At 43.4% G+C, this 62,253-nt stretch overlaps 2 non-coding genes and 8 pseudogenes across 2 annotated transcripts; all 10 read right to left on the reverse strand.

Moving 5' to 3' along the window:
* Positions 1 to 4,631: 4,631 nt before the first annotated feature.
* LOC141270060 (5S ribosomal RNA) lies at positions 4,632 to 4,750 on the reverse strand (annotated as a pseudogene).
* A 621-nt stretch (positions 4,751 to 5,371) lies between these two features.
* Positions 5,372 to 5,490, reverse strand: LOC141266626 (5S ribosomal RNA). The gene has a single exon (XR_012320656.1). It is a non-coding gene; the product is annotated as a 5S ribosomal RNA (ribosomal RNA).
* A 932-nt stretch (positions 5,491 to 6,422) lies between these two features.
* Positions 6,423 to 6,542, reverse strand: LOC141268293 (5S ribosomal RNA; annotated as a pseudogene).
* A 1,496-nt stretch (positions 6,543 to 8,038) lies between these two features.
* Positions 8,039 to 8,158, reverse strand: LOC141269368 (5S ribosomal RNA; annotated as a pseudogene).
* A 621-nt stretch (positions 8,159 to 8,779) lies between these two features.
* LOC141269421 (5S ribosomal RNA) lies at positions 8,780 to 8,898 on the reverse strand (annotated as a pseudogene).
* Positions 8,899 to 9,841: 943 nt separating this feature from the next.
* Positions 9,842 to 9,961, reverse strand: LOC141270299 (5S ribosomal RNA; annotated as a pseudogene).
* A 7,616-nt stretch (positions 9,962 to 17,577) lies between these two features.
* LOC141269131 (5S ribosomal RNA) lies at positions 17,578 to 17,696 on the reverse strand (annotated as a pseudogene).
* Positions 17,697 to 18,317: 621 nt separating this feature from the next.
* On the reverse strand, positions 18,318 to 18,436 carry LOC141266744 (5S ribosomal RNA). Its single transcript, XR_012320770.1, has one exon. It is a non-coding gene; the product is annotated as a 5S ribosomal RNA (ribosomal RNA).
* Positions 18,437 to 19,378: 942 nt separating this feature from the next.
* LOC141267890 (5S ribosomal RNA) lies at positions 19,379 to 19,498 on the reverse strand (annotated as a pseudogene).
* Positions 19,499 to 54,841: 35,343 nt separating this feature from the next.
* Positions 54,842 to 54,960, reverse strand: LOC141267416 (5S ribosomal RNA; annotated as a pseudogene).
* Positions 54,961 to 62,253: the final 7,293 nt, after the last annotated feature.

A 62,253-nucleotide genomic window follows, 5' to 3' on the forward strand; every position in this document is an offset into this window, starting at 1 on the left:
AAGTAGAGATTGCGTATAATTGTATTTATATATACGTTTATAAAATATATATATATATCAATTAATAAATTAGAACTTCATATATATAAATTTAAGTAGCAATATTTTGAATTACATTAGAACCAACCAATATATGTATAAGATATTTAAATAATTCTTTTTCTGTATGAATTTGATATTTAATTTTATTTTCTTATATTTCCTTAGAGTTTTCATTCCAAAGCAGGATTTGATCAAAGAACTCTAAAATTGATTTATTTCTTTATTCACACAGGAAGTGAAAAAATTGCATGATTTTATGTGTATAACATTTTAAAATAATAACAATATATCTAGTTGAACTATAATATATATGTAATACTTATTAATTCTTTTGTGTTGCTAATATTTTCTGTGCATGAAGTGTTCATGCAAATTAAAGTAGCTTTACAGCATGACGTGTGACAGCTGCGGCCTTTGAACTTTGAGCTAATAGTATACGATCCCATTCATTCTATTTTCAACTGATGTAACTTAAGACCGGGCAGCCAGTGAAAAAAGAATCTAAGACAAGAGTTTTTTCAAGTGTCTGAAATTCCAGTGACTTACTCTCATATTATATAATATGTACTTGGGGAATATTCAAAGAAAAATAAAGATATTCAATTGATATGGCAATGCGCATTAATAAATTGGGATACAACAATTTGGGGTAAAATATATATATATATATATCTAAAACTTCATATGTGGAATGTTTGAGTTGAACAGATCTGTGAATGTCAGAGTGAAGGTGACAGATGAGTAAATCAGCAGCTGCTAAGTGTGATTGATGTGACAGAGGCCTCGTATGTTTGTATGTTTGAAAAAAAAAATGTTTCTTTATGTGAAGGTACAAAAATATATTTAATTCTGAGGAAATTATAATACATAATTAGGTATTATCTACATATGTATATTTCTATATTTCTTTAATAATTATTATTTCTTGATTTAACTAATAGTGGATAAGGGCAACCACACATCAAAATGGTTTACAAAGCAAATTTATATTTAGAATAATTTTCCACATGATAATATTCTTGAATAACTATAATATTATTTTTAATGGTTACCTAAATAGGTACACACCTCTCTTTAGTCAAATCTATGCTACTCATCGATATGAAATGTATGCACAATATTTCTAGAAGAATAATTATTTTTAATTTGGTTCTGATATATACATAAATTTTATAAAATAATATTTTTGGTATTAAGGGGGAAAATGTGTTTTTGATCCTGATTACATAATGACTTTTGATCAATACTTATTTTCCACACATTTTAATAAAGAAGAAATAATAATAAGGTACTATGGTATAATTAAGAAGGGTATTACATGCAAAGTTGCATAATTTAATATTTTTTGGTGGTACAAGGTTATGACAAATATGAAATCATCCAGATAATGGAGATATAAGGGTATTTTTTATGGAGAATATAATTACTCTGCATTTGTCATTAAAATTTAAAGGCCTTATTTTTATTTTTATTCTTATTTTTACTCTTAATTTTATTTTTCATTTTTAAAATTTTATTCTTACTTTATACTTCTTATTTTTCTATTTTTTCATTTTTTAATTCTCATTTGATTTTATTTGAGTTCAATATCTCAATTGAGAAAACACATTAATATTTAATAAAGTAATGTCTAATACAAGAGCATTGCTTCATTAAATATATATTGCTAAGGAAAAAAATGTTTACATTTTCTGAGTAAACACAACAATTCATTCATTCATTTATTCACTCATTCATTCATTCATACATTCATATATTTATTCATTTTGGTTCAGGAGTATACATTCTTTGATATTATTGGTTTAATAAAGATATAAAAACTTGTTTTTTCAAAATACACTGACACCTATGGGTTGGAAAAGGTAATTACACCTATGACATAAAAATGTTCTATCATATGGAGAACTTGATTGATAATGAATTATTATCTATTATTGTTTATTATTCCAAACATAATTTATTTTAATATTTTGATAATAATTAGATGGATATTACTGATTGCTATGGTACGCTGTGATATTATAGGTTAGGAAAAACTGCCAGATTTGGTATCAGATTAGGGAATGAAGACTTCAATCAAGACATCGCAATTATGAATTCTATCTTAATAAAGACTTTTAATTTTTATAAATCAAAGAGATTCTCAAAAGTTACAAGAAGAAGCAACTGATATCCGGACGTCTCAGAAGGTAACAGGTGTGAATGCTGAGTGTTATAATAGACTGTGTCCATTACATACAATACAATTCACACCACTGATCACCAGGATGGCAGAGGACGATGATCCTATATGTACTGTGTTGTGTTCAAGTTTCATCACGTTCCAGTGGTTTCTTATCACCTGCAACGCTTCAATGAAAGCTGGTGAACAGGTAATACCTGGTATATGTGTCCTGTATATAAAGGACTGAGCACTGGTTATGGTGCTTTATAAAGCAGGAAAGTGTCAAGTTAACCCTTGCTTTACTGACCAAAGACGTCACATCTGTTCCAAAAGTGACACGAGACCAGTGCGGACACACGGAAGATTCCAAAGATGATCCAACGTAAGTCAAGGTGACACTGCACAGATATTAAAGCTACATTTCATCCATGGACTTTGTTTTCTTATCAACTGACACACATGATCTTTCTAATAAAGAGTACAGTTTATGGACTGAACAATAATGAACACAATTATGGACTGTACAATATCTACATGCTGTAATTTATTTCAAAGGAGTTTTCATCTAAAGACTGTGTTATAAAAGAACCAAGAAGAAGACGAGACGACGACCCGATGACATCAGATGATGACGATTGAACCCGCGATTGCTTCAATTTAGATATAGGGAAGTATAATTATACATATTAAATGAATATTAGTCACGGCTTACCATAACATGAATTCACATCATTATATAGCAATAATCCGATATTGATACTATTATTACTATTATTATTATTATGGAAATTTAATGATATTGCCAAGGAAGAAGGAAAGAAAAAATGATTGATGAATGTATCTTCTTTTGAGAAATTTCAGTTAAAGTCCTTTTATTCTCAAAAAAGGGGGAAATGTTAAATGGTTAATTATGGAAATTCATTTGGAATGTTAATCGATAATCATTTTTCTGAGTTCTATGCCTCAGCCATCGTGTCTAGTTGACATGCGCTATTTGTGTGTGTATTTTTGATTCACTACCATATGTAGAACAGGTGTCCATACTACTGGCTATAAAAGCCCATGGTACAGAAAGGGGGGGCTCTCTTGCTCTGCCTACCCCACAAGACACAGAATCTTCATGCTGAGAAGCAGATGACATGTAGGCCTGGACACATGCTGAACAAAGACATGATTTACCAGCCAGGATCCAAGGAAAGATTAAGCTAATTATTGACAAATGGACAATTACTTTCTAACTAATTATTGTGTGTACCTGTTGCAATCTGATTCTTTTTAATGGACAATCCAAGAATAAATAAATACATTTTTTTATAAGAATATCGTGATATTGATACTTTGAGAAGTTCTCAGTAGATAAAAATAATACAGGAAGAGTATTATTTTACAGTCTCCCATCCAAGTACTAACCAGACCTGACCCTGCTTAGCATCCGAAATCAGATGAGATCGGGCGTGTTCAGGGTGGTGTGGCCGTAGGCAGAGACAAGCCTCTCACTTGCTGATTTTCTACTTTGACGTCTGGCTGCCGGCTGCCCTTTCCAGTGCTCAGCAAGACCAGGTCCTTTTGTGCTTTCCCTTCTCTTCAATTTTTTTGCTGGCTTCCTTAAAAGGTCTTGTAGACACAACGCCCCACTCAGAGCCGCTGAGCTCACTGATCGGCTGCAGCGCTGTCGATGGAACGTCAGCTTCACGGCCAATGCCACAGGCCGGGAGCAGAGGCGAGACTCACCGGTTGACCCGGGTAGGGTGAGTAGAGCGCGGTTAGTTGCTTTCTAATTGCCTGCAGCCGGGGATTAACTTTTAATGAAAGGGAACAATCCCTTTGACTGTCTGCAGCGCGCCACACCTAGGAAGTGCACTCTCACACACAAGCCAGCATGCACACGTGCTCGCACGTGACAACACCCCCTATCTGCCCCTACAACCTCTCCGTCACCATGCGTCAGACTCTCCTGCCTGTTTTATGATTTCAGGGCCCTAGCAGGAATCACCCACCCCCCCTCCCCAATTCCTTCCGCACGTTCCTTGCCTTCCTTGCACTGAGGTTAGCTCTTTGTCAGCCGTCTGGCCTGGTTACACAAGCTTCTTTGCAGAGAAACATGTTACTTCTGCTGGCACTCGCTAGGCGGCCGGCATCCAAAACCTTCCCTGGGTACCTGCTGAAAGCCTGGCCCCTTCACGGCCTCGGGTGCTTTTAATGCCATCATTTCCACATGGCGAGCTGCGGAATCAATAAACACTCCTAGCTGTGGCAAGGAGCTCGGTGTCAGGCCTGCGTGAAGAGCGGCAGGGTAGCGTACTTAGCTGCCAACTGGCTCAGAGGCCTTGGGGCTTCCATCATCTAAGTTACTTAAGGTCGGTGTCCGGCAAGGCGCCGTTCCATGCTAGCCGAGCTGGGCAGTAGGGCAAAACGTCATCAAAATGGTCTACAGCACCTGGTGTTCCCAGGAGGTCTCCCATCTAAGTACTGTCCGAGCCCAGCCCTGCTTTGCTTCCAAGATCAGACAAGATCGGCGTATCCAAGGTGGCATGGCCAGTACACGCTGCTCGATCCATTGCCTGGCCAGACTTTCTCAGGATCGCTTGGTGGCGAGCAATCTGGCCGTGATGGGGCGGGCTCCGAAGGGTCCATGCAAAGGCTGTGCCGTCCCTACAGGTGTGATTTGTTTAGCAGTGTTTCACCCGCCGCATCAGGTGTCTTCAAAAATGTCTCGGCGCAGGGTCTCCTGCAGGCTAAACCCTTCATCGCGGTAATGTGACAGAAAGAGCAAGCTGGACCCGTAACTTGGGGGCGGAGCGAGCCGTCCAGGGGTGAATGAAGGAAGAGGGTGAGATGGTTGCCAGTGACTTTGAGCTGCTCTTCAGGGGGGAGGGTCGTGTAGCCTGCAAAGGTCTTCTGCTTGGGGTTACCGGTGGTTGCCTCCAGCCACCCGGAAGTCGCTGGTCCTGGTGAAAAGGAGCCTATTATTAAAAGTAAAGAAGCAACAATGCTGGAGGCCCACGGTGATCAGAAGGATGCTGGTATTTTGCAGAGATGAAATAGCGCAAGAAAGAAAGCAAATGAAAAAAAGAAAAGAGAATGAATGTGTGCACTTGTGAAAGGGAATGGAAAAAAGGCATAGAAGAGAGTGCCCCCTGCTGGTGGAAGGAAGGAAAAGGAAAAAGCCTACAGCACCTGGTATTCCCAGGTGGTCTCCCATCCAAGTACTAACCAGGCCCGACCCTGCTTAGCATCCGAAATCAGATGAGATCGGGCGTGTTCAGATTGGTGTGGCCGTAGGCAGAGACAAGCCTCTCACTTGCTGATTTTCTACTTTGACGTCTGGCTGCCGGCTGCCCTTTCCAGTGCTCAGCAAGACCAGGTCCTTTTGTGCTTTCCCTTCTCTTCAATTTTTTGCTGGCTTTCTTAAAAGGTCTTGTAGACACAACGCCCCACTCAGAGCCGCTGAGCTCACTGATTGGCTGCAGCGCTGTCGACGGAACGTCAGCTTCACGGCCAATGCCACAGGCTGGGAGCAGAGGCGAGACTCACTGGTAGACCCGGGTAGGGTGAGTAGAGCGTGGTTAGTTGCTTTCTAATAGCCTGCAGCCGGGGATTAACTTTTAATGAAAGGGAACAATCCCTTTGACTGTCTGCAGCGCGCCACACCTAGGAAGCGCACTCTCACACACAAGCCAGCATGCACACGTGCTCGCACGTGACAACACCCCCTATCTGCCCCTACAACCTCTCCGTCACCATGCGTCAGACTCTCCTGCCTGTTTTATGATTTCAGGGCCCTAGCAGGAATCACCCCCCCCTCCCCAATTCCTTCCTTGCCTTCCTTGCACTGAGGTTAGCTCTTTGTCAGCCGTCTGGCTTGGTTACACAAGCTTCTTTGCAGAGAAACATGTTACTTCTGCTGGTCCTCGCTAGACGGCCGGCATCGAAAACCTTCCTTGGGCACCTGCTGAAAGCCTGGCCCCTTCACGGCCCCGGGTGCTTTTAATGCCATCATTTCCACACGGCGAGCTGCGGAGTCAATAAGCACTCCTAGCCGTGGCAAGGAGCTCGGTGTCAGGCCTGTGTGAAGGGCGGCGGGGTAGCGTTCTTAGCTGCCAACTATCTCAGAGGCCTTGGGGCTTCCATCATCTAAGTTACTTAAGGTCGGTGTCCGGCAAGGCGCCGTTCCATGCTAGCCGAGCTGGGCAGTAGGGCAAAACGTCATCAAAATGGTCTACAGCACCCGGTGTTCCCAGGAGGTATCCCATCCAAGTACTGTCCGAGCCCAGCCCTGCTTTGCTTGCGAGATCAGACGAGATCAGGCGTATCCAAGGTGGTATGGCCAGTAGACGCTGCTTGATCCATCGCCCGGCCAGCCTTTCTCAGGATCGCTTGGTGGCGAGCAATCTGGCCGTGACGGGGCGGGTCCGAAGGGTCCATGCAAAGGCTGTGCCGTCCCTACAGGTGTGGTTTGTTTAGCAGTGATTCACCCGCCGCATCAGGTGTCTTCAAAAATGTCTCGGCGCAGGGTCTCCTGCAGGCTAAACCCTTCATCGCGGTAATGTGACAGAAAGAGCAAGCTGGACCCGTAACTTGGGGGCGGAGCGAGACGTCCAGGGGTGAATGAAGGAAGAGGGTGAGATGGTTGCCAGTGACTTTGAGCTGCTCTTCATGGGGGAGGGTCGTGTTGCCTGCAAAGGTCTTCTGCTTGGGGTTACCAGTGGTTGCCTCCAGCCACGCGGGAGACGCTGGTCCTGGTGAAAAGGAGCCTAGTATTAAAAGTAAAGAAGCAACAATGCTGGAGGCCCACGGTGATCAGAAGGATGCTGGTATTTTGCAGAGATGAAATAGCGCAAGAGAGAAAGCAAATGAAAAAAAGAAAAGAGAATGAATGTGTGCACTTGTGAAAGGGAATGGAAAAAAGGCATAGAAGAGAGTGCCCCCTGCTGGTGGAAGGAAAGAAAAAGCAAAAGCCTACAGCACCTGGTATTCCCAGGCGGTCTTCCATCCAAGTACTAACCAATTTTTTTGCTGGCTTCCTTAAAAGTTCTTGTAGACAGAAGGCCCCACTCAGAGCCGCTGAGCTCATTGATCGGCTGCAGCTCTGTCGTCGGAACGTCAGCTTCACGGCCAATGCCACAGGCCGGGAGCAGAGGCGAGACTCACCGGTAGACCCGGGTAGGGTGAGTAGAGCGTGGTTAGTTGCTTTCTAATAGCCTGCAGCCGGGGATTAACTTTTAATGAAAGGAAACAATCCCTTTGACTGTCTGCAGCACGCCACACCTAGGAAGCGCACTCTCACACACAAGCCAGCATGCACACGTGCTCGCACGTGACAACACCCCCTATCTGCCCCTACAACCTCTCCGTCACCATGCGTCAGACTCTACTGCCTGTTTTATGATTTTAGGGCCCTAGCAGGAATCACCCCCCCCTTCCCAATTCCTTCCGCACCTTCCTTGCACTGAGGTTAGCTTTTTGGCAGCCGTCTGGCTTGATTACACAAGCTTCTTTGCAGAGAAACATGTTACTTCTGCTGGCCCTCGCTAGGCGGCCGGCATCCAAAACCTTCCCTGGGCACCTGCTGAAAGCCTGGCCCCTTCACGGCCCCGGGTGCTTTTAACGCCATCATTTCCACACGGCGAGCTGCGGAGTCAATAAGCACTCCTAGCCGTGGCAAAGAGCTCGGTGTCAGGCCTGCGTGAAGGCGGCGGGGTAGCGTACTCAGCTGCCAACTGGCTCAGAGACCTTGGGGCTTCCATCATCTAAGTTACTTAAGATCGGTGTCCGGCAAGGCGCCGTTCCATGCTAGCCGAGCTGGGCAGTAGGGCAAAACGTCATCAAAATGGTCTACAGCACCCGGTGCTCCCAGGAGGTCTCCCATCCAAGTACTGTCCGAGCCCAGCCCTGCATTGCTTCTGAGATCAGACAAGATCAGGCGTATCCAAGATGGCATGGCCAGTAGACGATGATTGATCCATCGCCCGGCCAGCCTTTCTCAGGATCGCTTGATGGCGAGCAATCTTGCCGTGACGGGGCGGGCTCCGAAGGGTCCATGCTAAGGCTGTGCCGTCCCTACAGGTGTGGTTTGTTTAGCAGTGATTCACCCGCCGCATCAGTTGTCTTCAAAAATGTCTCGGCGCAGGGTCTCCTGCAGGCTAAACCCTTCATCGCGGTAATGTGACAGAAAGAGCAAGCTGGACCCGTAACTTGGGGGTGGAGCGAAACGTCCAGGGGTGAATGAAGGAAGAGGGTGAGATGGTTGCCAGTGACTTTGAGTTGCTCTTCAGGGGGGAGGGTCGTGTTGCCTGCAAAGGTCTTCTGCTTGGGGTTACCGGTTGTTGTCTCCAGCCACCCGGGAGACGCTGGTCCTGGTGAAAAGGAGCCTAGTATTAAAAGTAAAGAAGCAACAATGCTGGACGCCCACAGTGATCAGAAGGATGCTGGTATTTTGCAGAGATGAAATAGCGCAAGAGAGAAAGCAAATGAAAAAAAGAAAAGAGAATGAATGTGTGCACTTGTAAAAGGGAATGGAAAAAAGGCATAGAAGAGAGTGCCCCCTGCTGGTGGAAGGAAGGAAAAAGCAAAAGCCTACAGCACCTGGTATTCCCAGGTGGTCTCCCATCCAAGTACTAACCAGGCCCAACCCTGCTTAGCTTTTTAGATGAGATGAGATTGGGCGTGTTCAGGGTGTTGTGGCCGTAGGGAGAGACTAACCTCTCACTTGCTGCTTTTCTACTTTGACGTCTGGCTGCCGGCTGCCCTTTCCAGTGCTCAGCAAGACCAGGTCCTTTTGTGCTTTCCCTTTTCTTCAATTTTTTTGCTGGCTTCCTTAAAAGGTCTTGTAGACTCAAGGCCCCACTCAGAGCCGCTGAGCTAATTGATCGGCAGCAGCGCTGTCGACGGAACGTCAGCTTCACGGCCAATGCCACAGGCCGGGAGCAGAGGCGAGACTCACCGGTAGACCCGGGTAGGGTGAGTAGAGCGCGGTTAGTTGCTTTCTAATAGCCTGCAGCCGGGGATTAACTTTTAATGAAAGGGAACAATCCCTTTGACTGTCTGCAGCGAGCCACACCTAGGAAGCGCACTCTCACACACAAGCCAGCATGCACACGTGCTCGCACGTGACAACACCCCCTATCTGCCCCTACAACCTCTCCGTCACCATGCGTCAGACTCTCCTGCCTGTTTTATGATTTCAGGGCCCTAGCAGGAATAGCCCCACCCCTCCCCAATTCCTTCCGCACCTTCCTTGCCTTCCTTGCACTGAGGTTAGCTCTTTGTCAGCCGTCTGGCTTGGTTACACAAGCTTCTTTGCAGAAAAATATGTAACTTCTGCTGGCCCTCGCTAGGCAGCCGGCATCCAAAACATTTCCTGGGCACCTGCTGAAAGCCTGGCCCCTTCACGGCCCCGGGTGCTTTTAACGCCATCATTTCCACACGGCGAGCTGCGGAATCAATAAACACTCCTAGCCATGGTAAGGATCTCGGTGTCAGGCCTGCGTCAAGGGCGGCGGGGTAGTGTACTTAGCTGCCAACTGGCTCAGAGGCCTTGGGGCTTCCATCATCTAAGTTACATAAGGTCGGTGTCCGGCAAGGCGCCGTTCCATGCTAGCCGAGCTGGGCAGTAGGTAAAAACGTCATCAAAATGGTCTACAGCACCCGCTGTTCCCAGGAGGTCTCTCATTCAAGCACTGTCCGAGCCCAGCCCTGCTTTGCTTCCGAGATCAGATGATATCAGGCGTATCCAAGGTGGTATGGCCAGTAGATGCTGTTTGATCCATCGCCCGGCCAGTCTTTCTCAGGATCGCTTGGTGGCGAGCAATCTGGCCGTGACGGGGCGGGCTCCGAAGGGTCCATGCAAAGGCTGTGCCGTCCCTACAGGTGTGGTTTGTTTAGCAGTGATTCACCCGCCGCATCAGGTGTCTTCAAAAATGTCTCGCCGCTGGGTCTCCTGCAGGCTAAACCCTTCATCGCGGTAATGTGACAGAAAGAGCAAGCTGGACCCGTAACTTGGGGACGGAGCGAGACGTCCAGGGGTGAATGAAGGAAGAGGGTGAGATGGTTGCCAGTGACTTTGAGCTGCTCTTCAGGGGGGAGGGTCGTGTTGCCTGCAAAGGTCTTCTACTTGGGGTTACCGGTGGTTGCCTCCAGCCACCCGGGAGACGCTGGTCCTGGTGAAAAGGAGCCTAGTATTAAAATTAAATAAGCAACAATGCTGGAGGCCCACAGTGATCAGAAGGATGCTGGTATTTTGCAGAGATGAAATAGCTCAAGAGAGAAAGCAAATGAAAAAAAGAAAAGAGAATGAATGTGTGCACTTGTGAAAGGGAATGGAAAAAAGGCATAGAAGAGAGTGCCCCCTGCTGGTGGAAGGAAGGAAAAAGCAAAAGCCTACAGCACCTGGCATTCCCAGGCGGTCTCTGTTAAATGGTTAATTATGGATATTCATTTGGAATGTTAATCGATAATCATTTTTCTGAGTTCTATGCCTCAGCCATCGTGTCTAGTTGACATACGCTATTTGTGTGTGTATTTTTGGTTCACTACCATATGTAGAACAGGTGTCCATACGACTGGCTATAAAAGCCCATGGTACAGAAAGGGGGGGCTCTCTTGCTCTGCCCACCCCACAAGACACAGAATCTTCATGCTGAGAAGCAGATGACATGTAGGCCTGGACACATGCTGGACAAAGACATGATTTACCAGCCAGGATCCAAGGAAAGATGGGTGAATCTCAACAATTAAGCTAATTATGGACAAATGGACAATTACTTTATAACTAATTATTGTATGTACCTGCTGCAATCTGATTCTTTTTAATGGACAATCCAAGAATAAATAGATACATTTTTTTATAAGAATATCGTGATATTGATACTTTGAGAAATCCTCAGTAGAAAAAAATAATACAGGAAGAGTATTATTTTACAATGGTGAGCCAGCCAGTCCTGTTTTTTTGTTTTTTAAATTAAGTAAGTGAATTTCTTCCGTGAACAAGGGAGAAGTCCTGACGAGCTGAACAGCTGTTGTTCACGTGTCAGTAAATTCACTAGTTTGTCACGAGAAGCAGAAAGGACCTACAGACTGAGGAAAGACAGGAAGCAGAGGTACTAACAAGGAACAGAATCACACAGGAAAAGAATCAGACGAACTGAAGACAGGACGTGCTGATAAAGAGAAGCCAAGGAATCTTAAGGTAAGCAAAATATGGATATAATTTCTTCTTTTGCTAAACAAAGTAATATTAATTTCACAGTTAATGTAGGAGATGACACAGAAGTTTTGTGGCTCAGTTTATACAAAGAATGTGAATTGCAGAATTTACAGTTAACTTCTAAATTGGTAAATAGAGACAAACAGAAATTGAGAAATATTCTACATTTGGTAGATTTTTTTCATAGTCTTGTGTTAGAGATTTCTAAGCAGGAAAATAGTGTAGAAGTGTCAGACGGTGATACTGATTCTGACTGTAATGTGGAAAATGAACAAGAAGTAAGACACGTGTCTGTAACTGAAGGTGACCTTGGGTCTGACCAAGAGACGGACATACAGAAACCTGACATGGGAGGAGACATGACTGACATACGAGAAACCGATATGCTAGGTGATGTGGGAGGAGACGTGAGTGACGTAGGAGGAACGGACGTACAAGAGCCACTAAAAATATCAGAGAATTCTGGAATTACCCAGGCTCAACTCCAAATTAAAATGAGGAAAAATTTGCTGAAATTATACAAAATCATTGCAGAATATGATGTCAAAATCCATGCCTGTAGAAATTCAGAGACATTTGAGAGCTTCTCTGATAAGTTTGATTGATCCAATGAGGAGAGGAATCAATTATTTAAAATATGGATTCCTGTGACATTGTCCAGACGTTTACATTTAATGCCCTGTGAAAATGACTCTCCTAATGGATGGGAAAATGATTCGGACAGATTAAGATATTTGATCTATTGTGTCACAAAGGATTTTCCCAACATAGAAGATCTGCAGAAACTAAGGATTGGTAGGAAGGAATGTACATATACATTCATGTCCATATTTGAACGGTTGTACAAAGCTCTCATCAAAAATGGAAAAGTACAACATATGATAACAACTTTTGTACAAAAATTCAAATTCCTAAATTCAGTTTCCCAAGTTATGGCATCCCAAAAAATTCATTATTTGAATGTGCGCAGATGGTGGATTTTGTTAGAAAACATGAGAATCGTGTAAAGAAAATAAATCAAGCTAAATTTATAAAACCAGGAAAGGTAAAATCTTACCAAAAGCCAATATCAAACTCTCCTAGACTGAGTCATCCCTATAGTGAACTCTATCAAATACGCAGAAGATTTCATATATGTTATAAGCCAAATCAGCCAGTGCAAAGATCCATCTCTCCACAGAATGAGTTAATTCTCAGTCAGAACTGTGATTCTCTAAAAAGGAAAATGGCTGAAACTGATGGACAGAGACAGGTGAGACGACCAACTCACAGTGACGTCATGGAATGTGGACAGAAGAACAGGCAGTTCTCTGAGGTTTTGAAGGATAGAAAAATGTCTTTCCTAAATAGGGCGTTCCTGTAGATATTTGAGAGAGACAGAAGATTTGGTTTAGGGAGCGGCTAAGGAAAAACTGTAATTACAATGTTTTATCAAAATGTAATACAATGTCTCAATATTTATTTATAATCTTATACAGTAAAATTGTAGTTACATAGTTTCTAATAGTTTATATATATATATATATATATATATATACACTTGTCTAAGTAGAGATTGCGTATAATTGTATTTATATATACGTTTATAAAATATATATATATATATATTAATTAATAAATTAGAACTTCATATATATAAATTTAAGTAGCAATATTTTGAATTACATTAGAACCAACCAATATATGTATAAGATATTTAAATAATTCTGTTTCTGTATGAATTTGATATTTAATTTTATTTTCTTATATTTCCTTAGAGTTTTCATTCCAAAGCAGGATTTGATCAAAGAACTCTAAAATGGATTTATTTCTTTATTCACACAGGAAGTGAAAAAATTGCATGATTTTATGTGTATAACATTTTAAAATAATAACAATATATCTAGTTGAACTATTATATATATGTAATACTTATTAATTCTTTTGTGTTGCTAATATTTTCTGTGCATGAAGTGTTCGTGCAAATTAAAGTAGCTTTACAGCATGACGTGTGACAGCTGCGGCCTTTGAACTTTGAGCTAATAGTATAGGATCCCATTCATTCTATTTTCAACTGATGTAACTTAAGACCGGACAGCCAGTGAAAAAAGAATCTAAGACAAGAGTTTTTTCAAGTGTCTGAAATTCCAGTGACTTACTCTCATATTATATAATATGTACTTGGGGAATATTCAACGAAATATAAAGATATTCAATTGATATGGCAATGCGCATTAATAAATTGGGATACAACAATTTTGGGTTAAATATATATATGTCTAAAACTTCATATGTGGAATGTTTGAGTTGAACAGATCTGTGAATGTCAGAGTGAAGGTGACAGATGAGTAAATCAGCAGCTGCTAAGTGTGATTGATGTGACAGAGGCCTCGTATGTTTGTATGTTTGAAAAAATAAAAATGTTTCTTTATGTGAAGGTACAAAAATATATTTAATTCTGAGGAAATTATAATACATAATTAGGTATTATCTACATATATATATTTCTATATTTCTTTAATAATTATTATTTCTTGATTTAACTAATAGTGGATAAGGGCAACCACACTTTAAAATGGTTTACAAAGCAAATTTATATTTAGAATAATTTTCCACATGATAATATTCTTGAATAACTATAATATTATTTTTAATGGTTACCTAAATAGGTACACACCTCTCTTTAGTCAAATCTATGCTACTCATCGATATGAAATTTATAATTTGGTTCTGATATATACATAAATTTTATAAAATAATATTTTTGGTATTAAGGGGGAAAATGTGTTTTTGATCCTGATTACATAATCAATTTTGATCAATACTTATTTTCCACACATTTTAATAAAGAAGAAATAATAATAAGGTACTATGGTATAATTAAGAAGGGTATTACATGCAAAGTTCCATAATTTAATATTTTTTGGTGGTACAAGGTTATGACAAATATGAAATCATCCAGATAATGGAGATATAAGGATATTTTTTATGGAGAATATAATTACTCTGCATTTGTCATTAAAATTTAAAGGCCTTATTTTTATTTTTATTCTTATTTTTACTCTTAATTTTATTTTTCATTTTTAAAATTTTATTCTTACTTTATACTTCTTATTTTTCTATTTTTTCATTTTTTTAATTCTCATTTGATTTTATTTGAGTTCAATATCTCAATTGAGAAAACACATTAATATTTAATAAAGTAATGTCTAATACAATAGTATTGCTTCATTAAATATATATTGCTAAGGAAAAAAATGTTTACATTTTCTGAGTAAACACAACAATTCATTCATTCATTTATTCATTCATTCATTCATTCATTCATACATTCATATATTTATTCATTTGGTTCAGGAGTATACATTCTTTGATATTATTGGTTTAATAAAGATATAAAAACTTGTTTTTTCCAAATACACTGACACCTATGGGTTGGAAAAGGTAATTACACCTATGACATAAAAATGTTCTATCATATGGAGAACTTGATTGATAATGAATTATTATCTATTATTGTTTATTATTCCAAACATAATTTATTTTAATATTTTGATAATAATTAGATGGATATTACTGATTGCTATGGTACGCTGTGATATTATAGGTTAGGAAAAACTGCCAGATTTGGTATCAGATTAGGGAATGAAGACTTCAATCAAGACATCGCAATTATGAATTCTATCTTAATAAAGACTTTTAATTTTTATAAATCAAAGAGATTCTCAAAAGTTACAAGAATAAGAAACTGATATCCGGACGTCTCAGAAGGTAACAGGTGTGAATGCTGAGTGTTATAATAGACTGTGTCCATTACATACAATACAATTCACACCACTGATCACCAGGACGGCAGAGGACGATGATCCTATATGTACTGTGTTGTGTTCAAGTTTCATCACGTTCCAGTGGTTTCTTATCACCTGCAACGCTTCAATGAAAGCTGGTGAACAGGTAATACCTGGCATATGTGTCCTGTATATAAAGGACTGAGTACTGGTTATGGTGCTATATAAAGCAGGAAAGTGTCAAGTTAACCCTTGCTTTACTGACCAAAGACGTCACATCTGTTCCAAAAGTGACACGAGACCAGTGCGGACACATGGAAGATTCCAAAGACGATCCAACGTAAGTCCAGGTGACACTGCACAGATATTAAAGCTACATTTCATCCATGGACTTTGTTTTCTTATCAACTGACACACATGATCTTTCTAATAAAGAGTACAGTTTATGGACTGAACAATAATGAACACAATTATGGACTGTACAATATCTACATGCTGTAATTTATTTCAAAGGAGTTTTCATCTAAAGACTGTGTTATAAAAGAACCAAGAAGAAGACGAGACGACGACCCGATGACATCAGATGATGACGATTGAACCCGCGATTGCTTCAATTTAGATATAGGGAAGTATAATTATACATATTAAATGAATATTAGTCACGGCTTACCATAACATGAATTCACATCATTATATAACAATAATCCGATATTGATACTATTATTACTATTATTATTATTATAGAAATTTAATGATATTGCCAAGGAAGAAGGAAAGAAAAAATGATTGATGAATGTATCTTCTTTTGAGAAGTTAAAGTCCTTTTATTCTCAAAAAAGGGGGAAATGTTAAATGGTTAATTATGGAAATTCATTTGGAATGTTAATCGATATTCATTTTTCTGAGTTCTATGCCTCAGCCATCGTGTCTAGTTGACATGCGCTATTTGTGTGTGTATTTTTGGTTCACTACCATATGTAGAACCGGTGTCCATACGACTGGCTATAAAAGCCCATGGTACAGAAAGGGGGAGCTCTCTTGCTCTGCCCACCCCACAAGACACAGAATCTTCATGCTGAGAAGCAGATGACATGTAGGCCTGGACACATGCTGGACAAAAACATGATTTACCAGCCAGGATCCAAGGAAAGATGGGTGAATCTCAACAATTAAGGTAATTATGGACAAATAGACAATTACTTTATAACTAATTATTGTATGTACCTGCTGCAATCTGATTCTTTTTAATGGACAATCCAAGAATAAATAGATACATTTTTTTATAAGAATATTGTAATATTGATACTTTGAGAAGTCCTCAGTAGAAAAAAATAATACAGGAAGAGTATTATATTACAGTCTACCATCCAAGTACTAACCCGGCCTGACCCTGCTTAGCTTCCGAGATCAAATGAGATCGGGCGTGTTCAGGGTGGTGTGGCCATAGGCAGAGACAAGCCTCTCACTTGCTGCTTTTCTACTTTGACGTCTGGCTGCCGGCTGCCCTTTCCAGTGCTCAGCAAGACCAGGTCCTTTTGTGCTTTCCCTTCTCTTCAATTTTTTTGCTGGCTTCCTTAAAAGGTCTTGTAGACACAACGCCCCACTCAGAGCCGCTGAGCTCACTGATCGGCTTCAGCACTGTCGACGGAACGTCAGCTTCACGGCCAATGCCACAGGCCGGGAGCAGAGGCGAGACTCACCGGTAGACCCGGGTAGGGTGAGTAGAGCGCGGTTAGTTGCTTTCTAATAGGCTGCAGCCGGGGATTAACTTTTAATGAAAGGGCACAATCCCTTTGACTGTCTGCAGCGCGCCACACCTAGGAAGCGCACTCTCACACACAAGCCAGCATGCACACGTGCTCGCACGTGACAACACCCCCTATCTGCCCCTACAACCTCTCCGTCACCATGCGTCAGACTCTCCTGCCTGTTTTATGATTTCAGGGCCCTAGCAGGAATCACCCCCCCCTCCCCAATTCCTTCCGCACCTTCCTTGCCTTCCTTGCCTTCCTTGCACTGAGGTTAGCTCTTTGTCAGCCGTCTGGCTTGGTTACACAAGCTTCTTTGCAGAGAAACATGTTACTTCTGCTGGCCCTCGCTAGGCGACAGGCATCCAAAACCTTCCCTGGGCACCTGCTGAAAGCCTGGCCCCTTCACGGCCCCGGGCGCATTTAACGCCATCATTTCCACACGGCGAGCTGCGGAGTCAATAAGCACTCCTAGCCGTGGCAAGGAGCTCGGTGTCAGGCCTGCGTGAAGGTGACGGGGTAGCGTACTTAGCTGCCAACTGGCTCAGAGGCCTTGGGGCTTCCACCATCTAAGTTACTTAAGGTCGGTGTCCGACAAGGCGCCGTTCCATGCTAGCCGAGCTGGGCAGTAGGGCAAAACGTCATCAAAATGGTCTACAACACCCGGTGTTCCCAGGAGGTCTCCCATCCAAGTAGTGTCTGAGCCCAGCCTGCTTTGCTTCCGAGATCAGATGAGATCGGGTGTATCCAAGGTGGTATGGCCAGTAGACGCTGCTTGATACATCGCCCGGCCAGCCTTTCTCAGGATCGCTTGGTGGCGAGCAATCTGGCCGTGACGGGGCGGGCTCCGAAGGGTCCATGCAAAGGCTGTGCCATCCCAACAGGTGTGGTTTGTTTAGCAGTGATTCACCCGCCGCATCAGGTGTCTTCAAAAATGTCTCGGCGCAGGCTCTCCTGCAGGCTAAACCCTTCATCGCGGTAATGTGACAGAAAGAGCAAGCTGGACCCGTAACTTGGGGGCGGAGCGAGACGTCCGGGGGTGAATGAAGGAAGAGGGTGAGATGGTTGCCAGTGACTTTGAGCTGCTCTTCAGGGGGGAGGGACGTGTTGCCTGCAAAGGTCTTCTGCTTGGGGTTACCGGTGGTTGCCTCCAGCCACGCGGGAGACGCTGGTCCTGGTGAAAAGGAGACTAGTATTAAAAGTAAAGAAGCAACAATGCTGGAGGCCCTCGGTGATCAGAAGGATGCTGGTATTTTGCAGAGATGAAATAGCGCAAGAGAGAAAGCAAATGAAAAAAAGAAAAGAGAATGAATGTGTGCACTTGTGAAAGGGAATGGAAAAAAGGCAGAGAAGAGAGTGCCCACTGCTGGTGGAAGGAAGGAAAAAGCAAAAGCCTACAGCACCTGGTATTCCCAGGTGGTCTCCCATCCAAGTACTAACCAGGCCCAAGCCTGCTTAGCTTCCAAAATCAGACGAGATCAGGCGTGTTCAGGATGGTGTGGCTGTAGGCAGCGATTATCTTCTCACTTGCTGCTTTTCTACTTTGAAGTCTGGCTGCCGGCTGCCCTTTCCAGTGCTCAGCAAGACCAGGTCCTTTTGTGCTTTCCCTTCTCTTCAATTTTTTTGCTGGCTTCCTTAAATGGTTTTGTAGACAGAAGGCCCCACTCAGAGCCGCTGAGCTCACTGATCGGCTGCAGCGCTGTCGACGGAACGTCGGCTTCACGGCCAATGCCACAGGCCGGGAGCAGAGGCGAGACTCACCGGTAGACCCGGGTAGGGTGAGTAGAGCACGGTTAGTTGCTTTCTAATAGCCTGCAGCCGGGGATTAACTTTTAATGAAAGGGAACAATCCCTTTGTCTGTCTGCAGCGCGCCACACCTAGGAAGCGCACTCTCACACACAAGCCAGCATGCACACGTGCTCGCACGTGACAACACCCCCTATCTGCCCCTACAACCTCTCCGTCACCATGCGTCAGACTCTCCTGCCTGTTTTATGATTTCAGGGCCCTAGCAGGAATCACCCCCCCCTCCCCATTTCCTTCCGCACCTTCCCTGCCTTCCTTGCACTGAGGTTAACTCTTTGTCAGCCGTCTGGCTTGGTTACACAAGCTTCTTTGCAGAGAAACATGTTACTTCTGCTGGCACTCGCTAGGCGGCCGGCATCCAAAACCTTTCCTGGGCACCTGCTGAAAGCCTGGCCCCTTCACGGCCCAGGGCGCTTTTAACGCCATCATTTCCACACGGCGAGCTGCCGAGTCAATAACCACTCCTAGCCGTGGCAAGGAGCTCGGTGTCAGGCCTGCGTGAAGGGCGGCGGGGTAGCATACTTAGCTGCCAACTGGCTCAGAGGCCTTGGGGCTTCCATCATCTAAGTTACTTAAGGTCGGTGTCCGGCAAGGCGCCGTTCCATGCTAGCCGAGCTGGGCAGTAGGGCAAAACATCATCAAAATGGTCTACAGCACCTGGTGTTCCCAGGAGGTCTCCCATCCAAGTACTGTCCGAGCCCAGCCCTGCTTTGCTTCCGAGATCAGACAAGATCAGGCGCATCCAAGGTGGTATGGCCAGTAGATGCTGCAAGATCCATCGCCCGGCCAGCCTTTCTCAGGATCGCTTGGTGGCGAGCAATCTGGCCGTGACGGGGCGGGCTCCGAAGGGTCCATGCAAAGGCTGTGCCGTCCCTACAGGTGTGGTTTATTTAGCAGTGATTCACCCGCCGCATCAGGTGTCTTCAAAAATGGCTCGGCGCAGGATCTCCTGCAGGCTAAACCCTTCATCTCGGTAATGTGACAGAAAGAGCAAGCTGGACCAGTAACTTGGGGGCTGAGCGAGACGTCCAGGGGTGAATGAAGGAAGAGGGTGAGATGGTTGCCAGTGACTTTGAGCTGCTCTTCAGGGGGGAGGGTCGTGTTGCCTGCAAAGGCCTTCTGCTTGGGGTTACCGGTGGTTGCCTCCAGCCACCCGGGAGACGCTGGTCCTGGTGAAAAGGAGCCTAGTATTAAAAGTAAAGAAGCAACAATGCTGGAGGCCCACGGTGATCAGAAGGATGCTGGTATTTTGCAGAGATGAAATAGCGCAAGAGAGAAAGCAAATGAAAAAAAGAAAAGAGAATGAATTTGTGCACTTGTGAAAGGGAATGGAAAAAAGGCATAGAAGAGAGTGCCCCCTGCTGGTGGAAGGAAGGAAAAAGCAAAAGCCTACAGCACCTGGCATTCCCAGGCGGTCTCTGTTAAATGGTTAATTATGGAAATTCATGGAATGTTAATCGATAATCATTTTTCTGAGTTCTATGCCTCAGCCATCGTGTCTAGTTGACATGCGCTAGTTGTGTGTGTATTTTTGGTTCACTACCATATGTAGAACAGGTGTCCATACGACTGGCTATAAAAGCCCATGGTACAGAAAGGGGGGGCTCTCTTGCTCTGCCCACCCCACAAGACACAGAATCTTCATGCTGAGAAGCAGATGACATGTAGGCCTGGACACATGCTGGACAAAGACATGATTTACCAGCCAGGATCCAAGGAAAGATGGGTGAATCTCAACAATTAAGCAAATTATGGACAAATGGACAATTACTTTATAACTAATTATTGTATGTACCTGCTGCAATCTGATTCCTTTTAATGGACAATCCAAGAATAAATAGATACATTTTTTATAAGAATATCGTGATAAAGATACTTTGAGAAGTCCTCAGTAGAAAAAAATAATACAGGAAGAGTATTATTTTACAATGGTGAGCCAGCCAGTCCTGTTTTTTTGTTTTTTTAAATTAAGTAAGTGAATTTCTTCCGTGAACAAGGAGGGAGTCCTGACGAGGTGAACAGCTGTTGTTCACGTGTCAGTAAATTCACTAGTTTGTCACGGGAAGCAGAAAGGACCTACAGACTGAGGAAAGACAGGAAGCAGAGGTACTAACAAGGAACAGAATCACACAGGAAAAGAATCAGATGAACTGAAGACAGGACGTGCAGATAAAGAGAAGCCAAGGAATCTTAAGGTAAGCAAAATATGGATATAATTTCTTCTTTTGCTAAACAAAGTAATATTAATTTCACAGTTAATGTAGGAGATGACATAGAAGTTTTGTGGCTCAGTTTATACAAAGAATGTGAATTGCAGAATTTACAGTTAACTTCTAAATTGGTAAATAGAGACAAACAGAAATTGAGAAATATTCTACATTTGGTAGATTTTTTTCATAGTCTTGTGTTAGAGATTTCTAAGCAGGAAAATAGTGTAGAAGTGTCAGACGGTGATACTGATTCTGACTGTAATGTGGAAAATGAACAAGAAGTAAGACACGTGTCTGTAACTGAAGGTGACCTTGGGTCTGACCAAGAGACGGACATACAGAAACCTGACATGGGAGGAGACATGACTGACATATGAGAAACCGACATACTAGGTGATGTGGGAGGAGACGTGAGTGACGTAGGAGGAAAGGACGTACAACAGCCACTAAAAATATCAGAGAATTCTGGAATTACCCAGGCGCAACTCCAAATTAAAATGAGGAAAAATTTGCTGAAATTATACAAAATCATGCCAAAATATGATGTCAAAATCCATGCCTGTAGAAATTCAGAGACATTTGAGAGCTTCTCTGATAAGTTTGATTTATCCAATGAGGAGAGGAATCAATTATTTAAAATATGGATTCCTGTGACATTGTCCAGACGTTTACATTTAATGCCCTGTGAAAATGACTCTCCTAATGGATGGGAAAATGATTCGGACAGATTAAGATATTTGATTTACTGTGTCACAAAGGATTTTCCCAACATAGAAGATCTGCAGAAACTAAGGATTGGTAGGAAGGAATGTACATATACATTCATGTCCATATTTGAACGGTTGTACAATGCTCTCATCAAAAATGGAAAAGTACAACATATGATAACAACTTTTGTACAAAAATTCAAATTCCTAAATTCAGTTTCCCAAGTTATGGCATCACAAAAAAATTCATTATTTGAATGTGCGCAGATGCTGGATTTTGTTAGAAAACATGAGAATCGTGAAAAGAAATTAAATCAAGCTAAATTTATAAAACCAGGAAAGGTAAAATCTTACCAAAAGCCGATATCAAACCCTCCTAGACTGAGTCATCCCCATAGTGAACTCTATCAAATACGCAGAAGATTTCATATATGTTATAAGCCATATCAGCCAGTGCAAAGATCCATCTCTCCACAGAATGAGTTAATTCTCAGTCAGAACTGTGATTCTCTAAAAAGGAAAATGGCTGAAACTGATGGACAGAGACAGGTGAGACGACCAACTCACAGTGACGTCATGGAATGTGGACAGAAGAACAGGCAGTTCTCTGAGATTTTGAAGGATAGAAAAATGTCTTTCCTAAATAGGGCGTTCCTGGAGATATTCGAGAGAGACAGAAGATTTGGTTTAGGGAGTGGCTAAGGAAAAACTGTAAATATAATGTTGTATCAAAATGTAATACAATGTCTCAATATTTTTTTATAATCTCATACAGTAAAATTGTAGTTACATAGTTTCTAATAGTTCATATATATATATATATTTATATATATACACTTGTCTAAGTAGAGATTGCGTATAATTGTATTTATATATACTTTTATAAAATATATATATATACATATTAATTAATAAATTAGAACTTCATATTTATAAATTTAAGTAGCAATATTTTGAATTCCATTAGAACCAACCAATATATGTATAAGATATTTAAATAATTCTGTTTCTGTATGAATTTGATATTTAATTTTATTTTCTTATATTTCCTTAGAGTTTTCATTCCAAAGCAGGATTTGATCAAAGAACTCTAAAATGGATTTATTTCTTTATTCACATGAAGTGAAAAAATTGCATGATTTTATGTGTATAACATTTTAAAATAATAACAATATATCTAGTTGAACTATAATATATATGTAATACTTATTAATTCTTTTGTGTTGCTAATATTTTCTGTGCATGAAGTGTTCGTGCAAATTAAAGAAGCTTTACAGCATGACGTGTGACAGCTGCGGCCTTTGAACTTTGAGCTAATAGTATAGGATCCCATTCATTCTATTTTCAACTGATGTAACTTAAGACCGGGCAGCCAGTGAAAAAAGAATCTAAGACAAGAGTTTTTTCAAGTGTCTGAAATTCCAGTGACTTACTCTCATATTATATAATATGTACTTGGGGAATATTCAAAGAAATATAAAGATATTCAATTGATATGGCAATGCGCATTAATAAATTGGGATGCAACAATTTTGGGTTAAATATATATATATATATCTAAAACTTCATATGTGGAATGTTTGAGTTGAACAGATCTGTGAATGTCAGAGTGAAGGTGACAGATGAGTAAATCAGCAGCTGCTAAGTGTGATTGATGTGACAGAGGCCTCGTATGTTTGTATGTTTAAAAAAAAAAAATGTTTCTTTATGTGAAGGTACAAAAATATATTTAATTCTGAGGAAATTATAATACATAATTAGGTATTATCTACATATATATATTTCTATATTTCTTTAATAATTATTATTTCTTGATTTAACTAATAGTGGATAAGGGCAACCACACATCAAAATGGTTTACAAAGCAAATTTATATTTAGAATAATTTTCCACATGATAATATTCTTGAATAACTATAATATTATTTTTAATGGTTACCTAAATAGGTACACACCTCTCTTTAGTCAAATCTATGCTACATATCAATATGAAATTTATGCACAATATTTCTAGAAGAATAATTATTTTTAATTGGGTTCTGATATATACATAAATTTTATAAAATAATATTTTTGGTATTAAGGGGGAAAATGTGTTTTTGATCCTGATTACATAATCACTTTTGATCAATACCTATTTTCCACACATTTTAATAAAGAAGAAATAATAATAAGGTACTATGGTATAATTAAGAAGGGTATTACATGCAAAGTTGCATAATTTAATATTTTTTGGTGGTACAAGGTTATGACAAATATGAAATCATCCAGATAATGGAGCTATAAGGGTATTTTTTATGGAGAATATAATTACTCTGCATTTGTCATTAAAATTTAATGGCCTTATTTTTATTTTTATTCTTATTTTTACTCTTAATTTTATTTTTCATTTTTAAAATTTTATTCTTACTTTATACTTCTTATTTTTCTATTTTTTCATTTTTTAATTCTCATTTGATTTTATTTGAGTTCAATATCTCAATTGAGAAAACACATTAATATTTAATAAAGTAATGTCTAATACTAGAGTATTGCTTCATTAAATATATATTGCTAAGGAAAAAAATGTTTACATTTTCTGAGTAAACACAACAATTCATTCATTCATTTTTTCATTTATTCATTCATTCATTCATTCATTCATTCATACATTCATATATTTATTCATTTTGGTTCAGGAGTATACTGTAACGGGTCTGGGAGGCGGAACCTCTGAGCTACTATACAAGGGGGCGGTCCTTGTAAGGGAGCGGGTGGCGACCAGGCAGGCAGTCACAGCAGGTGACCGGGACAGTCTCTGGAAGAATGGGCAGGAGGTCACGGCAAGTGACCGGGGCAGTCTCTGGGTGAACGGGCAGATGGTCACGGCAAGTGACCGGGGCAGTCTCTGGGTAAAGGGTTGGTATGACCTGTGGCGGCTGATGGTAGACGTGAGCTCCCAGGTGAGCAGGCGAGAGTCTCTGGATAAACGGGTGGTCACAGCATGTGACGGCGGAGCCTCCAGGAAGACCAAAAGACAGGCGGCAGATGAGCGCTCCCAGGTGAGCGGGCAGGAGTCACTGGACAGGCAGGTGGTCACAGCACGTGACGGCGGGGCCTTCAGGTAGGCTAGCAGGCAGGTAGCAGATGTGCGCTCCCAGGTGAGCGGGCAAGCTGGTCCTTAGACAGACTGACAGGAGTTGTAAGGCAGACCGTCGGACCTCAGGCTAGCAGGCAGGTAGCAGAATATCAGGCAGGAATAAGACAGCAAGCTGGCAGGAATCTGGCAGGTATCTGGCAGGTAACTGGCAACGGGACCTGAGGGCTGAAGCAGAGTGGTGAACAGTGCAACAACATTGCTCGGGCACCTCCATTTTGGAGGAAGTGCCTTATATATGGTGAAGTCCTCCGGCCATTGGCCGGGGACTCCTTAGGACGGCGCGGGCGGCCCCTTTAAGAGGGAGGGAGAGTGCGCGCGCCCTAAGCACGGTGGCCGGGAAGGAGCGCGCGCTGCCAGCAGAGCGGGAGGAGGACGCCGGGCACGGAGCAGAGAGGTGAGGGGAACAGCGTCCCTGCCTACCAGAGGGCAGGGACGCCGGCACTACAGTACCCCCCCCTTTAGGCACCCCCTTTTTTAGGCCAGACAGAAATTTAGCAAGGATGAGCGGGGCATGGATGTTCTACCGGAGCTCCCACGTTCTCTCCTCAGGACCAAACCCCTTCCAATCTACTAGAAAAAAGGTCTTTCCTCTTACCCTTTTGGTGGCAAGAATGTTCTCTACCTCAAACTCGTCCTCAGCATAAACCGGAGCAGGAGTCGTACCTGTAGACTTGGAAAAAGAGTTAAGTACCACAGGTTTGAGGAGAGATACATGGAAGGAGTTAGGGATCCATAAGTTGGCCGGGAGTTTCAATTTATAGGCCACCGGGTTGATCTGACTGATGACTAGTGTTGAGCCACCCCCGTAGTGTTCGGGTTCGGTTCGGTTCGTCGAACACCGGGATGTTCGAGGAACTGTTCGTCGAACTGTTCGTCGAACACCTTAGAACACCATCGAACACCGTTAAAACCAATGGCAGGCAAACAAAAACACATAGAAACACATAGAAAACACCTTCAAAGGTGTCCAAAAGCTGACAAACTGCTCAGAAGACGCTTTCTTTAAAAAAGCCGGCTGGCAATTCAGCAGCGGCATACACCGGTACCCGACAATTTAGACAAGAAGGCATAGAGCCTCACACATAGATTAGATAGATAGAAACATGTCAGTCACATATATATGAAGTACAGTGACAGTGTTGCTTACTGTACTTGTCATTTAGTGTAAAGGATTTATTAAAAAATATAATAGTGTTTTCATGCACTGTCTCTTTAAAAAAGCCGGCCGGCAATTCAGCATCTGTACCCGACAATTTATAACAGACAGAATATAGCTTCACACATAGATTAGATAGATAGAAACATGTCAGTCACATATATATGAAGTACAGTGACAATGTTGCTTACTGTACTTGTCATTTAGTGTAAAGGATTTATTAAAAAAAATAATAGTGTTTTCATGTACTGTCTCTTTAAAAAAGCCGGCCGGCAATTCAGCATCTGTACCCGACAATTTATAACAGACAGAATAGAGCTTCACACATAGATTAGATAGATAGAAACATGTCAGTCACATATATATGAAGTACAGTGATAGTGTTGGTTACGGTACTTGTCATTTAGTATTAAAATAAAGGATTTATTATTAAAAAAAATTGGCGTGGGGTTCCCCTTAATTTTAGTCTCTAGCGGAGGTTAAGCAGACAGCTGGGGCAGATGTTTGAAGCCTGGGAAGGGGGTAATACCCACGGAGCTTCCCAGGCTACTAATATGAGCCCCCAGCTGAATACATAGCCTTTACTAGCTATTAAAATGGGGGACCCCCCCAAAAAAATGACGTGGGGTCCCCCCTAATTTAATAGCTAGCAAAGGCTAGGCAGACAGCTGGGGGCTGATATTAATAGCCCAGGAAGGGTGCCATGAATATTGGCCCCCTCCCAGGCTAGAAACACCAGCCGTCAGCCGCCCCAGAAATGGCGCATTCATAGGATGCGCCAATTCTGGCACTTAGCCTCGCTCTTCCACGCTGCCCTGTAGCGGTGGCAGGGGGTAATAGGGCTGGGGTTGATGTCAGCTTATAATGCCAGCTGACATCAAGCCCAGGTTAGTAATGGAGAGGCGTCTATAAGACACCCCCATTACTAACCCCATAGTCAAAGTTAAAAGAAAACACAAACACCCAGAATAAAGTCCTTTAATTGAAATAAAGACACAATCCTTTATTGTTCTAAATTAAACCATACTTACCATCACGCCCATTCCAGCTGAAGCCAACGATCTCCTGCAATAAAAGAAAAATAATAAAGCAACCTCATCCTTACCTTTCCATGGTTCCCACGACAGCTTCAGCTCTGCTACATCGAGATGACAGGCTGGACCGCAGCAGAACGCCGCCATCCAGCCTGTCATCCCGCAGACACTGAGAAGCGCAGGCTTGCTTGCGCTCTGCAGTGTCTGGCTGTGACGGCATAAAGATGAGACGAGTTCATGTCCAATGAACTCAGCTCACCTCCTGCACGTCACTGACAGCGTGGGAGAATTCTCCTGCACTCAGCGCTTCAGCGTGAGAATTCTCCCACGCTGAAGCGCTGAGTGCAGGAGAATTTTCCCACGCTGTCAGTGACGTGCATAAGGTGAGCTCATGTCCAATGAACTCAGCTCACCTCGTGCACGTCACTGACAGCGTGGGAGAATTCTCCTGCACTCAGCGCTTCAGTGTGAGAATTCTCCCACGCTGAAGCGCTGAGTGCAGGAGAATTTTCCCACGCTGTCAGTGACGTGCATGAGGTGAGCCGAGTTCATTGGACATTAACTCGGCTCATCTGGATGCCCTCACAGAGAGACACTGTGGAGCGCAAGCAAGCCTGCGCTTCTCAGTGTCTGCGGGATGACAGGCTGGATGGCAGCGTTCTGCTGCGGTCCAGCCTGTCATCTCGATGTAGCAGAGCTGAAGCTGTCATGGGAACCATGGAAAGGTAAGGATGATGTTGCTTTATTATTTTTCTTTTATTTCAGGAGATCGTTGGCTTCAGCTGGAATGGGTGTGATGGTAAGTATAGTTTAATTTAGAACAATAAAGAATTGTGTGTTTATTTCAATTAAAGGACTTTTTTCTGGGTGTTGTGTTTTTTTTAAATACTTTACTAGAAATTCATGGTGGTCATGTCTAATATTGGCGTGACCCCATGAATTTTGGGCTTAGGGCCAGCTGATAATGCCAAGCTGGCCCTAACCCCTTTATTACCCAGTGAGCCACCGCATCAGGGCCCTGGATGAGTTGGGTACAGCGCCAGAAGATGGCGCTTCCATGAACGCGCCATTTTCCGGGGTGGCTGCGGACTGCAATTTGCAGCGGGGGTGGCCCAGAAAGCTTGGGCCTCCCTGCGCTGCGGATTCCAGCCCCCAGCTGCATAGTTGTACCTGGCTGGACACAAAAACAGGGCGAAGCCCCACGTCAATTTTCTTTAAATTATTTCATGAAATAATTAAGAAAAAAAGGGCTTCCCTATATTGTTGTGTCCGGCCAGGTACAAATAGGCAGCTGGTGGTTGGGGGCAGCACGTTCCTGCCTGCTGCACCTGACTGGACACAAATAGAGTGCGAAGCCCCACGTCAATTTTTTTTTAATTATTTCATGAATTTCCTGAAATAATTTAAAAAAATTGAAGTGGGGCTTCGCACTATATTTGTGTCCAGCCAGGTACAGCAGGCAGGAACGGGCTGCCCCCAACCACCAGCTGCCTATTTGTACCTGGCCGGACACAACAATATAGGGAAGGCCTTTTTTTCTTAATTATTTCATGAATTTCATGAAATAATTAAAAAAAATTGAAGTGGGGCTTCGCACTATATTTGTGTCCAGCCAGGTACAGCAGGCAGGAACGGGCTGCCCCCAACCACCAGCTGACTATTTGTACCTGGCCGGACACAACAATATAGGGAAGGCCTTTTTTTCTTAATTATTCCATGAATTTCATGAAATAATTAAAAAAAAAATACGTGGGGCTTCGCCCTATTTTTGTGTCCAGCCAGGTACAACTATGCAGCTGGGGGCTGGAATCTGCAGCGCAGGGAGGCCCAAGCTTTCTGGGCCCCCCCCGCTGCAAATTGCAGTCCGCAGCCACCCCGGAAAATGGCGCGTTCATAGAAGCGCCATCTTCTGCGCTGTACCCAACTCATCCAGGGCCCTGGTGCGGTGGCTCACTGGGTAATAAAGGGGTTAGGGCCAGCTTGGTATTATCAGCTGGCCCCAAGCCCAAAATTCATGGGGTCACGCCAGTATTAGACATGACCGCCATGAAATTCTAGTAAAGTATTTAAAAAAAACACAACACCCAGAATAAAGTCCTTTAATTGAAATAAACACACAATTCTTTATTGTTCTAAATTAAACTATACTTACCATCATGCCCATTCCAGCTGAAGCCAACGATCTCCTGCAATAAAAGAAAAATAATAAACCAACCTCATCCTTACCTTTCCATGGTTCCCACGACAGCTTCAGCTCTGCTACATCGAGATGACAGGCTGGACCGCAGCAGAACGCTGCCATCCAGCCTGTCATGCCGCAGACACTGAGAAGAGCAGGCATGCTTGCGCTCCTCAGTGTCTCGCTGTGACGGCATCCAGATGAGCCGAGTTCATGTCCAATGAACTCAGCTCACCTCATGCACGTCACTGACAGCGTGGGAAAATTCTCACGCTGAAGTGCTGAGTGCAGGAGAATTCTCCCACGCTGTCAGTGACGTGCATGAGGTGAGCTCATGTCCAATGAACTCAGCTCACCTCATGCACCTCACTGACAGCGTGGGAAAATTCTCCTGCACTCAGCGCTTCAGCGTGAGAATTCTCCCACGCTGTAAGTGACGTGCATGAGGTGAGCCGAGTTCATTGGACATGACCTCGGCTCATCTTTATGCCGTCACAGAGAGACAATGTGGAGCGCAAGCAAGCCTGCTCTTCTCAGTGTCTGCGGGATGACAGGCTGGATGGCAGCGTTCTGCTGCGGTCCAGCCTGTCATCTCGATGTAGCAGAGCTGAAGCTGTCGTGGGAACCATGGAAAGGTAAGGATGAGGTTGCTTTATTATTTTATTTTTATTACAGGAGATCGTTGGCTTCAGCTGGAATGGGCGTGATGGTAAGTATGGTTTAATTTAGAACAATAAAGAATTGTGTCTTTATTTCAATTAAAGGACTTTATTCTGGGTGTTTGTGTTTTTTTTAACTTTGACTATGGGGTTAGTAATGGGGGTGTCTTATAGACGCCTCTCCATTACTAACCTGGGCTTGATGTCAGCTGGCATTATAAGCTGACATCAACCCCAGCCCTATTACCCCCTGCCACCGCACCAGGGCAGCGTGGAAGAGCGAGGCTAAGTGCCAGAATTGGCGCATCCTATGAATGCGCCATTTCTGGGGCGGCTGACGGCTGGTGTTTCTAGCCTGGGAGGGGGCCAATATTCATGGCACCCTTCCTGGGCTATTAATATCAGCCCCCAGCTGTCTGCCTAGCCTTGGCTAGCTATTAAATTAGGGGGGACCCCACGTCATTTTTTTGGGGGGGTCCCCCATTTTAATAGCTAGTAATTGCTATGTATTCAGCTGGGGGCTGATATTAGTAGCTGGGAAGCTCCGTGGGTATTACCCCTTTCCCAGGCTTCAAACATCTGCCCCAGCTGTCTGCTTAACCTCCGCTAGAGCCTAAAATTAAGGGGAACCCCACGCCAATTTTTTTAACAATAAATCCTTTATTTTAATACTAAATGACAAGTACAGTAACCAACACTGTCACTGTACTTCATATATATGTGACTGACATGTTTCTATCTATCTAATCTATGTGTGAAGCTCTATTCTGTCTGTTATAAATTGTCGGGTACAGATGCTGAATTGCTGGCCGGCTTTCTTAAAGAGACTGTGCATGAAAACACTATTATATTTTTTAATAAATCCTTTACACTAAATGACAAGTACAGTAAGCAACACTGTTACTGTACTTCATATATATGTGACTGACATGTTTCTATCTATCTAATCTATGTGTGATTCTCTATTCCTTCTATTCTAAATTGTCGGGTACCGCTGCTGAATTGCCGGCCGGCTTTTTTAAAGAGACGGTGCATGAAACCACTATTATTTTTTTTGATAAATCCTTTACACTAAATGACAAGTACAGTAAGCAACACTGTCACTGTACTTCGTATATATGTGGCTGACATGTTTATATCTATCTAATCTATGTGTGAAGCTCTATTCTTTCTGTTCTAAATTGTCGGGTACCGGTGTATGCCGCTGCTGAATTGCCGGCTTTTCATGTTTCACTGTGAGCACTGTTCCCATCGATTTGGGCAATCACTGTAATGCCACAACCACCATGGCTGTGGCATTACAGTGAGTGGCAGACAATCCCTGCATGATTGGTGCTCTAAATAGCGCCAGACATGCAGGACACGCTTTTGGTGCACGAACAGTTATCGAACATAACCTCGAACAGCCGAATTTTTTGCAAATCGTACGGGTTCCTCGAACAACTCGAACACCGCCCAAAACAGCTCGAATTTGAGATTGGCGAACAGTTCTAGTCGAACACCGCTCATCTCTACTGATGACCTCCAGAGGACCGATGAACCGAGGCCCTAACTTGTAAGAAGGTATCTTGAGTCGGACATATTTAGATGAGAGCCAGACTTTATCTCCAGGATGAAATTGTGGAGGATGCAGGCGTTTTTTGTCAGCGTGTCTTTTCATCCGTTCGGACGACTGAAGGAGTGCGGATCGGGTACTCTCCCAAATGGAGGAAAATTTGCTAACGAGAGATTCCGCAGCCGGGTTGTCCACAGAGGTGGAGACAGGAAAAGGAATCCGAGGATGCTGACCGAAGACTACAAAAAACGGGGATTTGGAGGTGGATTCGCTCTCGTGATTGTTATAAGAGAACTCGGCCCATGGTAGGAGATCCACCCAGTCTGAATGATGGGCATTAACGAAGTGCCGGAGGTAACTGGTCAGGTTCTGATTGATCCGCTCCACTTGACCATTGGACTGTGGGTGGTAAGCGGAAGAGAAGTCCAGGGTGACGTCTAGCAGTTTACAAGTGGCTCTCCAGAAGCGTGAGGTGAACTGTACCCCACGATCCGACATGATGTGGAGGGGCAGGCCATGAAGACGGAAGATGTGACGAATAAAGTCTTTAGCTAGCTCGGGTGCAGACGGGAGGCCTGACAGGGGAACGAAATGAGCCATCTTGGAGAAGCGGTCAGCGACCACCCAAATGACCGTACAACCGGCAGAGACTGGGAGGTCAGTTATAAAGTCTATTGCTATATGCTGCCAGGGGGCAGCAGGTACAGAAAGCGGAAGGAGACGACCGGCTGGCAGATGTCTCGGAACCTTGTTGCGGGCGCAGGACACACAGGCAGAAACAAAGTCTATTACGTCCTTGTGCAGGGTAGGCCACCAGTAGTGCCGGGTAATAAGCTGGAGGGTCTTTTTCTGACCGGTGTGGCCAGCCAGTTTAGACGAGTGACCCCAGTGAAGGATCTTCTCCCGATCAGGTACTGATACGAACGTCTTTCCGGGAGGGAGACGATTTAGACTCACGGGAGCCACCTGCATTACTCTGGCGGGATCGATGATGTGTTTCGGATCTTCCTCGATATCAGACACCAGAAAGGATCGAGACAAGGAGTCCGCCTTGACGTTTTTGTCAGCCGGGCGAAAATGAAGAACAAAATCAAAGCGAGCAAAAAACAAGGACCACCGGGCTTGGCGCGGGTTAAGTCTCTGGGCATGCTGGAGATAAGCCAAGTTCTTGTGGTCAGTGTAAATTATTACCGGGTGAAGAGCCCCCTCGAGCAGGTAACGCCACTCCTCCAATGCCAGTTTGATGGCCAATAACTCTCGGTCTCCTATGGAATAATTGCGCTCTGAGGAGGAGAAGAGTTTAGAGAAGAAGCCGCAAGTTACCATCCTCCCGGAAGATGATTTTTGAGTAAGTACCACTCCGGCTCCAGAGGAGGAGGCGTCAACTTCCAGGAAGAACTGCTTGTTGCCGTCCGGGCGATGCAGCACCGGGGCGGAAGAGAAGGCCTGTTTTAAGGAAAGAAAGGCCTCCTCTGCTTCGGGTGGCCACTCTTTGGGATTAGTACCCTTATGGGTGAGCGCGGAAATTGGGGCAGTCCGGGAAGAGAAGTGCGGTATGAAGAGGCCGTAGTAGTTGGCGAAGCCCAGGAACCGCTGAATGGCCTTCAACCCCTCCGGTCGAGGCCATTTCTCGATGGCAGACAGTTTCTCTGGATCCATTCGTAGGCCGGTCTGAGAAATAATGTAGCACAAAAACGGAAGCGAGGTCTGCTCAAAGAGGCACTTCTCGTATTTAGCGAAGAGGTGATTCTGCCTGAGCCTGAGCAGGACCTGACGAACGTCCCTCCGGTGAGTCTGGAGATCCGGAGAGAAGACCAAGATGTCGTCCAGGTACACCACTACGCAGGAGTAGAGAAGGTCCCGAAAGATGTCATTGACCAACTCTTGAAAGACGGCAGGAGCGTTACAGAGACCAAAGGGCATTACCAGATATTCATAGTGGCCATCCCGGGTGTTGAATGCCGTCTTCCATTCATCCCCCTGACGGATACGAACCAGGTTGTACGCCCCACGGAGGTCCAGTTTGGTGAAGATTCTAGCCCCCCTCAGACGATCAAATAACTCCGGAATGAGCGGAAGGGGGTACTTATTCTTCACCGTGATCTGGTTAAGGCCTCTATAGTCTATACAGGGACAGAGAGAGCCGTCCTTCTTTTTGACGAAAAAGAAGCCTGCTCCCGCCGGGGAGGTAGATTTCCGGATGAATCCCCTGGCCAGATTCTCCTCAATATATTCGGACATCGACCGGGTCTCAGCAGCGGATAATGGATAAATACGCCCACGGGGAAGAGTAGTACCGGGTAACAGGTCGATAGGGCAGTCGTATGGTCTATGAGGGGGTAGTGTCTCTGCCTCCTTTTTATTAAAGACATCAGCATAAGACCAATAAGGAATCGGAAGTCCAGGTAGATTAGCTGGGGTAGGAGAAGGACGGACGGGATGGACGGGAACCAGACAGGTCTTATGGCAGTCCTGTCCCCAGCGAAGGACTTCTCCGGTCTGCCAGTCAAGCACGGGTGCATGTCTCTGGAGCCAAGGTAGACCTAGCAAGAGGGCGTGAGAGAGTCCAGGCAGAACATGAAAGGAGATACTCTCAGAATGCATCATTCCCTCCTGCAGAGTAATGGATTCGGTGATGAGTTGGATGGGGCGTGGTAAGAGACCCCCATCCACGGCAGCAACAGACAAGGGTACAGCCAGAGGTTTGGTGGGGATGCGGTATTTCTCTACCAGGGACTGTGAAATAAGATTCCCGGCTGCTCCAGAGTCAAGTTGGGCTAGTTCGAAATAACGGTTCTCCCCGCAGACGATTGAGACTGACAGCAGCAGAGATGGAGAGGATTTATTCTTGTCTAGGTCGACCTCTCTGAGCGAACCTAGACACAGGCGTTTCCCGACCTCTCCGGGCAGGCACGGATCCGGTGCTCCTTACTGCCACAGTAGAAGCAGCTCCCCTCGGCACGGCGTAAGTCCTGACAGGTTTTGACCATCTTGGTCTGGTCTGAAGCAGAGTAGTGAACAGTGCAACAACATTGCTCGGGCACCTCCATTTTGGAGGAGGTGCCTTATATATGGTGAAGTCTTCCGGCCAGTGGACGGCGCGCGCGGCGCCTTTAAGAGGGAGGGAGAGCGCGCGCCCTAAGCACAGTGGCCAGGAAGGAGCGCGCGCTGCCAGCAGAGCGGGAGGAGGACGCCGGGCACGGAGCAGAGAGGTGAGGGGAACAGCGTCCCTGCCTAGCAGAGGGCAGGGACGCCGGCACTACATATACATTCTTTGATATTATTGGTTTAATAAAGATATAAAAACTTGTTTTTTCAAAATACACTGACACCTATGGGTTGGAAAAGGTAATTACTAGTGTTGAGCCACCCCCGTAGTGTTCGAGTTCGGTTCGGTTCGTCGAACACCCGTGTGTTCGCCGAACTGTTCGTCGAACTGTTCATCGAACACCTTCGAACACCGTTAAAACCAATGGCAGGCAAACAAAAACACATAGAAACACATAGAAAACACCTTCAAAGGTGTCCAAAAGCTGACAAACTGCTCAGAAGACACAACTAACACATGGAAAAGTGACAAGTACATATAGTCATGCGAAAAGAAAAGAGGTGGAGGAGTAAAAGGAGGGGGAGACACAGATATAGGCATGTCATGCCCTTCTAAAATCCAAAAAGTGAGAAGCCGAGACGGCCAGTCCGCTCCTGCCCGTGCCACCTCCGTGTCGCCGGGTTTGTGCCAGAGCCGCGGTGAACCCTGACGGCCAGCCCCCCTCTCCCAATACTGGTGCCTGTCCGCTGGTGGGTCGAGAGAGCCCCCCTGTGGTGGAGACAGCTCTAAGCTTTTTAATTTAAATTGTCCCTCTAATTTGAATGAATACACTTTAAATCCATTTACAAGGATCTATTGGAGGGCAAGTCTCATGCCAGCAGCCGCGTAATTCCAGCTCCAGTAGCGTCCACTAAAGCTGCTGCAGTTAAAAAGCTTTTATAAGGATCGAGCTCGGCTGTCCACCGCAAGGCATCCTAGTGCCAGTCCCAGCGCCTATGCCTTGGGGTGCATCCTGATGCTCTTCACTGAGTATCCCGTGGTCCCGAAGCATTTCCTTTGAAAAAATTAAGTGTCCAAACTACAGGTGGTGTAGCTTGCTAACAGCCGGGATAATCCGCTGACTAGCAGACACTGCTACTAGGCACAAAGTATTTCCTGGGCTAGATGCAGTTAAAAATTTGTAAGTAGATACTCTCGTTGGATGCTGAGAAAGCATTCCATAGAGTCTCCTGGCACGCCATATATGATTATCTTAAAAAGCTTGGGGTAGGGGTCTAGGGGACCCTTTTATAGCCAAAATCACGGCCCTGTATCACAATACGTCACCTAGGCTGAAGATAAATGGAACTGTAGCACCGAGGGCTCGGTTGCTACAGACGTATTGCACCTCACCCAGAGGTGTGATATCTCACTCTCAGATAAGGATGGAGTGTGGATCAGGACCCGACACCTGCATGCATTACACCACATTGCCGTGGGGCAGGGCGACCAATATGCCCCTGAGATGGGCAAGACAGTCCCTGTCCCTGGCTGGAGTGGGGGGAGGGAACACTGAGGAAGGGGAACCCTGCAGTGCAGGAGCAGGGAGGAAGCAGTTCCTGGGTGCATTGAGAAGGGAGTATAAAAGGTGGGCACCATCTTAGTTCAGTGCAGAGAAGTCTGAGCAGAAGTGGCAGGGAGCAGGGGCTCTGCATGAGCTCTGCTCCGGAGGCGGGCCTAGTAACAGAGGCCCAGGCCTGCAAGAGGGAGAAGGAAGGAAGAGGAGCGGAGAAGGCTCCAGGAACGAGGAATGAAGGGATCCCAGGGGTGCGGACGGGCGAGTCGCCAAAGCACGCCCGAATCCACCTGCGTGGAGGGGTCAGGCCAAAGGGGGAGACCGGTCCCCGAACTAGTGGAGGCAGGAAACGACCCTCAGCTAGAAACCAGCCCCTTGCTCCACCCGCTAGGAAGGCACCACATAGGGTCAGGGAAACTGGCGCCAAGTTTACCAAGAGGAGGCCCGAGGCAGCCGGACAGAAGTGTTGGTAAGAAAGGCCAGACAAAGGACACACAAAGGGGGTCCTGTGAAGCGCTCCAAAGTTATCTGGGAGTTGTCTGAGCCCCTCACCTGGTGAGCACAGTACGACGTGGGCAGCCGTTACCTGCAGACGTGGTCTGGATAATAAGAACTGTGAGTAAAGGCCCTGAACTGCATCACTGACTCCGTGTCGTTACTGCTGCTGCCCTGCACCATCACCCCCATCCTCCGCATACACTGCCCTGAGGCTATACTCCTCCCGTGGGGAGTTATGCTACGCTCTGCTGCACCCACAACACCAGCCTTAGCGGTCTGCCCTGTAGCGGCGGTTCACTCTGACCGCAATCCACGGGTGGCGTAGTCGGACATTTAAACATCAAAACCACATAAATAGTTCCGCCACTGGTTTGACCGCCCTGAGCCACGGAACCGGATCGCTGCCACGAAGACTACAACCACCAGCATCCACCAAAAAGGGTCCGGCTCCGGGTGTCCCAAGGCCCAGGGGGTGCGTCAGAACATTTTCATCACCTTTCACAATCACCAATGGGACAAGGCAGGGATGTCCTCTGTCCCCTCTCTTATACATCCTAGTGACGGAGCACCTGCTCTCATCAATTCGCCATAACCCCAATATTAGGTGGATTGAGGTGGGAGGCACCGAGTACAAGTGCTCTCTATTTGCTGATGATGTCCTAGTATACATCACTCAATCACATATATCCATCCCTGCTGTTATGGCTGAAATAGATCACTTTGTTACATGGTAAAATTTTAAAATCAATGCAGCGAAGTCTGAGGCCCTCGATGTCTCCCTCCCTAAATCCATATAGGATTCCATCCAGTCCAACTTTCCCTTTGCCTGGCCCTCACAGGGTATCATATACTTAGGAATTCCTATTCATAGAGACCTCTCCCATCTATGTTATCTTAATTTTGGGCCCTTTATTGAACAATTCCATACAGACCACGGTTGGCAAGTTAGAACTGTAAGATTCACTACGTGAACCACTGGTGTTTTGTGGAAAAGCACATGTACACCGCGTTCCAAATTATTATGCAAAAAGTGTTTAGGAGTGATAAGGGAAGAATTTGTTTGTTTGTCAGTTAAACTCATTGATGGTGATGTGTGTCAGGGATCTTTATATCACTGTAAGCAATTGCAGACACCTGTGCTAATTAGTTTGGCAGGTGTGTCCAATGAAAGGCAAGACTACTTAAGAAGGCTCTCTCACATTATTAAGCAGCCTACATTTTCTGCCAAAATGGGAAAGAAAAAGGATGTGTCGGCTGCTGAGAAGCAACAAATTGTGGAGTGTTTAGGTCAAGGCATGACTACAATCAACATTGTGCGATGATCAGGATGAAGTGTCTTGGCAATCAAGAAGTATGTAGCTGATTCACAGTACACACGTGTGCGTGCTGATAAGGGCAAATTGAGGACTCTTTCCTACAGGCAATTACGTCAGGTTGAAAGAGCAGCGGCAAAAAAGCCTTGTCATAGCAGCAGACAAGTTTTTGAAGCTGCTTGTGCCTCCAACGTCCCCCGAACAACAAGATGCAGGGTCCTTCAGAGGTTTGCAGCTGTGCATACGCCATCCTGTCGACCTCCTCTATCCACTTCACACAAGCAGAAACGGCTCCAGTGGGCCAAACATTACATGAAGACTGATTTCAAAACTGTTTTGTTCACGGATGAGTGCCGTGCAGCGCTCGATGGTCCAGATGAATGGAGTGGAGGATGGCTGGTTGATGGACACCCCACGCAAACACGGCTACAGCGCCAACAAGGAGGAGGTGGAGTAATTTTTGGGCTGGAATCATGGGGAGAGAGATTGTCGGCCCCTTTAGGATCCCTGAAGGCGCTAAAGATGAACTCCATAATGTATGTGGATTTTCTCAAACAGCACTTCCTGCCATGGTTCAAGAAGAAGAACCGTGTATTTCACAGCAAGATCATTTTTCTGCATGATAATGCACCATCTCATGCTGCACATAAAACATCTGCATCTCTGGCTGATATTGGCATAAAAGGGGACAAACTTATGGTGTGACCCTCATGCTCTCCTGACCTCTACCCCATTCAGAACCTTTGGAGCATCATTAAAAGGAGTGTCTATGATGGCGGGAGGCAGTTCACATCTAAGCAACAGCTCTGGGAGGGTATTCTGTCCTCATGCAAAACAATTGAAGCAGAAACCATCCAAAACCTGACAAATTCAATGGACGAGAGAGTTCAGAAGCTCCTTTCGAACAAGGGGTCCTATGTGAAAATGTAACATCACCTAGAATAAAGTTTTGAGTTGAAAACTGTTTGATTTCAGTTTCTAACAACCTGCTAATGCTTATAATTTCAAAAATGACCATTTTTTTGGTCTTTATTAAAATGAAAAGGTTGATCGAAAAGTTTGGGGGATCTAAGAGTGTGGCAACCCAGTAGTCATGATTACTTCGAATTCTGACAATATGAGGGTCATGCTGCAGGTAGTGCAGCAAGAAGGCACTTATGTGTCTTGCGCATCTCGGAGCCCCAAAATTATTTTCCGGGCTAGATGCAGCTAAAAATTATTTTTAATTTTAAATCTGGTGAAGCTTATTATAGATGGCCTAAAAGGATCAGTGCTGCACACTGCTACAAAGCCCAAATTATTTTCCAGTCAAGATACAGATAAACATGATTAGTAATTTGAAAGCTTAAAACGGTTGGTAGGGTGATTTTAACCAATCATCAAGCTTTTACTCTCCCCAGGATGACACAGGGGTAGAAAAGTCGTTTCGGATCCATGATTTGTTCATCTTTATGAACGTGAGTCTGTCTACATTATCAGTGGAGAGCCGCGTGCGCTTATCTGTCAGCACACCACCAGCAGCGCTGAACACACGTTCAGACAGAACGCTGGCTGCGGGGCATGACAAGATCTCCAAGGCGTAAGTGGCTAGCTCCGGCCATTTATCCAGATTGGAAGCCCAAAAAGAGCAAGGGTCCAGTGACACAGTCGTGGCTTCAATGTTTACTTGGAGATACTCCTGTACCATCGTCTCTAGGCGTTGACTATGTGTCAGACTTCTTGTCTCCTGTGGCCTTGCAAAGGATGGGCTAAAAAAGTGGTGAAATGATTCCGCAAAATTGATGTTACCAGCAGATACTGTGGTTCTGTTACGGTTTGAGTGCTGAACACTTGACGGTCCCACGGTTGGCAAGTTGGAACTGTGAGATTCACTACGTGCACCACTGGTATTTTGTGGAAAAGCACATTTAAGATTCTGCAACAGTCTCTGCTGATACTCCTGCATGCGTGCATCTCTTTCTATGGCAGGAATAATTTCTGCAAATTTACTTTTGTACCGGGGATCTAACAGTGTGGCAACCCAGTAGTCAGGATTATTTCTAATTCTCACAATTCGAGGGTCATGTTGCAGGTAGTGCAGCAAGAAGGCACTCATGTGTGTTGCGCATCCAGGAGCACCAAGTCCCTGTTGTGTTGGTGGCGAGGTAACAATCATGCTTCCTTCCTCTGTCCTCTCCCCCCAACCTCGCACAACAGAAATGTGATCAAGGTCTCCCTCATCTGATGAGTCTTCCATCAGTTCGTCCTCCACTTCTTCCTGGGCTCCTGCACCTTCCTCACTAGTTTGGCTGCTACCATGCGCCCTGGTAAAATCATCTCCCCCACCCTCACATGCCTGCCGCCTTGGTGCTGCCGACCGTCTGGACCTTGCAGATGTTAGCCCTTCCGCATACAACTCCTCCTCCTCTACTTCCTCCACCTCCTCTTGTGCCACCACCTGACTCCGAATTCTGTTTAACATGTGCTCCAGCATTTATATCACCGGAATAGTCATGCTGATAATGGCATCGTCAGCAATAAACATCTTCGTCGCCATTTCAAAACTGTGCAGAAGGGTGCATAGGTCCCTGATCTGAGACCACTCCTCCAGCGTGATTTGCCCCACCTCTGAATCTCGTTGGCCCAGGCTATACGTCAGAACGTATTGCACCAGGGCTTGTCGGTGCTGCCACAGTCGCTGCAACATGTGCAGAGTTGAATTCCACCGGGTAGGCACATCGCATTTTAGCCGGTGAAGTGGCAGGCCCAACGACTTCTGTAGAGATGTAAGTCGCTGACCTGCGGGATGCGAACGGCGGAAGTGAGCACACAGCGACCGTGCCCTCTGCAGAAGGCCATCTAGTCTGGGATAGTGGGCTAAAAATTGCTGGACAACCAGGTTCAACACGTGAGCCATACAAGGCACGTGTGTGACATTGCCCCGGCGAAGGGCCGCACCCAGGTTTACAGCATTGTCGCACACGGCCTTCCCTGGTTTCAGGTCCAGTGGAGACAACCATTCATGAAATTGGTTCTCCAGAGCTGACCACAACTCCTCAGCTGTGTGACTCACATTTCCCAGACATTTCAATATAAAAACCGCCTGATGACGTTGAGCCCTACTGCCAGCATAGTAAGGAGGTGTGCAGGATCCCTTCTGCGCAGTTAGAAAGCTTGTGGCATGACCAGACAGGCTTTGGGTGCAGGTGGAAGACCGAGAGGGGGTTGAGGAGGCAGAAGCAGTGGAGGAACTTTGACATAAAGAGGATTGACGCACAACTCGTGGGGACGTCAAGACTTGGACAGCAGCCCCTTGTCCTGCTGTCACCATAGTTACCCAGTGCCCAGTCAGCGACATGTAACGCCCCTGTCCATGCCTACTCGTCCAAGTGTCTGTGGTGAAATGCACCCTGTCACACACAGAGTTTCTCAAAGAAGCGGTGATGTTGTGTGCGACATGCTGGTGGAGCGCAGGCACACCTTTCTTTGAGAAGTAGTGCCGACTGGGCATCTGGTACTGGGGCACTGCGACGGACATAAGGTCTCAAAAATCCTCTGTGTCCACCAGGTGGAAAGGCAGCATTTCTGTAGCCAAGAGCTTGCAGATGGTGAAATTCAACCTCTTAGTTTTCTCATGGCTAGGAGGAAATGGCCTTTTACTTGTCCACATCTGAGGGACCGAGGGCTGGCTATTGTGCTTAGACGGGGTTGATAAGGGTGTCCCCGGCAAACTGCCGGTCTGTGAGGAAGATGCAGGCGGACATGTTAGGTTGCCTTGATCCAAAGGTGGTGCTATCGATGTCGGACAGCGCTCAAGACCAGCTGGTGTTACCACCTCCAAAGAAAATGATGACCTGCCAATCACGCTGGCTGTTGCGGGTAAAGAGGTGGCAGGTCTGCGCCCCAAAACAGGTGTGACTGCTGTCCCCCCAGTCACAGAGGATGAAGAGGCCGCGGATGCACAAGATATGGCAGACGGTGGTTGGCCCGGCCGGCTAGGCCGCATTGTAGCACACTGAGCTTCCCACTGCAACTTATGCTTCATGTCCATGTGCCGGTTCATGCATGAAGTACTCAAACTATGTATTTTTTGGCCTCTACTTAGCTTTTGCTGACAAATGTTACAGATAACACGAGTTGGGTCATCTTTATCGATCTGAAAAAATGCCCAGACTATGCAAGGCTTAGCACCCATGCGACCTGAAGAGCCACCACGACTTGTGGTGAGAGGCAGAGTTGTGTTTGAGGATGCAGTTGTTGACGTGCTTCCAGTACTACGTCTCTGTCCAGGAAGGCGCAACCTGACCTCGTCGTCACTAGCATCTTCCTCCACCTCCCTTGCTGACCTCATCTCTTGGCTGACTGTGGGTTGACAGTAAGTGGGATCTCCGACCTCATCATCATCACCCTGTGCGTTATCACACCCGTCGTCCTCAGAGCCAACCTGTTCCTGCCCTGACAAAAAACTAAAGTTGTCGCTCCAATCAGGTATTTGAGTCTTATTATCGTCTTCCTCATTGTCTCCACCAACAGGAGTTACAGTTTGGGAATGAGGGTCTACATTATGGTCAGAACCTTCTGCGTCTGGTCCTGGATCCGACTCATAAAGATTCTGGGCATCAGTGCAGATCATTTCCTCGTCTGGATTCACAGAAGCGCTGGAGTCGACCTCTGATTCCCAGGCTATAGTATGAGTAAACAGCTCTGCAGACTCAACCATCTGTTCTACCTCATACTCAGACGGGCAGCTGGAGATTTGGGAGCTGTGAGGAAGCAAGTGCGATTTGGGTGACACCTTTGAGGACTGGAGTATTTGTGATGTTGAAGTTGATGTGGAGGAGAGCCCACTTAAAGGAGCACTTGATATCCGTTGAAGCACCTGCTGTTTTTGTGCCTCATCTGGAATTTGTAGCGATTGGCGTGGCCGTAAGAAAGGGATCTTATCACATTGTCCGCTAAAAGAAGTAGACATTTTAGTTTGGCTGGAAGATGGTCTTTCTTCTGGACCTACCCCACGGACACAACCTTTTTTCCCCTTCCCAACACGCCTATTCCCCTTTCCACCAGCAGCAGGCCTTTTTCCACTCATTTTGGTGGTTAACTAATTCACAACTCTGGAGTTGTTTGCACAAAAAAACAATGGATGGTAACCGAGCAGAGCTGAGTGGCCAAACTGTGGTATTAGGCCAAAACTATTGGCTGGGTTAGATGCAGAAAAAAAATATTTTTAATTTGCAACCTGATGGAGGTCAGTATAGATGGACTAATAGACCAAGTCCCACACACCGCTAGAAGCCCAAATATTTTTTCAGAGCTAGATGCAAAAATTTTTTTTATTCAATTTGCAACCTGATGGAGGTCAGTATAGATGGACTAATAGACCAAGTCCCACACACTGCTAGAAGCCCAAATATTTTTTCAGAGCTAGATGCAGAAAAAAATTATTTTTAATTTGCAACCTGATGGAGGTCAGTATAGATGGACTAATAGACCAAGTCCCACACACTGCTAGAAGCCCAAATATTTTTTCAGAGCTAGATGCAGAAAAAAATTATTTTTAATTTGCAACCTGATGGAGGTCAGTATAGATGGACTAATAGACCAAGTCCCACACACCGCTAGAAGCCCAAATATTTTTTCAGAGCTAGATGCAGAAAAAAATTATATTCAATTTGCAACCTGCTGGAGATCAGTATAGAAGGACTAATAGAACAAGTCCCACACACTGCTAGAAGCCCAAATATTTTTTCAGAGCTAAATGAAGAAAAAAATTATTTTTAATTTGCAACCTGATGGAGGTCAGTATAGATGGACTAATAGACCAAGTCCCACACACTGCTAGAAGCCCAAATATTTTTTCAGAGCTAGATGCAGAAAAAAATTATTTTTAATTTGCAACCTGATGGAGGTCAGTATAGATGGACTAATAGACCAAGTCCCACACACCGCTAGAAGCCCAAATATTTTTTCAGAGCTAGATGCAGAAAATTTTTTTATTCAATTTGCAACCTGATGGAGGTCAGTATAGATGGACTAATAGACCAAGTCCCACACACTGCTAGAAGCCCAAATATTTTTTCAGAGCTAGATGCAGAAAAAAAATATTTTTAATTTGCAACCTGATGGAGGTCAGTATAGATGGACTAATAGACCAAGTCCCACACACTGCTAGAAGCCCAAATATTTTTTCAGAGCTAGATGCAGAAAAAAAATATTTTTAATTTGCAACCTGATGGAGGTCAGTATAGATGGACTAATAGAACAAGTCCCACACGCTGCTAGAAGCCCAAATAATTTTTCAGAGATAAATGAAGAAAAAAATTATTTTTAATTTGCAACCTGATGGAGGTCAGTATAGATGGACTAATAGACCAAGTCCCACACACTGCTAGAAGCCCAAATATTTTTTCAGAGCTAGATGCAGAAAAAAAATATTTTTAATTTGCAACCTGATGGAGGTCAGTATAGATGGACTAATAGACCAAGTCCCACACACCGATAGAAGCCCAAATATTTTTTCAGAGCTAGATGCAGAAAAAAATTATATTCAATTTGCAACCTGCTGGAGGTCAGTATAGAAGGACTAATAGAACAAGTCCCACACACTGCTAGAAGCCCAAATATTTTTTCAGAGCTAAATGAAGAAAAAAATTATTTTTAATTTGCAACCTGATGGAGGTCAGTATAGATGGACTAATAGACCAAGTCCCACACACTGCTAGAAGCCCAAATATTTTTTCAAAGCTAGATGCAGAAAAAAAATATTTTTAATTTGCAACCTGATGGAGGTCAGTATAGATGGACTAATAGACCAAGTCCCACACACCGCTAGAAGCCCAAATATTTTTTCAGAGCTAGATGCAGAAAAAAATTATATTCAATTTGCAACCTGCTGGAGATCAGTATAGAAGGACTAATAGAACAAGTCCCACACACTGCTAGAAGCCCAAATATTTTTTCAGAGCTAAATGAAGAAAAAAATTATTTTTAATTTGCAACCTGATGGAGGTCAGTATAGATGGACTAATAGACCAAGTCCCACACACTGCTAGAAGCCCAAATATTTTTTCAGAGCTAGATGCAGAAAAAAATTATTTTTAATTTGCAACCTGATGGAGGTCAGTATAGATGGACTAATAGACCAAGTCCCACACACCGCTAGAAGCCCAAATATTTTTTCAGAGCTAGATGCAGAAAATTTTTTTATTCAATTTGCAACCTGATGGAGGTCAGTATAGATGGACTAATAGATCAAGTCCCACACACTGCTAGAAGCCCAAATATTTTTTCAGAGCTAGATGCAGAAAAAAATTATATTCAATTTGCAACCTGCTGGAGATCAGTATAGAAGGACTAATAGAACAAGTCCCACACACTGCTAGAAGCCCAAATATTTTTTCAGAGCTAAATGAAGAAAAAAATTATTTTTAATTTGCAACCTGATGGAGGTCAGTATAGATGGACTAATAGACCAAGTCCCACACACTGCTAGAAGCCCAAATATTTTTTCAGAGCTAGATGCAGAAAAAAATTATTTTTAATTTGCAACCTGATGGAGGTCAGTATAGATGGACTAATAGACCAAGTCCCACACACCGCTAGAAGCCCAAATATTTTTTCAGAGCTAGATGCAGAAAATTTTTTTATTCAATTTGCAACCTGATGGAGGTCAGTATAGATGGACTAATAGACCAAGTCCCACACACTGCTAGAAGCCCAAATATTTTTTCAGAGCTAGATGCAGAAAAAAAATATTTTTAATTTGCAACCTGATGGAGGTCAGTATAGATGGACTAATAGACCAAGTCCCACACACTGCTAGAAGCCCAAATATTTTTTCAGAGCTAGATGCAGAAAAAAAATATTTTTAATTTGCAACCTGATGGAGGTCAGTATAGATGGACTAATAGAACAAGTCCCACACGCTGCTAGAAGCCCAAATAATTTTTCAGAGATAAATGAAGAAAAAAATTATTTTTAATTTGCAACCTGATGGAGGTCAGTATAGATGGACTAATAGACCAAGTCCCACACACTGCTAGAAGCCCAAATATTTTTTCAGAGCTAGATGCAGAAAAAAAATATTTTTAATTTGCAACCTGATGGAGGTCAGTATAGATGGACTAATAGACCAAGTCCCACACACCGATAGAAGCCCAAATATTTTTTCAGAGCTAGATGCAGAAAAAAATTATATTCAATTTGCAACCTGCTGGAGGTCAGTATAGAAGGACTAATAGAACAAGTCCCACACACTGCTAGAAGCCCAAATATTTTTTCAGAGCTAAATGAAGAAAAAAATTATTTTTAATTTGCAACCTGATGGAGGTCAGTATAGATGGACTAATAGACCAAGTCCCACACACTGCTAGAAGCCCAAATATTTTTTCAAAGCTAGATGCAGAAAAAAAATATTTTTAATTTGCAACCTGATGGAGGTCAGTATAGATGGACTAATAGACCAAGTCCCACACACCGCTAGAAGCCCAAATATTTTTTCAGAGCTAGATGCAGAAATTTTTTTTATTCAATTTGCAACCTGATGGAGGTCAGTATAGATGGACTAATAGACCAAGTCCCACACACTGCTAGAAGCCCAAATATTTTTTCAGAGCTAGATGCAGAAAAAAATTATTTTTAATTTGCAACCTGATGGAGGTCAGTATAGATGGACTAATAGACCAAGTCCCACACACTGCTAGAAGCCCAAATATTTTTTCAGAGCTAGATGCAGAAAAAAATTATATTCAGTTTGCAACCTGATGGAGGTCAGTATAGATGGACTAATAGAATGATGCTATGCCCAAAAGATTTTACTTCACTAGGTGCAGTAAAAAAATTGGTATTCTATACACAGGTGGTATATCTTGCAACACAGATAGGCTACTCCACTGACTAACACACTCTGCAATAGGCCAAAAAGGATTAGCTTTGCTAGATTCAGCCAAATGCTGTGAAAAAAACTTGCACAGCACTGGCACAGACCTGCCTGGCAAAAACTGATAGGAACTTATGTAACCTAGTCCTGAAAAGGACTCCAATTACAATTAGTCTTTACTCCCACAATCTATCTATTTAAGAGCACAGACCTGCTTGATAAAAGTCGTAGGAAATGCTGTAACCTAGTCCTTAAAAGGACTGCAATCACAACTATTCCCTACTCCCAAGCTATCTGTATATTTGTGCGAAAATTGGCTTGAAATTAACAAAGTATAGCGCACACAGCAACAGCGGTGCCGTCTAACACGCAGCTGCAGCAGTGAGAAAATGGTGGCGACGGGGAAAATGGCTTGGTCTTATAGGGCAAGGACATGTGACATACACTGCCAATCACACATGCCCTTGCTTGTGTGAAAAAAAGCACTTCGCTCCGTGTGTGCGCTGCTGATAGGCTGACAGATTGCACCTCCCCACTGCAAATGCGGGAAAGAGAAAAAAAAATGGAGATCTTCATTGTTCCTGCAGAGATCCATCCCCTGCCCCTCCCCCCGCCCCGCTGTACACTCAAACTGCGTATTAACATTAATTTTCATCATTACTGAGAAAAAATCCAGTTATGATTTTGGTGCACGAACAGTTATCGATCATAACCTCGAACAGCCGAATTTTTCTCAAATTGTTCGTGTTCGCCGACCGGCTTGAACACCGCCCAAAACAGCTCGAATTTGAGATTGGCGAACAGTTCGAGTAGAACAACGCTCATCTCTAGTAATTACACCTATGACATAAAAATGTTCTATCATATGGAGAACTTGATTGATAATGAATTATTATCTATTATTGTTTATTATTCCAAACATAATTTATTTTAATATTTTGATAATAATTAGTTGGATATTACTGATTGCTATGGTACGCTGTGATATTATAGGTTAGGAAAAACTGCCAGATTTGGTATCAGATTAGGGAATGAAGACTTCAATCAAGACATCGCAATTATGAATTCTATCTTAATAAAGACTTTTAATTTTTATAAATCAAAGAGATTCTCAAAAGTTACAAGAAGAAGCAACTGATATCCGGACGTCTCAGAAGGTAACAGGTGTGAATGCTGAGTGTTATAATAGACTGTGTCCTTTACATACAATACAATTCACACCACTGATCACCAGGACGGCAGAGGACGATGATCCTATATGTACTGTGTTGTGTTCAAGTTTCATCACGTTCCAGTGGTTTCTTATCACCTGCAACGCTTCAATGAAAGCTGGTGAACAGGTAATACCTGGCATATGTGTCCTGTATATAAAGGACTGAGTACTGGTTATGGTGCTATATAAAGCAGGAAAGTGTCAAGTTAACCCTTGCTTTACTGACCAAAGACGTCACATCTGTTCCAAAAGTGACACGAGACCAGTGCGGACACACGGAAGATTCCAATGACGATCCAACGTAAGTCCAGGTGACACTGCACAGATATTAAAGCTACATTTCATCCATGGACTTTGTTTTCTTATCAACTGACACACATGATCTTTCTAATAAAGAGTACAGTTTATGGACTGAACAATAATGAGCACAATTATGGACTGTACAATATCTACATGCTGTAATTTATTTCAAAGGAGTTTTCATCTAAAGACTGTGTTATAAAAGAACCAAGAAGAAGACGAGACGACGACCCGATGACATCAGATGATGACGATTGAACCCGCGATTGCTTCAATTTAGATATAGGGAAGTATAATTATACATATTAAATGAATATTAGTCACGGCTTACCATAACATGAATTCACATCATTATATAACAATAATCCGATATTGATACTATTATTACTATTATTATTATTATGGAAATTTAATGATATTGCCAAGGAAGAAGGAAAGAAAAAATGATTGATGAATGTATCTTCTTTTGAGATATTTCAGTTAAAGTCCTTTTATTCTCAAAAAGGGGGAAATGTTAAATGGTTAATTATGGAAATTCATTTGGAATGTTAATCGATAATCATTTTTCTGAGTTCTATGCCTCAGCCATCGTGTCTAGATGACATGCGCTATTTGTGTGTGTATTTTTGATTCACTACCATATGTAGAACAGGTGTCCATACGACTGGCTATAAAAGCCCATGGTACAGAAAGGGGGGGCTCTCTTGCTCTGCCCACCCCACAAGACAAAGAATCTTCATGCTGAGAAGCAGATGACATGTAGGCCTGGACACATGCTGGACAAAGACATGATTTACCAGCCAGGATCCAAGGAAAGATGGGTGAATCTCAGCAATTAAACAATTAAGCTAATTATGGACAAATGGACAATTACTCTATAACTAATTATTGTATGTACCTGCTGCAATCTGATTCTTTTTAATGGACAATCCAAGAATAAATAGATACATTTTTTTATAAGAATATCGTGATATTGATACTTTGAGAAGTCCTCAGAAGAAAAAAATAATACAGGAAGAGTATTATTTTACAGTCTCCCATCCAAGTACTAACCAGGCCCGACCCTGCTTAGCTTCCAAGATCAGATGAGATCGGGCGTGTTCAGGGTGGTGTGGCTTTAGGCAGAGACATGCCTCTCACTTGCTGCTGAAGGCTAAACCCTTCATCGCGGTAATGTGACAGAAAGAGCAAGCTGGACCTGTAACTTGGGGGCGGAGCGAGACGTCCAGGGGTGAATGAAGGAAGAGGGTGAGATGGTTGCCAGTGACTTTGAGCTGCTCTTCAGGGGGGAGGGTCATGTTGCCTGCAAAGGTCTTCTGCTTAGGGTTACCGGTGGTTGCCTCCAGCCACGCGGGAGACGCTGGTCCTGGTGAAAAGGAGCCTAGTATTAACCGGTTCAGGACCGCCCACTGTACATAAACATCGGCGCTGCCTGGGCTCTGTGCAGCGCCGACGTTTAAAAACGGTGGGTGGTCCCGCAGCGCTCAGGACCCCCAGGGTCCTGCTAGCGCTGCGGTACCGGTTCAGAGCGATAGCTCTGACATGTGGCATCATGGGGACCTGATTGGATCAGGTCCCCATGATGTTAACCTGTTCCTATCTTTTAGATGCCGCGATCCATAGCGATCGCGGCATTTAAAAGATAGGGACAGCCGGTTATCGGCGATCGGAACCCCCCACATACCTGTCAGCGGCGGGGATCCCGGTGCTGTGACCTCTGACATCATCGAGACCTGATTGGCTCAGGTCTCGATGATGTCAGCGTCACACCAGCCAATCAGAGAGATCACCAGGGAAGTTTGTTTTAGCAACAAACTTTCCCGGGCGATCTGTCTGATAAATGCAGTTTCTCCTCCGATCTCAGTGAGAGAGCAGAGGAGAAACAGTGTGACAAGAGCTGTCAGCCTTGCCACTGTGAAAGTAAAAAAAAAAATAAAATAAAAAAGAAAGTAAGAGTTAGGGTTAGTGAGTCTGTCAGATCAGTCAGTCCTGTCAGATCAGTCCAGTCAGATCTGTCAGTCCTGTCAGATCTGTCAGTCAGATCTGTCAGTCCTGTCAGATCTGTCAGTCAGTCAGTCCTGTCAGATTTGTCAGTCAGTCCTGTCAGATCTGTCAGTCAGTCCTGTCAGTCCTGTCAGATCTGTCAGTCAGTCAGTCCTGTCAGATCTGTCAGTCAGTCCTGTCAGATCTGTCAGTCAGTCAGTCCTGTCAGATCTGTCAGTCAGTCAGTCCTGTCAGATCTGTCAGTCAGTCCTGTCAGATCTGTCAGTCAGTCATTCCTGTCAGATCTGTCAGTCAGTCAGTCCTGTCAGATCTGTCAGTCAGTCAGATCTGTCTGTCAGTCAGTCCTGTTAGATCTGTCAGTCCTGTCAGATCTGTCAGTCAGTCAGTCCTGTCAGATCTGTCAGTCAGTTAGATCTGTCAGTCAGTCAGTCCTGTCAGATCTGTCCGTAAGTCAGTCCTGTCAGATCAGTCAGTCAGTCCTGTCACATCAGTCAGTCAGTCCTGTCAGATCAATCCGGTCAGTCCAGTCCGGTCCCGTCCTTTCAGTCCGGTCCGTTCAGTCCAGTCAAAAAATATAAAAATAAAATGGCCCGTCAGACTTATACCGCAGAGGAGGTGTATGCCCTGCTGTGTTCTGACACTGATGACAGCGCAATTTCAGATGGAGATATGGATTTTGAGGGCTTTAGTAGCGGCGACACTGAGAGCCCAGAAATGAGCAGTGATTCTGTTCCATCCTCAAGCCCAAGGACCAGTACAGCAATAGGGGCAAATAGCGCTACTGGAGAAACGTCTCCAAATCAGGGAACACTGCCCAGTACAAGCGCTGTCCCTGCTACTAGTGAATTGGCGCACGCCAGTGTACAAGGGGCGTTGCCACATGATCTAGCATTTCCCAGATGGGAGGCTTCAGATTCGGCTGCTCCATTCAGCCCTGATTTCAATGCCATTCCTGGTATAAATGTGGAGGTGGAAGATTTTGGACCAATTCATTTTTTTAATTTGTTTTTTACAGACAGCTTGCTAGAGCATATTGTCGTGCAAACAAATTTATACGCGTCCCAATTCATAAGCCAGAATCCCCGATCTTACTATGCTAGGGCAAATTTATGGACACCAACTAATGTCCCGGAAATAAAAAAATTTTTAGGACTTACATTTGCCATGGGGCTTGTTAAAAAACCGAGCATTCGATCCTACTGGTCCAACCACCCTGTTCAAGCCACCCCTATGTTTTCAGTCATTCTGCCTAGGACCCGTTATGAAATGCTCATGCGGTTTTGGCATTTTAAAGACAATAGTCAATGCCTGCCCAGAAATGCCCCAGAACATGACAGGTTATATAAAATTAGACCCATCATTGAAAATTTGTCAGAAAAATTCTTAAGCCTCTACACCCCAACACAAAATATTTCTATAGACGAGTCCCTTGTAAAATTCAAAGGAAGACTGCACCTCAAGCAATTTATCCCATCTAAAAGGGCAAGGTTTGGAATAAAGCTCTATAAAATGTGCGAAAGTTCAACCGGATACACATCCGCTTTTCGCATATATGAGGGGAAAGATAGCCAACTAAACCCACCAGGATGCCCTACTTATCTGGGGACATCTGGAAAAATTGTTTGGGAGCTGATAAGTCCATTTTTTCAAAAAGGCTACAATCTATATGTGGACAATTATTACACCAGCATACAACTATTTAAAAGTCTGGTTGAACACAACATCGGGGCTTGTGGGACCATCCGTAAAAACCGTCAGGGGTTTCCACAACCATTGGTCAACCAAAAGTTTCAAAAGGGGCAGTCAGGGGCTGTACGCAACGGAGAGCTGCTTGCCCTGAAATATAGGGATAAGAAGGATATTTTTGTCCTCAGCTCGATCCACACAGATGCCACAAGGGCCACTGTAGAACTAGGATCCACCACTCCGAAGCAAAAACCTGTGTCAGTCATTGACTACAACAAACACATGGGGGGGTGGACCTTGCAGACCAGGTTCTACAGCCATACCAGGTATCAAGAAAGTCCTATACCTGGTATAAAAAGTTGGTTATTTATTTGTTTCAGGTGGCCACATACAATTCTTTTGTGTTGTACAAAAAAGCAGGAAATTCAGATCCTTTTCTTGATTATCAAGAAAAGGTAATTAAAAATCTTGTCTTTCAAAGTGTTAGCCCCACTCATCCATTAGAATCTGAGGATGTGAAAAGACTCACTGAGCGACATTTTATTGCACTTATTCCAGCAACGGAAACAAGAAGGAACCCCCAGAAAAGATGTCGTGTATGTACTAAGAGAGGAATGAGGCGTGATACCCGCTACTATTGCCCACAATGCCCATCATTGCCAGCCTTATGCGTCACTGACTGCTTTAAAATCTTCCACACAGAACCACGTTTTTAAACTGTAAAAATGTATCCCAATTTGTCATTCAAACATTTGGTTCATTTAGTGAATGACACATTCGAGTAGAGCTCACTTAATTTCCAGGGGGGGTTCTCCAGAATCTAAACCTTCCATTGCGTGCTTGTTTCTGGAAATCATCCATTGAGTTAAAATGGTCACTAAACCCATAGGTGAATTCCCAGAGGGGTTTCATTTCCAAAATGGGGTCACTTCAGGGGGGATTCTTTAGCTCTGGTACTCTGAAAAGTGCCAGAACAGCATAATCCCCCCTGAAGTGACCCCATTATAGAAATGACACCTCTGTGGGAATTCATCTATGGGTTTAGTGACCATTTACCTATCTACTTATTTTCCCACCACTAGATTAATTTATGCAGAGGAGTAGATTGTAAAATTCGGTCACTTGTTGTGGGCTTCCTCTGTTTAGGCACCTCAGGGGCTCTCCAAATGCAACATGGCGTCCGCTATCCATTCCAGTCAAATTTCCATTCCAAAAGTCAAATGGCGCTCCTTACCTTCCAAGCCATGCCGTGTGCCCAAACAGTGGCTTTGCACCACATATGGGGTATCAGCGTGCTCAGGAGAAATTGCACAACACATTTTGGGGTCCATTTTTTCTGACTGCCCTTGTGAAAATTAAAAATTTGAGGCTAAAGTAGCAGTTTTGTGTTAAAAATGTGTTTTTTTATTTTCACACTTCAACATTATAAAATTCTGTGAAGCCCCTGGGGGTTCAAGGTGCTCACCACACATCTAGACAAGTTACTTGAGGGGTCTAGTTTCCAAAATGGGGTCACTTGTTGGGGGTTTCCTCTGTTTAGGCACCTCAGGGGCTCTCCAAATGCAACATGGCGTCCGCTATCCATTCCAGTCAAATTTCCATTCCAAAAGTCAAATGGCGCTCCTTACCTTCCAAGCCATGCCGTGCGCCCAAACAGTGGCTTTGCACCACATATGGGGTATCAGCGTGCTCAGGAGAAATTGCTCAACACATTTTGGGGTCCATTTTTTCTGGCTGCCCTTGTGAAAATTAAAAATTTGAGGCTAAAGTAGCAGTTTTGTGTTAAAAATGTGATTTTTTATTTTCACACTTCAACATTATAAAATTCTGTGAAGCCCCTGGGGGTTCAAGGTGCTCACCACACATCTAGATAAGTTCCTTGAGGGGTCTAGTTTCCAAAATGGGGTCACTTGTTGGGGGTTTCCTCTGTTTAGACACCTCTGGGGCTCTCCAAATGCAACATGGCGTCCGCTATCCATTCCAGTCAAATTTCCATTCCAAAAGTCAAATGGCGCTCCTTACCTTCCAAGCTATGCCGTGCACCCAAACAGTGGCTTTGCACTACATATGGGGTATCAGCGTGCTCAGGAGAAATTACACAACACATTTTGGGGTCCATTTTTTCTGGCTGCCGTTGTGAAAATTAAAAATTTGAGGTTAAAGTAGCAGTTTTGTGAAAAAAAGTTAAATGTTCATTGTTTTCTTCCACATTCCAAAAATTCCTGTGAAGCACCTGAATGGTTAATAAACTTCTTGAATGTGGTTTTGAGCACCTTGAGGGGTGCAGTTTTTAGAATGGTATCACTTTTGGGTATTTTCTGTCATAAAGGCTCCTCAAAGTCACTTCAAATAAGATGTGGTCCCTAAAAAAAATGTTTTTGTAAATTTTGTTGTAAAAATGAGAAATCGCTGGTCAACTTTTAACCCTTATAGCTTCCTAACAAAAAAAATTTTGGTTCCAAAATTGTGCTGATGTGAAGTAGACATGTGGGCAATGTTATTTATTAACTATTTTGTGTGATATATCTCTCTGATTAAAGGGCATGAAAATTCAAAGTTTGAAAATTGCAAAATTTTCAAAATTTTCGCCAAATTTCCGATTTTTTCACAATCAAACGCAAGAGATATCAAAGAAATTTTACCACTATCATGAAGTACAATATGTCACAAAAAAACAGTCTCAGAATCAGGGGGATCCGTTGAAGTGTTCCAGAGTAATTACCTCATAAAGTGACAGTGGTCAGAATTGAAAAAATTGGCCCGGTCACGAAGGCAAAAACAGGCTCTGGCGCGAAGTGGTTAAAAGTAAAGAAGCAACAATGCTGGAGACCCACGGTGATCAGAAGGATGCTAGTATTTTGCAGAGATGAAATAGCGCAAGAGAGAAAGCAAATGAAAAAAAGAAAAGAGAATGAATGTGTGCACTTGTGAAAGGGAATGGAAAAAAGGCATAGAAGAGAGTGCCCCCTGCTGGTGGAAGGAAGAAAAAAGAAAAAGCATACAGCACCTGGTATTCCCAGGTGGTCTCCCATCCAAGTACTAATCAGGCCCAACACTGCTTAGCTTCTGAGATCAGACAAGATCAGGCATGTTCAGATTGGTGTGGCCATAGGCAGAGACAGATCTCTCAATTGCTGCTTTTCTACTTTGACGTCTGGCTGCCGGCTGCCCTTTCCAGTGCTCAGCAAGACCAGGTCCTTTTGTGCTTTCCCTTCTCTTCAATTTTTTTGCTGGCTTCCTTAAAAGGTCTTGTAGACACAACGCCCCACTCAGAGACGCTGAGCTCACTGATCGGCTGCAGCGCTGTCGACGGAACGTCAGCTTCACGGCCAATGCCACAGGCCGGGAGCAGAGGCGAGACTCACCGGTAGACCCGGGTAGGGTGAGTAGAGCGCGGTTAGTTGCTTTCTAATAGCCTGCAGCCGGGGATTAACTTTTAATGAAAGGGAACAATCCCTTTGACTGTATGCAGCGCGCCACACCTAGGAAGCGCACTCTCACACACAAGCCAGCATGCCCACGTGCTCGCACGTGACAACACCCCCTATCTGCCCCTACAACCTCTCCGTCACCATGCGTCAGACTCTCCTGCCTGTTTTATGATTTCAGGGCCCTAGCAGGAATCAACCCCCCCCTCCCCAATTCCTTCCGCACCTTCCTTGCCTTCCTTGCACTGAGGTTAGCTCTTTGTCAGCCGTCTGGCTTGGTTACACAAGCTTCTTTGCAGAGAAACATGTTACTTCTGCTGGCCCTCGCTATTCGGCCGGCATCCAAAACCTTCCCTGGGCACCTGCTGAAAGCCTGGCCCCTTCACGGCCCCGGGTGCTTTTAACGCCATGATTTCCACACGGCGAGCTGCTGAGTCAATAAGCACTCCTAGCCGTGGCAAAGAGTTTGGTGTCAGGCCTGCGTTAAGGCGGCGGGGTAGCGTACTTAGCTGCCAACTGGCTCAGAGGCCTTGGGGCTTCCATCATCTAAGTTACTTAAGGTCGGTGTCCGGCAAGGCGCCGTTCCATGCTAGCCGAGCTGGGCAGTAGGGCAAAACATCATCAAAATAGTCTCCCATCCAAGTACTGTCCGAGACCAGCCCTGCTTTGCTTCCGAGATCAGACGAGATCGGGCGTATCCAAGGTGGTATGGCCAGTAGACGCTGTCCGATCAATCGCCCGGCCAGCCTTTCTCAGGATCGCTTGGTGGCGAGCAATCTGGCCGTGACGGGGCGGGCTCCGAAGGGTCCATGCAAAAGCTGTGCCGTCCCTACAGGTGTGGTTTGTTTAGCAGTGATTCACCCGCTGCATCAGGTGTCTTCAAAAATGTCTCGGCGTGGGGTCTCCTGCAGGGTAAACCCTTCATCGCGTATTGTGACAGAAAGAGCAAGCTGGACGCATAACTTGGGGACGGAGCGAGACGTCCAGGGGTGAATGAAGGAAGAGGGTGAGATGGTTTCCAGTGACTTTGAGCTGCTCTTCAGGGGGGAGGGTCGTGTTGCCTGCAAAGGTCTTCTGCTTGGGGTTACCGGTGGTTGCCTCCAGCCAGGCGGGAGACGCTGGTCCTGGTGAAAAGGAGCCTAGTATTAAAAGTAAAGAAGCAACAATGCTGGAGGCCCACGGTGATCAGAAGGATTCTGGTATTTTGCAGAGATGAAATAGCGCAAGAGAGAAAGCAAATGAAAAAAAGAAAAGAGAATGAATGTGTGCACTTGTGAAAGGGAATGGAAAAAAGGCATAGAAGAGAGTGCCCCCTGCTGGTGGAAGGAAGGAAAAAGCAAAAGCCTACAGCACCTGGCATTCCCAGGCAGTCTCTGTTAAATGGTTAATTATGGAAATTCATTTGGAATGTTAATCGATAATCATTTTTCTGAGTTCTATGCCTCAGCCATCATGTCTAGTTGACATGCGCTATTTGTGTGTGTATTTTTGGTTCACTACCATATGTAGAACAGGTGTCCATTCGACTGGCTATAAAAGCCCATGGTACAGAAAGGGGGGGCTCTCTTGCTCTGCCCACCCCACAAGACACAGAATCTTCATGCTGAGAAGCAGATGACATGTAGGCCTGGACACATGCTGGACAAAGACATGATTTACCAGCCAGGATGCAAGGAAAGATGGGTGAATCTCAACAATTAAGCTAATTATGGACAAATGGACAATTACTTTATAACTAATTATTGTATGTACCTGCTGCAATCTGATTCTTTTTAATGGACAATCCAAGAATAAATAGATACATTTTTTTATAAGAATATCGTGATATTGATACTTTGAGAAGTCCTCAGTAGAAAAAAATAATACAGGAAGAGTATTATTTTACAATGGTGAGCCAGCCAGTCCTGTTTTTTTGTTTTTTAAATTAAGTTAGTGAATTTCTTCCGTGAACAAGGGGGGAGTCCTGACGAGCTGAACAGCTGTTGTTCACGTGTCAGTAAATTCACTAGTTTGTCACGAGAAGCAGAAAGGACATACAGACTGAGGAAAGACAGGAAGCAGAGGTGCTAACAAGGAACAGAATCACACAGGAAAAGAATCATACGAACTGAAGACAGGACGTGCTGATAAAGAGAAGCCAAGGAATCTTAAGGTAAGCAAAATATGGATATAATTTCTTCTTTTGCTAAACAAAGTAATATTAATTTCAAAGTTAATGTAGGAGATGACATAGAAGTTTTGTGGCTCAGTTTATACAAAGAATGTGAATTGCAGAATTTACAGTTAACTTCTAAATTGGTAAATAGAGACAAACAGAAATTGAGAAATATTCTACATTTGGTAGATTTTTTTCATAGTCTTGTGTTAGAGTTTTCTAAGCAGGAAAATAGTGTAGAAGTGTCAGACGGTGATACTGATTCAGACTGTAATGTGGAAAATGAACAAGAAGTAAGACACGTGTCTGTAACTGAAGGTGACCTTGGGTCTGACCAAGAGACGGACATACAGAAACCTGACATGGGAGGAGACATGACTGACATACGAGAAACCGACATACTAGGTGATGTGGGAGGAGACGTGAGTGACGTAGTAGGAACGGACGTACAAGAGCCACTAAAAATATCAGAGAATTCTGGAATTACCCAGGCTCAACTCCAAATTAAAATGAGGAAAAATTTGCTGAAATTATACAAAATCATGCCAAAATATGATGTCAAAATCCATGCCTGTAGAAATTCAGAGACATTTGAGAGCTTCTCTGATAAGTTTGATTTATCCAATGAGGAGAGGAATCAATTATTTAAAATATGGATTCCTGTGACATTGTCCAGACGTTTACATTTAATGCCCTGTGAAAATGACTCTCCTAATGGATGGGAAAATGATTCGGACAGATTAAGATATTTGTTTTATTGTGTCACAAAGGATTTTCCCAACATAGAAGATCTGCAGAAACTAAGGATTGGTAGGAAGGAATGTACATATACATTCATGTCCATATTTGAACGGTTGTACAAAGCTCTCATCAAAAATGGAAAAGTACAACATATGATAACAACTTTTGTACAAAAATTCAAATTCCTAAATTCAGTTTCCCAAGTTATGGCATCACAAAAAAATTCATTATTTGAATGTGCGCAGATGCTGGATTTTGTTAGAAAACATGAGAATCGTGAAAAGAAAATAAATCAAGCTAAATTTATAAAACCAGGAAAGGTAAAATCTTACCAAAAGCCAATATCAAACTCTCCTAGACTGAGTCATCCCCATAGTTAACTATATCAAATACGCAGAAGATTACATATATGTTATAAGCCATATCAGCCAGTGCAAAGATCCATCTCTCCACACAATGAGTTAATTCTCAGTCAGAACTGTGATTCTCTAAAAAGGAAAATGGCTGAAACTGATGGACAGAGACAGGTGAGACGACCAACTCACAGTGACGTCATGGAATGTGGACAGAAGAACAGGCAGTTCTCTGAGGTTTTGAAGGATAGAAAAATGTCTTTCCTAAATAGGGCGTTCCTGGAGATATTTGAGAGAGACAGAAGATTTGGTTTAGGGAGTGGCTAAGGAAAAACTGTAATTATAATGTTGTATCAAAATGTAATACAATGTCTCAATATTTATTTATAATCTTATACAGTAAAATTGTAGTTACATAGTTTATAATAGTTCATATATATATATATATATATATATATACACTTGTCTAAGTAGAGATTGCGTATAATTGTATTTATATATACGTTTATAAGATATATATATATATCAATTAATAAATTAGAACTTCATATATATAAATTTAAGTAGCAATATTTGGATTACATTAGAACCAACCAATATATGTATAAGATATTTAAATAATTCTGTTTCTGTATGAATTTGATATTTAATTTTATTTTCTTATATTTCCTTAGAGTTTTCATTCCAAAGCAGGATTTGATCAAAGAACTCTAAAATGGATTTATTTCTTTATTCACACAGGAAGTGAAAAAATTGCATGATTTTATGTGTATAACATTTTAAAATAATAACAATATATCTAGTTGAACTATAATATATATGTAATACTTATTAATTCTTTTGTGTTGCTAATATTTTCTGTGCATGAAGTGTTCGTGCAAATTAACGTAGCTTTACAGCATGACGTGTGACAGCTGCGGCCTTTGAACTTTGAACTAATAGTATAGGATCCCATTCATTCTATTTTCAACTGATGTAACTTAAGACCGGGCAGCCAGTGAAAAAAGAATCAAAGACAATAGTTTTTTCAAGTGTCTGAAATTCCAGTGACTTACTCTCATATTATATAATATGTACTTGGGGAATAGTCAAAGAAATATAAAGATATTCAATTGATATGGCAATGCGCATTAATAAATTGGGATACAACAATTTTGGGTTAAATATATATACAGTGCCTACAAGTAGTATTCAACCCCCTGCAGATTTAGCTGGTTTGATAAGATGCAAATAAGTTAGAGCCTTCAAACTGCAAACGAGAGTAGGTTTTATGAACAGAAGCATAAATCTTACAAACCAAAAAGTTATGTTGCTCAGTTGAATTTTATTAAATTTTAAACATAAAAGTGTGGGTCAATTATTATACAATCCCTATGTTTAATATTTTGTGGAATAACCCTTGTTTGTAATTACAGCTAATAATCGTCTTTTATAAGACCTGATCAGGCCGGCACAGGTCTGTGGAGTTATCTTGGCCCACTCCTCCATGCAGATCTTCTCCAAGTTATCTAGGTTCTTTGGGTGTCTCATGTGGACTTTATTCTTGAGCTCCTTCCACAAGTTTTCAATTGGGTTAAGATCAGGAGACTGACTAGGCCACTCCAACACCTTGATTTTTTCCCTCTTGAACCAGGCCTTGGTTTTCTTGGCTGTGTGCTTTGGGTCGTTGTCTTGTTGGAAGATGAAATTACGACCCATCTTAAGATCCTTGATGGAGGAGCGGAGGTTCTTGGCCAAAATCTCCAGGTAGGCCGTGCTATCCATCTTCCCATGGATGCAGACCAGATGGCCAGGCCCCTTGGCAGAGAAATAGCCCCACAGCATGATGCTGCCACCACCATGCTTGACTGTAGGGATGGTATTCTTGGGGTCGTATGCAGTGCCATCCAGTCTCCAAACGTCACGTGTGTGGTTGGCACCAAAGATCTCGATCTTGGTCTCATCAGACCATAGAACCTTGAACCAGTCTGTCTCAGAGTCCTCCAAGTGATCATGAGCAAACTGTAGACGAGCTTTGACATGACGCTTTGAAAGTACAGGTACCTTACGGGCTCGTCTGGAACGGAGACCATTGCGGTGGAGTACGTTACTTATGATATTGACTGAAACCAATGTCCACACTGCCATGAGATCTTCCCGGAGCTCCTTCCTTGTTGTCCTTGGGTTAGCCTTGACTCTTCGGACAAGCCTGACCTCGGCACGGGAGGACACTTTCAAAGGCTGTCCTGGCCGTGGAAGGCTAACAGTAGTTCCATAAGCCTTCCACTTATGGATGATGCTCCCAACAGTGGAGACAGGTAGGCCCAACTCCTTGGAAAGGGTTTTGTACCCCTTGCCAGCCTTGTGACCCTCCACGATCTTGTCTCTGATGGCCTTGGAATGCTCCTTTGTCTTTCCCATGTTGACCATGTCTGAGTGCTGTTCACAAGTTTGGGGAGGGTCTTAAATAGTCAGAAAAGGCTGGCAAAAGAGATCTTTAATCCACACATGTGAAGCTCATTATTCTTGATGCCTGAACTACTTCTTAATACTTTAGGGGGACCAAACAGAATTCTTATGGTTTGAGGGGTTGAATAATAAATGACACTCTGAATTAACTTTTAACGTTTTTAAAAAAAAAAATAAAATTTGCTGCAGTGCATTTCCCACTTCCAGGCTGATCTACAGTACAAATGTCACAATGCCAAGTTAATTCCACATGTGTCAACCAGCTAAATCTGCAGGGGGTTGAATACTACTTGTAGGCACTGTATATATATCTAAAACTTCATATGTGGAATGTTTGAGTTGAACAGATCTGTGAATGTCAGAATGAAGGTGACAGATGAGTAAATCAGCAGCTGCTAAGTGTGATTGATGTGACAGAGGCCTCGTATGTTTGTATGTTTGAAAAAAAAAAAATGTTTCTTTATGTGAAGGTACAAAAATATATTTAATTCTGAGGAAATTATAATACATAATTAGGTATTATCTACATATATATATTTCTATATTTCTTTAATAATTATTATTTCTTGATTTAACTAATAGTGGATAAGGGCAACCACACATCAAAATGGTTTACAAAGCAAATTTATATTTAGAATAATTTTCCACATGATAATATTCTTGAATAACTATAATATTATTTTTAATGGTTACCTAAATAGGTACACACATCTCTTTAGTCAAATCTATGCTACTCATCGATATGAAATTTATGCACAATATTTCTAGAAGAATAATTATTTTTAATTTGGTTCTGATATATACATAAATTTTATAAAATAATATTTTTGGTATTAAGGGGGAAAATGTGTTTTTGATCCTGATTACATAATCACTTTTGATCAATACTTATTTTCCACACATTTTAATAAAGAAGAAATAATAATAAGGTACTATGGTATAATTAAGAAGGGTATTACATGCAAAGTTGCATAATTTAATATTTTTTGGTGGTACAAGGTTATGACAAATATGAAGTCATCCAAATAATGGAGATATAAGGGTATTTTTTATGGAGAATATAATTACTCTGCATTTGTTATTAAAATTTAAAGGCCTTATTTTTATTTTTATTCTTATTTTTACTCTTAATTTTATTTTTCATTTTTACAATTTTATTCTTACTTTATACTTCTTATTTTTCTATTTTTTCATTTTTTAATTCTCATTTGATTTTATTTGAGTTCAATATCTCAATTGAGAAAACACATTAATATTTAATAAAGTAATGTCTAATACAAGA

Source organism: Phyllobates terribilis, unplaced genomic scaffold (genome assembly GCF_046119375.1).
Source record: "Phyllobates terribilis strain yellow unplaced genomic scaffold, ASM4611937v1 Scaffold_4__5_contigs__length_816908805, whole genome shotgun sequence".
NCBI classification, from domain to species: domain Eukaryota; kingdom Metazoa; phylum Chordata; class Amphibia; order Anura; family Dendrobatidae; genus Phyllobates; species Phyllobates terribilis.